The sequence below is a fragment of the Salvelinus alpinus genome, chromosome 29 (genome assembly GCF_045679555.1).
Source record: "Salvelinus alpinus chromosome 29, SLU_Salpinus.1, whole genome shotgun sequence".
In the NCBI taxonomy this organism is placed as follows: domain Eukaryota; kingdom Metazoa; phylum Chordata; class Actinopteri; order Salmoniformes; family Salmonidae; genus Salvelinus; species Salvelinus alpinus.
Window position 1 is genome coordinate 31371799 of NC_092114.1, and position 72089 is coordinate 31443887.

The 72089-nt window shown below is 42.5% G+C and overlaps 1 protein-coding gene across 8 annotated transcripts; it reads left to right on the plus strand.

Moving 5' to 3' along the window:
- Positions 1–10303: 10303 nt before the first annotated feature.
- Positions 10304–50633, plus strand: phactr4a (phosphatase and actin regulator 4a). 8 transcript variants are annotated; one of them, XM_071373571.1, is made up of 15 exons: positions 10304–10611; positions 15158–15241; positions 20845–20889; positions 37234–37404; positions 37559–37639; positions 37944–39011; positions 39492–39917; positions 43905–44496; positions 44707–44966; positions 46049–46214; positions 46298–46353; positions 47185–47246; positions 47452–47589; positions 50031–50107; positions 50350–50633. In XM_071373571.1, the coding sequence occupies exons 3-15, from the start codon at positions 20877–20879 to the stop codon at positions 50363–50365; spliced, it is 3126 nt and encodes a 1041-aa protein (XP_071229672.1). In that variant the 5' UTR covers positions 10304–10611; positions 15158–15241; positions 20845–20876; the 3' UTR covers positions 50366–50633. The 8 variants fall into 8 exon arrangements, with proteins under 8 accessions (XP_071229672.1, XP_071229674.1, XP_071229676.1 ...); XM_071373573.1 differs by having other exon boundaries at positions 10341–10611; positions 15158–15245; XM_071373572.1 differs by lacking the exon at positions 10304–10611 and adding an exon at positions 12486–12615.
- Positions 50634–72089: the final 21456 nt, after the last annotated feature.

Here is a 72089-nt window from a genome sequence, read left to right on the forward strand (position 1 = left end):
CTGGGGGTGTCATAAATAAGTAACCAACTTCCTCCTCCATCCATCCACCTCTGTGACACCTATTCTCCATCAACCATGGCATTCTACATTCTTCACCAAATCATCCCAATTAGTCACAGGAAATGAATGTGTCCAGGAGAGACAAGCCAGCAGCTGTAGTATAATCTCCTGACCTATTTATATTCTAAGACATTTGGCAGAACCGAGCCAAACATTACATGTATTGTGTCCATTCTATGCACCATGAAATGGCCTGAATATCAGGCATATTTATAGTAAGTCTGAGTATTTTCTGTATTAAATCCCAACGCTGATTCATAAAATACTCATTTTTAGAGGAAACATGTGCAGGTACAGGACTACACCCTGTAAAATGATTCAAGGCCCATATGGAGAAATACCCCAAAAGTGTACAAGAATAGTTCAATGACAGTCAATAGAGAGCTGGAAGTCTTACCTGTGACTGACTGTTTGGTATTATTAATAGCCTCAACATTAGAATGAGACAGGCAACGTTTCCAATCATTGTGTTTTCATTTGCAACTATTTCGCTGTCCCTGAAGAGAATACTGTGGAGAGAAAGGTTATCTGACAGAGGGCAGCGAGAGGGCAGAGGGAGGAGAGATGGAGGGAGGGGTGAATGGAGGGAGACACCGCCATACAGTACAGTTGAGTGACACCGCTGTCTAGGATACCTCACATCTGGACTAGCTCAGTACTCCCAACGAGGGCAGGGTCAGGGTGCACCCAACCACCACCCCATCTGTTTATCAACCAACCAACTCCACTTCCTATGGAATGCCACCAGTCTACCAACACCAGCCTAGACGATTACACAGGGATGACCCTGTCCATCTCCCAAATCCTTATCCCCAAATCCTTCTACATCCCCCACCCCTGGGTCAGGGACCCCAGCCAGAAACACCCTAACTGAAGGGAAAGACTGCTATTTTTAGATATGGGGAGAAAGAGGGAAACATGGATAAACTGGGCCCAAAAAGAAGGTCACAAATACAATTTCTCTTTCTGTGACGTATTCCTCCTGCTACTCAACAATCACATTACATGTCACTATAAGTAGTGAAACTGGTCAGCAGAGACTGCACTCATATGTTGGCCATCTCTGAAATTCACTTTCATAATTAATTTGATGATAGAGCAGTAGCACTACAAGGATGTAACATCTACCAAAGAGACAGGAGTGACTATGGTGGAGGTGTTGCTGTTTATGTTCAGAGCCATATTCCTGTAAAGCTTAGAGAGGACCTCATGTCTAATGTTGTCTAAGTGTTGTGGTTGCAAGTTCACCTGGCTAATCTAAAGCCTCTTCTTTTGGGGTGATGCTATAGGCCACCAAGTGATAACAGTCAGTATCTGGATAATATGTGTGAAATGCTTGATAATGTGTGTGATGCTAACAGAGAGGTCTATTTTCTGGGTGACCTTAATATAGACTGGTATTCATCAAGCTGTCCGATCAAATGGAAGCTTCTTACTGTAACCAGTGCATGTCATGTTAATATTTCTTTTTACAAAAGCTGGAAAGTCTTGAGTCAATACGTATTCAACCCCTTTGTATCCTACACATACAATTAACACATACAATTAACTGATTCAACCACAAAGACTAAGGAGGTTTTCCAATGCCTCGCAAAGAAGGGCACCTATTCAGTGGCAGATTTAGGCATAGGCAACATGGGCATCCGACCAGGGCGGCATCTTGCCGAGGGCAGCATGGGGCGCCCGCACAAAAATAATAATAATAATAATAGATCAAACACAAAGAAATACAAAAAATAATATTCTGAATGGTGACATTTGCGCGATCGGTTTTCTATCGCTCATTTGCACTTCATGTCAATGATATCATGTCACTGTGTGGGACTGTCGGTCAGTTAACCTTGTCGGAGTGGGCACCCTGATTCTAGTTTGTGAGCTAGGCAGGCTACTGCCTGGGAAGGTCTCCCACTCAGAAGTACAAGATGGGGAGGAGGGTGGGGGTAGGTTGACCTCAGGTCTCCCCACTGGAAGCCCGAGGTAGGTGGAGTGGGGGAATCTATCAAATAGCACACCTCTAACTTTGTACAGTACTAATGCAATTAGTAACGCAATTAGTTGTGCAATTTAGTTTGTGTGTTTCTATTTTGAAGTGCAATAGTGTAATAGTCAGGTTCTCTTCTTTATAAGTGTGTTATTCTATTTGTGTATTTGTGTGATATAAGATTTGTGCAATTTAGTTTTATTTCTGTGTTTTTTGTTAGCAATTGTCATGTTTTGTCTTTGATCATGTCTTGTCCCTGTGCTTCCCTCTGCTGGTCTTATTAGGTTCTTTCTCTTTCTCTCTCTCTATCGTTCCGTTCATGCTCCCAGCTGTTTCTCATTCTCCCTACGACCTCATTTACTCTTTCACACCTGTCCCCTATTTTGCCCTCTGATTAGAGTCCCTATTTCTCCCTCTGTTTTCCGCTCCTGTCCTTGTCGGATTCTTGTTTGATGTTTGCAGTTCCTGTGTCTTGTTCCGCCCTGTCGTGTTCTTTTGCCTTCTTCAGATGCTGCGTGTGAGCAGGTGTCTATGTCAGCTACGGCCTGTGCCTTCCTGAAGCGACCTGCAGTCTGTGGTCGCGTCTCCAGTCGTTCCTCTCTATTGACGAGAGGATTTCAGTTTCCTGTTTTGGATTTCCATTGATTTATATCCAGGAGTATCATTATTTGTTTTATACTGGAATAAAGACTCTGTTACTATTACGTCGCTTTTGGGTCCTCATTCATCTGCATAACAGCAATAGAGTAATAGTGTAATAATTTGATTCTCTTTTTTATTTGTATTTATATACTACAATTTGTTTCTATTTGCCTTTGTTACTTCTTTTTTATATTTATGAGTCTTATTTTTGTATATATATTTATATAGTTTTAAATGTTATGATTATTTATGTGTGTTGTTCCAAATATCTGAATAAAAGTAACGGGGGGGGACATACAAGCTAGAACCGCCACTGCACCTATTGGTAGATGGGTTAAAAAAAAGCAGACATTGAATATCCCTTTGAGCATGGTGAAGTTATTAATTACACTTTGGATGGTGTATCAATACACCCAGTCACTACAAAGAGACAGGCGTCCTTCCTAATTCAGTTGACGTAGAGGAAGGAAACTGCTCAGGGATTTCACCATGAGGCCGATGGTGACTTTAAAACAGTTACAGAGTTTTTTTTGGCTGTGATAGGAGAAAACTGAGGATGGATAAGCAGAATTGTAGTTACTCCACAATACAAACCTAATTGACAGAGTGAAAAGAAGTAAGCCTGTACAGAAAAAAAATATTCCAAAACATGCATCCTGTTTGCAATAGGCAAAATTAAAACTTGTCTTGAATACAAAGCTTTATGTTTGGGGCAAATCCAATACAATGTATAACTGAGTACCACTTTTCATATTTTCAAGCATGGTGGTGGCTGCATCATGTTAAAGGTATGCTTGTCATCGGCAAGGACTAGGGAGTTTTTTTAGGATAAAAATAAATGGAATAGAGCTAAGCACACGCAAAATCCTAGAGGAAAATCTGGTTCAGTCTGCTTCACAACAAACACTGGGAGACAAATTCACCTTTCAGCAGGACAATAATATACATTGGAGTTGTTTACCAAGATGACATTGAATCTTCCTGAGTGGCCTGGTTACAGTTTTGACTTAAACTGTCTTGAAAATCTATGGCAAGACTTGGAAATGGCTAGCAATGATCACCAACCAACTTGACAGAGCTTGAAGAATTACAAAAATAATAATGTGCAAATATTGTACAATCCAGGTGTGCAAAGCTCTTAGGGACTTACCCAGAAAGACTCACAGCTGTAATCACTGGTAAAGGTGATTCTAACATGTATTGACTCAGGATGTGAATACTTATGTAAATTAGATATAGATTCTGTATTTAATTTTAAATAAATTTGCGAAAATTAAAAAATATATGTTTTCAGTTTGTCATAAAGGGGTAGATTGTGTAGATGGCCGAGATCATTTAGTTTTTTTAATCCATTTTGAATTCAGGCTGAATGTGGAATTTGTCAAGGGGTATGAATACATTCCAAATGCACAGTAAATGATAAAGTGTGATGGAATAAAGCTTTGGGGTACTTTAAATGAAATTATGGGCAGACAGACTAATTCAATCCTATCTTTCATTGAATCAGATGGCTCATTTATCACAAAACCTTCTGATGTTGCTACTTATTTTAATGACAATTTCATTGGCACAGTGGGCAAACTCAGGCATGAAATGCCAACAACAAACGGTGAGCCACCTAATAATGAAAGAAAAGCATTGTAATTTTGAATTTTGTAAAGTTAGTGAGGTGGGAAAATGATTGTTGTCCATTAATAATGAGAAACCATCTGGTATTGACAACCAAGATGGAAAGCTACTGAGAATGGTAGTGGACAATGTTGCCACTCCTATTTGCCACATCTTTAATCTGAGTCTGGAGAAGGGTTTGTCCACAGACATGGAGGGAAGCCAAAGTGTGTTACCCCAAAATGGTAGAGCACCCTTTACTGGCTTTAACAGCATGCTTATAGGGAATGGCACTCAACATGTACTGCACTGACACAATTTACAGAATAATAATATGATTGTGGGAGCTGTATAGTTAGACTTCAGTGCAGCCTTCGATATTATTGACCATAATTTGTTAAAACATCTTAATTAAGGATCGGACCCTTTTTTCCAATTTTCGCCTAAAATTACATACCCAAATCTAACTAGCTCAGGACCTAAAGCAAGGATATGCATATTCTTGATACCATTTGAAAGGAAACACTTTAAAGTTTGTGGAAATTTGAAATTAATGTAGGAGAATATAACACATTAGATCTGGTAAAAGAATATACAAAGAAAAAAGTTTTCTTTTTTGTACCATCATTGTTCAAATGCAAAACAAAGGCCATAATGTACTACTCCAGCCCATGAGCAATTTAGATGTTGCTCACTAGATGGCAGCAGTGTATGTGCAAAGTTTTAGACCATTCCAATGAACCATTGTATCTCTGTTCAAAATGTTGTATCAGGACTGCCCAAATGTGCCTAATTGGTTTATTAATACATTTTCAAGTTTATTATTGTGCACTCTCCTCAAACAATAGCATGGTACTCTTTCACTATAATAGCTACTGCAAATTGGACAGTACAGTTAGATTAACAAGAATTTAAGCTTTCTGCCCATATCAGATATGTCTATGTCCTGGGAAATGTTCTTGTTACTTACAACCTCATGCTAATCACATTAGCCTGTGTTAGCTCAAGCGTCCCGCGGGGGGGCACCAATCTCGTGCCCCCCCGTTTTAATGAAAAAACGAATATTATTGACCATCATCTGCCATGTCATGGATAGAAAGCTTTCTATCTAATAGAACAGATACTTTTTTAAATGGTAGCTTCTCTGGGGTAAAACATATAAAGTGTTCTATTCCACAAGGAACCTGTCTTGGACCATTACTATTCTCTATTTTTACTAACGATCTACCACTAGCCTTAAACAAAGCCTGTGTGTCTATGTATGCAGATGATTCAACGTTATACACTGTACAAAAATATCAACGCCATATGTAAAGTGTTGGTTCCATGTTTCATGAGTTGAGTTAAACGATCCCAGAAATGTTCCATATGCACAAAAAGCTAATTTCTCTACAAAGAAAAATCCACAAATGTGTTTACATCCCTGTTAGTGAGCATTTCTATTTTGCCAAGAAAATCCATCCACCTGACAGGTTTGGCATATCAAGATGCTGATTAACAGCATGATCATTACACAGGTGCACCTTGTGCTGGGGACATCAAAAGGCAACTCAAAAATGTGCAGTTTTGTCACACAACACAATGCCACAGATATCTCAGGTTTTGAAGGAATGTGCATTTGGCATGCTGACTGCAGGAATGTCAACCAGAGCTGTTGCCAGAGAATTTTAATGTTAATTTCTCTACCATAAGCAACCTCCAACGTCGTTTTAGAGAATTTGGTATTACGTCCAACCGGCCTAACAACCGCAGACCACGTGTATGGCATTGTGTGGGTGAGTGGTTTGCTGATGTCAATGTTGTGGTACGGGCAGGCACACAATTTAATTTTATCAATGGCAATTTGAATGCGCAGAGATACCATGACGAGATCCTGAGGCCCATTGTTGTGCCATTCATCGACCGCCATCACCTCATGTTTTAGCATAATAATACACGGCCCCATGTCGCAAGGATCTGTACACAATTCCTGGAACCTGAACATTTCCCAGTTCTTCCATGGCCTGCATACTCACCACCTGCTCACCGCCTGCATACTCACCAGACATGTCACCCATTGAGCATGTTTGGGATGCTCTGGATCAATGTGTACGACAGCGTGTTCCAGTTCCCGCCAATATCCAGCAACTTTGCACAGCCATTAAAGAGGAGTGGGACAACATTCCACAGGCCACAATCAACAGCCTGATCAACTCTATGCGAAGGAGATGTGTCGCGCTGCATGAGGCAAATGGTGGTCACACCAGATACTGACTGGATTTCTGATCCACGCCCCTACCTTTTTTTAAGGTATCTGTGACCAACATATGCATATCTGTATTCTCAGTCATGTGAAATCCAGATTAGGGCCTAATGAATTTATTTCAATTGACTGATTTACTTACAGTATATGAACTGTAACTCAGTAAAATCTTTGAAATTGTTACATGTTGTGTTTATATTTTTGTTCAGTCTCTTTTTTGCTGTTTGAAGATGGTGTACAAAACCTATATTAAGATGGAAAAATGAATCTGATCAGGAAGCATTGAAATAGCTATGTAAACTTGGTTGGGTCATCAAAGAAGTTACATATTGCAGTTTTAAGTTGAAAAATGTATAATTGGTGTGTGGATACTAATATCCCTGTGAGCCTCCCAGGCCCATGTTTTTAAATAGGGAGCAAATTTATTTTGAGCACTTTTATTTCCATGACTGATCAAAACTTGCTTTCTCATGGCTCGAATTTGTCCCTCCGCAGCAAACATATCGTGAGCAATATGTTTGGAACATTGAATCGCAATAAAATCACAGCATGGAATCACAATACATATAGAATAGTGAGAATCGCCATACATATAGTATCTGCACCTAAGTATCGTGATAATATCGTATTGTGAGGTCCCTGGCAATTCCCAGCCCTAGTCTGTATGATGTCAGAGTAGTATTGAGGAAATTATCATTCCATCAAAAGCGCCTGGAAAACTCTATGCTTTGATGACGTACAGCAGGGTTCCCCAACTGGTGGCCTGCGGGCAGGATTCGGCCTGCAGGTGGTTTGATTTGCCCCCCCAAGTTATTTTTTATTATTTGACATAAACAACTATAAAAACACCAGGAAATCAGCTCCAAGTGATTTTAATTTTGTTAATGTGTTCTTAAGTATTCCCACGCATAATAGAGAGACAGTTGTGATCGTACACAAACGTAAGCAAGGTTTGAAATAACTGGCTAAAGTTGGCTAGCTTGTTAGCTACTTCCAGACACAAATGAGAGAACACCTCACTCTGACCATTTTACTCATCCTAGCAGATGTGGTTAGGCTGTTTTCATGTTATCTAGAGCGTTGACTGTAACTGTGCTGCTGGAAATAATTTAATAACGTTTTTTTTGCTGACATTTATATTCAACAGGTGTTGCGTGTTCGTAAATTCATCAGTTATTCTGCGCTCTGATACACTCAGACGACAGTGCTTTGAAATTGGAATAGATAGCCAGAGTGAATTTCCGAACGCACTCAAAGTAATGGTTCATATAGTTCCTTTTCATAATTTTTTTAAACCTTTGAAATCAACATCGTTTTTATATTTAGCTAATTATTTTACCTCACCAGTTAGCACGTTTAATTGGTCAGTTAGGCTATTACTAACATCATAACTTCACAGAATTACGAAATGATATACTAGACATTAGGAATATTTTTGGAACAAAAAAGAACATTAGTAATCAGTTCTCAAGAGTTGAAAATAAAGGTTATGTTTCAGAAAACTAGAGATCACTTTCGTTTCAGTACTGTTTCTATTACTCAAAAAAAATTGTTCTATTTCCAGCTTTCGGTTCTGTTCCCTGAAACGGTTCCAACCCCTGGTTATAATTGCCATGTTGTCTGTACAATATAAAATGCCCTTGATCCATAGAGTAGAGGCTATGCAAATGTAACAGGTTCTGTTTCCAAATTGTACCGGATAAGCTCACCCCACAGCATGAAATACCGCCAATGGCACCATTGACGAGGATCCTTTTCGGTGGCTGTGCGGTCATATGTGTTGGCGAACAGAGGACTATTGATTCGAGCCTAGTGTTTTTGTTTAATTTAACCTTTATTTAACTAGGCAAGTCAGTTAAAACCTCTACGGGATCGGCATCCCCCCCGCGGGACGGTTGAGCTAATGTAGGCTAATGTGATTAGCATGAGGTTCCCCCAAAATTTCCCGGGACATAAACATATCTGATGTGGGAAGAAAGCTTAAATTCTTGTTAATCTAACTGCACTGTCCAATTTACAGTAGCTATTATAGTGAAAGAGTACTATACTAGTGAAAGAGTACTATACTATTGTTTGAGGAGAGTGCACAATAATGAACTTGAAAATGTATTAATAAACCTATTGGGCACATTTGGGCAGTCTTGATACAACATTTTGAACATAGATGCAATGGTTCATTGAATCAGTCTAAAACTTTGCACACACACACTGCTGCCACCTAGTGGCCAAAAGCTAAATTGTGCCTGGGTTGGAATAATACATTATGGCCTTTCTCTTGCATTTGAAAGATGATGGTACAAAAAAAAACTGCATATTCTTTCTTTGTATTATCTTATACCAGATCTATTGTGTTATATTCTCCTACATTAATTTCACATTTCCACAAACTTCAAAGTGTTTCCTTTCAAATGGTATCAAGAATATGCATATCCTTGCTTCAAGTCCTGAGCTACAGGCAGTTAGATGTCATTTTAGGCAAAATTGCAAAAAAGTGTCTAATCCTTTATTAAGAACAAATTCATATTTACGATGACAGCCTACCCCGGCCAAACCTGGACCAATTGTGAGCCACCCTATGGGACTTCCAATCACGGTCAGATGTGACACAGCCTGGAATCAAACCAGGGACTGCAGTGATGTCTCTTGCACTGAGATGCAGTGCCTTAGACCGCTGCACCACTCAGGAGTCAGTAGAGGGACAGTGGAGGAAGCAAAGATGTTGGCAGCACAGTGCCGTCCTTCACACAAACATGTGCCCATGCATACCCCTTCTTTTATTGGAGATTAGATAAGACATATCAGATAAAACATATCCCTATTTATATTTGCTGTATAGTACAATAAATATGTTCCTGTACAATAAAATAGCCAAGCCTTTTTGTGAAATAGCACAAAGGTCTTTACACTCTCGCTGTGCAATGGCTTCTTTCCCAAATGGCACCCTAGTCCCTATATAGTGCACTACTTTTGAGCAGGACTGTCCTTCCCGCTCTCCCTCGTTTCCCTGTCAGATCGTGCTGGTATTTCTAAATAATCCAGTAGGTGACAGCCCAAGTAAAGTGTGGCTTTATCTCTACCCTGCAATTTCACATAATGACCAGCAGAGATCAGAGTACTCACATTTTTGACAACTGAAAAACAAGCATTTTAGCTTCGACAATGCAATCATATCACATTAAGATAACTTTATTGATCAATTGCACACAAGGTCCAACCGAAATTTTACTTCCGCTTTTAACACTACCCCCTCCGAAAGACACACATACATACATAGGATTTTGGAGAGGCATGGGTGGTTTAAGTGCCTTGCTCACGGGCACAATGAACGTGGGCAGACCCGCGAGCAACTGCGCCCTCATGATGATTTAAGATTTTTTTGTGGCCCTCAAAGTTGCCCATCTATCGCTTGTTAGGATAGGCCTATCATCATACAGTCATCTATGATTTTGAAATCAACTTCAGTTATTTGGAGATGGGAAGGGATATTATTTTCAGGGGTCCAGCGAACACTAACAATGCCCATCAGACAGTCAAACAAACATTTTGTTGTGTCAAACTTTACGTGACATTTCATTACCACTCCATCCTCGGAGAGGCCGCATTGTTTGTATGGGCTAGCTAAACATTTCTACACTCGATGTATACGTTTGTTTCCCGTATTTAAGCAGTTCATTCTTTCTTTTGATTCTCTAAATGTTTGGAACGCACTCTATCTACAATAGTAGGCCGCAAAAAAACAAATAACCTACAGTTTACGTCACTGCAAAGGTGGAGCGCCTCATTTGACATCTTCAGTGCGCATGTGCAGACTCACTAATCTCTGTCCACTTTCAACAGCGATTTCTGGGCTCAGTATTCAAATAGGTAGCTAGCTACTACGTAAGTTAATATCTATCTAAGCAGTCTATGTACAAATGAAAATGTATAGACTATAGTAACCTGATATTAGATGTTGCTGTAGTTTTGATACTTTAGGTAGCTAAATTAGCTGGTTATTTTTTTAATAACTAGTTCCGGCTTTGTAGCTAACACGGGGATTTAGGTCGAGCGACCCAGCTTTTGGAGCAATATTTCAAAGGTAAGTGCATAGCTAACTATCATATCTTATTTTTCAAGATGCATAACTCTCACTGAGAACATGCATTATTGTGTTCATTGTTAGGTCAGGAAAGTTGTTGACTGGTTAGCGAATAGCTAGTCATTCAGACATTAGCCGGAACTCTGAAAACTACTATAGCCACCTGTTGCTTTCTTGCGTCAGCTATTTTGCTTGTAAGCTCCAGTACTTTAACTATAGTAGTCTATCATATCACATACTTTTTGTGTATCAACATGCTAGCTAGCCTTTTCATTAACGTTATAGTTAAGGTCAATCTTTATTCTGTCTGACTAAGTGTTCTTATAGCAAACCAGCTACAGTAACTATATGATACATTAGTGCAACTAGCTAGCTGGCTATCCAGTCAGGTGCAGTGCACAACCCCATTTTCCATAACATAACTCGTTTACCGATTATTTTGTGCCACTATAACGTTAATGACACAGCCAACATTTTGACGACTAAATACTAAGTTGATGGTAAGTTAGTTAGCGCATTAGTTATTTCTGCTTGATGATAGACCCAGTCAGTGCCCTGCTCTGGTTTGCCCACCTGTAATGCCAAGTGCCAAAACAACAATATCATGTACATAATTTTAGGTTATTGAAGGCTGAATAGACTTGACTTTTACCACAATTTCACACTATATTTCCATCTGTATGCCATCAAATAGGCATACAAGTAGTTTAGCACACACACACAAGTGCCCACAAGGCAGTTTTAAATGGGCTAGGTCTATTTTGTCTACTACAGTCATCAGTTGGATTGTTTTCAGGACATTGTGTATCATCATGTCAGCAAAAAACAGATGAAGCCATTGTTTACAGATGGCTCATTTCTGGGGTCCTTGATCAACCAAACCTAAACTATTAGTTTTCACCAAAATAACGTTTAATGTCGAGGCATATCTAATATCTCTTGGAACAATACGTACGATTCACCCCCCTACTATTTCGTGAACTAACACTCACACTTGACTTTGCTGATAGGAAGTACATTTTAACTCAAAGTAACTATGACTGACATGTGGTTGTCCCACCTAGCTATTTTAAGATGAAAATACACTCACTGTAAGTCGCTATGGATAAGAGTGTCTACTAAATGACTAAAATGTAAATGTCAGGTTGAATGTGTCTTTCGCTATCAAAGAAGTGTTTAAAACCCATTTGTATCCAGGGTCTCTTGGAAGTGGGTGATTACATGGTAGCTTACACTCGCGTGGTCTAGACTCCACTACAATGGCAGCCCACAGGTAGAAAATGGGAGACTTCCTAAATAAAACTTATTTGAAATGCTTATTTGATAGCGAAGGACACATTCAACATGCCAAATCGTAAGTATTGTTCCTAGAGATATTGGAAATACCTCTGTTGATGGGAAACTTTATTTTGGTGAACCAGAGTAGTTTAGGTTTGGTTGATCAAGGATGCCAGGCTGTAAACAATGGCTCGTTGCAGGACGAAGCAAATAGTAATAACCCTTTGAGTTAAGCTCTTTTTCACAAGCCCCATCTAGATGAACTACAATTTAGTTTCACTGTGTTACAAATACTCGCATCTTGAGCAAAGTCTCATTCAACATTATTAGTTTCTCCAGTTTAATTACCCTGTGCCTCGTTCAGTTTGATCTCTCTGGTTTCATTACGGTTGTGATTTGACTTGGTTACACACGCAGTCTCTTTTCATGTAAAACATAAGATTAGTTGACTGTCATGTTGCTGGGCGTTTTAGTTTCCACTCATTTAGAGAGTAGAGGAGCAAATACCTCTCAGGAATTCCCTTACAGCAATTTCTGCTTGTTCCAACAAGTGTCAAGTGCCTTCAGTGCTGACTGGAGGTGGTAAACAGCTCTGTAGAATAGGATACCTCGGGGTTTGTCTGAGTTGTCCGGTTCTTCTAGAGAGAAGATGAAAGAAAGGGATTGTTTTACTACAGTTTTATCAGATCGAGATACTCAATTGCATGCAAGTCAGTCGTTTTAAAGGTAAGGCTATTGTTTCACTTTGTTTTATATAGGCTGCTTTAACACTTCACTGCAAAAGGTGATGGAAATCTGTAGTCTGGGTTCAAGTCCATGGTTTTAGTGAGGAGGTTGTAATGTAATTTATCTGAACAGAAATGATAGATTTCTTCACTTTCCAATTCAGCACATCGTCACATCCATGCTACCTGATTAATAGGCCTATGTGTAGTTAATTAGGGCCTATTTGTTTCCAATGGAAAGTTAATGATATGTGGTTAATTATTGTTTTAGACTTTTAAATGGTTACTGCTCTGCTGTCAGTTGGCTATATGAATAAATTATACCAAGCCCCCCCCCCCCCAACTTTGTGTGTGGACATGGCCAGTGCTGCAGAATGAACCCGACACAATGGGTGATTGTACCCACCCAGCTCATTCAAGCTCTTCCCGGGCTTGCAGCATTATGCTCTGCTCTAGGAACTAGCCGTTAATAAGATGTCAGGGAGCACAGAATAAGCTGCACTGGTTGTTGCTCTCTACAATATTTATGAACGCTGTCTCACAATGAAAATTGAGAGCAGCTGATTTAGCACCAGAAGTTATTTTATGTATGCATTTTTAGCCTGATGTAGGTGTTTTATTGCATCAGTTCAGTTTGAGAAGTTACTTTTCAAATGACACGTACAGGTGGCATTACTAATCTATAGCCTAATAAGTAAAACATAAAAAATTAGGTAGGTGCTTATATTTGTTAGATCTCACATGTACAAGTGTGTATTAAACACGTGTGAATTGTAAATGTGTTTTTTGCATATCGTAACTCCCCTGAGACACCCTCGGATAGTAGGGTCATGGCCAGGGTCTGGCATTATCAATGGCAATCCTGACGCAATTAGGGTTAGGTGCCTTGTTCAAGGGCACATTGGGAGATTTTTTACCTTAATGGCTCAGGGATTTGAACTAGCAACCTTTCAATTACTGGCCCATGCTCTAACCTGTCGCCCATGTAGGCAATGTGTGTATGTAATTGGCACAGTCGCTGGAGCACCCACACAGTCACACACACACTTTAATTTTGATGAAAGTACCCAAAATCTCATGGCTGAGAGATTGTAATATAATTTTTCTGAACAGAAATGATAGATTTCTTCACTTTCCAATTCAGCACATCGTCACATCCATGCTACCTGATTAATAGGCCTACATGTAGGTAATAAAATTAAAAAAAACAAGATTCAACGTTGTCCAAGTAATTGATCGTATTAAAAAAAACACCACTCGCAACTTCAAGGAGAAACACAGAAACCTTACCAAACCTGAAAATCTGGTTTCCTTCACCTGTCACTTTATTCCTTTTTATGTCAGGTTCTGGTGTCCTGATGCAGTACTCTAAAACTGTCTAACAACCACCTAAACATACCAATAAGCACAGAGAGATGGGTCATTACCTGCTCTGCTCGCCATTTGAAGTTAAATGGCGCTAGACCGAGGTGTGTGTGAGACTATCTGTTGCTTGTTCAAGTGTTCAGGCCAGGACCTTTTGTTGTGCATTATGGAGGCCTAGTCTAACCTCTACTTTACTCTCTGATTGGCCACACAAAGCAGCAGCAGCCAGGTGAACATTAACTCTCCATTTTGTTTGCCTTTCCTGCCTGCCCATAACTAGTCATTTGTTGCTTTTTAAAAGCTAGCCTAGTCTACCTCTCTTCAGATCTGCATGGGAGTTGAAGTAGTCTATGAGCTAGGCCCTAATGCACAGCTTGGAATTTTGAGTATGGAACTGAGTGAAGCACAGATCTTTCTCTCTCGTGAATAATTTGTGGGCAACCTCACGTTGGCTTTACTCGGGCATCCATGAGAAGGTCAAAGGCATTGGCTATATACATGTAGGCCTATAAGAAATAGTCTACTGATTATGCCATTCAATATGAGCAAGCATAATGACCAGGCAGATACTTGGCAAGCTCTGTCTAGTTCCACATGTGCCTGAGCCTAATGCCCTGGCAGTGGGGATTAGTTAGGCTAATTTAAGTGGTGTACAGAGTGGCGTACAGACGTACATTGCTACTGCCGTGGGGAATGACATCACGTGTGTCTGTTTCTGTGTCAGTGTCTACTCACTGCAGTGACATTGCCAAACCGGTTAGACAGAGCAAAGCTGACCATGCGTGAGATTGTTGCAGCTGAAACAGGACGGCCTAGCCTATGTTCTGACTGTTCTAATGGTTATTTACATCTCCAACGTGCAGCAGCTACGTTAGTGTTTAGGTTCAGCCGTTCAAGCGGTGTGTTTTTCATGTTGTCACTTGTCAAGTTGAAGTTGTCATGATGTGTCTGGATGTATTAGTCCCTAGTGGCCGTCCCTGTCCTTCTCCTTGGTAGAGATATTGATCTGTATGTGTTTTATCGGCCCCAGAGGGCTTCAGTGTTGTCAGCACTCTCTAGTACAGTACAATACAAATCTGCAGTAGTAGTCACACCTCAACAGTCTGTCAGGCTGTTTTCCATGAGGAGTATGTTATTTTGTTTGACCTTCACTGACTTTGTTTTTCTCTTTTTTATAGGAATAATTCAAGTCCTTCACAGAAGTCAGGAATCCCAGACACTACTACTGACTGGGGACGTTACAAGGCCTATGGTCTTTTGAAGTGAGTAAGTAACCTAGCTGTTGGCCCAGAACTGGCTCTACTTAGTCCAAGTCATGCTCACTGGCCACCTTGCCAGGGCTGTTACCTTCTGATTGATACAGTGGTTCCTCCTTTAACACCCCCGCTTCATTGATTTTCCTCATTTTGATACGAGGGGGTATATAAGCCAACCCGACTTGCGGGAGGTGTGTGCACACTACAGTCAGATATTCTCAAATGAAAACTCACTCGATCACGCCCAGCGGTATCACCGAGGCTTTTCTACTTTACATACTGTGCATCAGTAGATAAAAGTTGCGAGGTTACGCCACGGGACTTGGAGGTAATATGTGGTTTAGTACGGTACCCTGCGTCACTACTTTATTGCTCCAGACCAGCACAAGGGGGAGTTAGAGCACTGATTATGCTTTTGGGTCCTACTGTGTCTCTAACTGACAATGAATGGGCGGCATAAACCTAAATAGAAACTGATAATTGTGCTCGACTTCAGTATTACTTACTAAAATGTTACACTAGGGTTTTTATTTTATTTTGTTAGGATTATTTTGCTCATACGGTAGTACTCTATGCCACTCCCGCCCGGTCACGTTGTACAGCGCCTGAGTGGCATAATGGTCTAAGACACTGCATAGCCGTGCAAGCTATGTGTTGCTTTACCACTCTCCATCACTGATGTGGAGTACACCTCCGCTTGTATGTTTTGTGCAGAGGGGGGCAACTCCCGTCTTTGTTTATTCACTGTTCTAAGCAGGCTAGTCTATGCAATCAACTTGTCTGCCATGGAAATTGATGTGAAGTTGTCCGTGGTCACATTTCTGCCTTTGCCCATGTAAGGCTCCCCGAGTCTCAAAACCACAGTCTCGGACAGTTGCTCACCCGCTGGCCTTGTCTCATCTTTCCCCAGATATGGAAAGCCATTGAGCAAGTACTTGGTTTTCGACACTGGCGGCTAACCAACATTTTACTGAAGTCACATGCACCATTATCAGTTTCTATCTGGTTTCTAGCGCCCATTCATTGATGACAGAATAGCCTATTTTAATTGTACGATTATTATGTTACTAGTTTTTGCTTATAGTAGCCAGAACAATGCTGCTGCGTGAGTGGTCATGTGCCTAATGCATGGACAACACGGATATTCTTGGAAAAAGTGGCATTTGGACCTCTTGAATTTGGAGTTATTTGACTAAGGTAAGTGTCATAGAAACTGCAGAATATTCTCTTTCAGATACTATATAGAAATGTGACTGAAGGAGGATTTGATAAAGCAATGCTCCTTTCCCCGCATCTGTCAATTACAAGATGCGCCCTTCTCTTCATGTACAATTTGACAATTGATATGCTTAATGTTGTCACTCATCAGGTTATTGTCGATTTAATCTTGTCTATAGGTTAACTCTATTATGTGAAATTGGTTTTGGTGTAGTTTCGATGTGCAGGTTGACTGGCATCATTTGTTTCCCCCTCATCAACTTGGCTAGAGTCAAGGATGTTTTTTATTATTCTAAAGGCCTTCTGCAACACATGGCATGTTTTCATTTCCCTTACAATAAATTAAATTAGTAATAGTTACAGTAAATAAAACAGTTCTGTAACAGCTTCTTTTTACAATGTAAAACGTCAGAGAATGGTATCAACCTGCAAGGTGTGCCATCAAATTATTAAAATGAGCGCCAACGCTGATAAATAGGCAGCACAAACTCATCATCACACTGTTGTTCACACTACTCATCATCATCACACTACTAGAGTCCTAATTTAAATTATATTGTGAAGTAACTTACACAATTATCGCCCATTTGCCACTCATTAAGTGGGCTGGCATCATTTGCTTTGCTAGATAGACAAGGATATGTTTTGCATTATTCTAAAGGCCTACTGCAATATGTAGCATGTTTTTGTTTCCATTACAATACATTTGATTAGTTATAGTAAATAAAACTGTCCCATAACCGCTTCTTTTTACAAATTTAATCATAAAAGAGAATGGTATCAACCCGCAAGGTATGCGGTCAAAGGATTTACTGCTGATTTTAATAGGCATAACACAAACTCATTGTGTTTCTAAATTAAATCAACCGCTTTACCCTCCTTATTCAGTTAGGCCTAATTTAAATGCAATTGTGAAGTAAGGTGCACAATTATCCATTTGTCATTCATTCAGTGAAGAGTGAGAGACTGCATTATTGCCTGGCTGGGTTCCAAAGTCCTACAGCACATTGTGTTGGCTGATTTTAAGTTAGGAATAGGTGTGAGGAAAAACAGGTAAAAAGGCTATAAAGTACTTTTCAGTGTGTGATTTTCAACTCTGACAAATGAGCAGTGTAAAATACAAACCTTTTTAAGGAAAAGTCAGGGAAGGAGCAGGTCATAGCTTTTTTGTGGGCTGATAATTAAAATCATAATGTGGCCTACGGCAGTTCAAGTGTTAAGAACTGGGGAGTTTTTCAGGATAAAAAATAAATGTTATTGACCTAAGCGCAGGCAAAATCGTAGAGGAGAACCTGGTTCAGTTTGCTTTCCACGAGACACTGTGAGATTTAATTCACCTTTCAGCAGACTATAACCTAAAACACAAGGCCAAATCTACACTGGAGTTGCTTACCAATAAGACGGGGAATGTTCCTGAGTCGCCATGTTAAATTTTTTGTCTAAAATCTGGCAAGACCTGAGAATGGTTGTCTTTTACTTTAAATTTTTTTTAACTAGGCAAGTCAGTTAAGAACAAATTCTTATATACAATGAGAGCATTCACCGGCCAAACTCGGACGACGCTGGGCCATTTTTGCGCCGCCCTATGGTACTCCCAATCACGTCCGGTTGTGAAAAAGCCTGAATACGAACCAGGGTATCTGTAGTGACGCCTCAAGCACTGAGATGCAGTGTCTTAGACCGCTGCGCCACTCGGGAGCCCCAGTCTTGCAATGATCAACAACCAATTTGACAGAGCTTGAAGAATAATGGACAAAGGTTTCACAATCCAGGTGTGGAAAGCTCCAAAGGTAATTCTAAATTGTGTTGACTCAGAGGGTTACCTATCTAATCAAGAAACACTATTTTTTACTTACTTTTTTATATTTTTTTTAACAAATGTTCAAATTTTTCTTCCACTTTGACATTGGAGTATTTTGTGTACATTGTAAAAATAAAAATATATAAAGACTATTAAATCCATTTTAATCCCACTTTGTAACACAACAAATTAAAAAAAGTCCCGGGGTGTGAATACTTACCGGCAGGCACTGTATTTCTATCTGGACGTTCCGCAACGTTTTGAATAGCTGAACGCAACCCTACCTTGTTTCTGCTCAGGTTAGTCACGTGGGCAGCAGGGAGAGAATCTGTTTATTTTGGTCAGGGGACTTTGTTCAGGGACTACTACATTCCAAAGTGCTGTACCTACCACTAACCGCCCTACCCATTTCCTGCTACGATATTCCAGGGCCACACCTACTCCACACAAATCACAAGCTGGGTGAACACAGCATTCTGTGTTGCTGCATTGACTGTTCAATTCTGTAGTGATCTTCATGGGATTGGCCCTTTGTGGTAATCAACTTTGTCAAGTCCTGATCCAGCCCTGGGTCTGGTTGCATCTGCGTCAATGAACAAACACTCCCACTGACTGTTTCTCTCTCAGTTCAAAGAGCTGCTCTGAGCTTCCCTGTATACCCTGTAAAGCTGTCCTTAGCTGTGATTACAGGAAAGGTATCTGATCACTTGAAGAGGTGATTGTTCCTGCGGGCCATATACAGACGTAGGCTTCCATTTAATATAATAAGTCACCGGCTACACTTGGCCTGTCCCATTGTCCAGAATAGAGAGTAACATAACTAACTGGTGCTTTGTTTATACATTGTTTGTCATGTAATAGGCTGTAATAAAGAACCCTACGTGATATTGCCTCCACATGTCAAAATCAAATTGTATTAGTCACATGCGCCGAATAAAACAGGTGTAGACCTTACAGTGAAATGCTTACTAACCAACAATGCAGTTAAACCGATAAGAAATAAAAGTAACAAGTAATTAAAGCGCAGCAGTAAAATAACAATCGCAAGACTATATATATATACAGGGGGGTACCGGTACAGAGTCAATGTGCGGGGGCACTAGTTAGTTGAGGTAATATGTACATGTAGGTAGAGTTATTAAAGTGACTATGCATAGATGATACGAGTAGCAGCGGTGTAAACGCGTGGGGGGAGGGGGCAATGCAAATAGTCTGGGTAGCCATTTGATTAGGTGTTCAGGAGTCTTATGGCTTGGGGATAGAAGCTGTTTAGAAGCCTCTTGGACCTAGACTTGGCGCTATGGTACCGCTTTCCGTGCGGTAGCAGAGAGAACAGTCTATGACTAGGGTGGCTGGAGACTTAGTCAAGTTTTAGGGCCTTCCTCTGACACTGCCTGGTATAGAGGTCCTGGATGGCAGGAAGCTTGTTTCTGTTAATAAGCGGAAGCTGTGCAGCTGGTACTGTGGTTGTAATTGGCTAACAAACATTTAGGACCTGTGATGCAACCCTGCTTGAATCTGTTTTCTAAAAGCTTGCTTGGAGCACATCAAAAAGACTGGGCAATAGACAAGTCAGCCCCTGACTCCTTTTGGCTGGGTTTTAAAACCCAGGCAGACATTCACACTGACATTGGTTCATTCCTCCATCACCTGGGCCTCCTCCTTCCATATGCTCTTTGATGATTTACACAGTCCCAATCTGAGTCTTAAAGATATTGTGGCTTGTAACACTAAATCTATTTGTTTGGGGGTGGTGAATGGAGGGAGAGGGGGTCTCGGATGGTTGATGGGCAGCTCTCGGGGAATTGTGGGGGAATCTTGGATGGTTGTTGGCCTGGCTGGTTCGGGTCCCTGATTTGACTTGGTGGGAGATCTGTCGACGTGCAGTTGGGCGGGGTGCTTGACCCTGGGTGGGAGTCTGCTAGATGACTTAATGTAAATGTTGAGCAACTTCACTGCAGGTTGTATGTTGTGTTATGGTTTGGTATGTTTGTTTTAAAAACAACTTGCTGCTGTCCCATGTGCCCAGAGTCCAAAATGAATTGTGTGTGTGATTGAACATGGCATTTGTTTCTGTGTCTGAAGTGGAAAGCTCAACATCGATTTCTTCCTGTCTGGTCAGGGTCAATTAACGCAGTGAAAACCACAGGTAGTTAGCAGCCAGTGCAGCCAGAGGATTAAGGGCCATGTTCATAACTTGGGAAGGTGAGAGACTGATTTCTAAACTCGGATAAACCATTTTGAATATGGGGCTAGAGCTATTCATTTTACCGTAACTAAACTGATTCTTCCTGATTGAGGCCTGTCTTAGTCTGTTGGGGAAATGAGAGGAAAGCACCATTTTACTACTCTGTGGCTCCTCTCCCCCTCTTACAGACTGAATGCTAGGCCTGATGGAAAGATGATCTAATAAGGTGTGAATTACTCTTTTTAACCAACACTCTTATATGAGGGATAAGGACATCTGATGATAGTATCCATTGACACACACACAGTCCTCTCATTCGTTTGTGTCTGGTGCCTATTTTATTCTGTTGTTAATTCTACTTCCTCATTTGCTCAGTTTCATCCCTTGTTTTGTCTGACTCAGGAGCTGTTGTCTGCTGTGCTTTGGACTCTGTGATGGCAAATCGGGGTAAGAAAAGTATGATTTCTATGTAGGCCTGTATCCTAGCCTATTCCTTTATGAAAATGGCTTTATTTCTAACATGTCATGCCCTTTTGTGTAAATGGCTTAGGCCTTATTGTCTAGGAAAATTAGATTTTGTAAGGGGTGGTCTTAGTGCAAAAGCTAAGTCAACACATCTGAAAGCCCACAGAAGACTGTTCTAGCTAGTTCTGATAAGTCTCACATGCGACAGTGTTGTGCTTTGGAGATTACTATCAGACATGGTATCAGGAAAGCCGAAAGTGGTGAGTCAACACTAATAGTGTAAAGTGGCTGCGCTGGCGATACTAGGCAGTCCTATCCATTATGTGGTTGGCGCAACGTGACACATAGAGGGGCTACGTTGCACCAACCACATAATGGATAGGACTGCCTAGTATCGCCAGCGCAGCCACTTTACACTATTCAACAGAGCTATTTGATTGGGCCTGTCCCAGAGCACACACCTGTATGGGGCTATCTGATTGGGTATTTCCCCAAGTAGAGGACACGCCTGTAAAGGTTAGGAAACGGCTGTTTTTCTCTACCAGCCCCACACAACCTTGGCTCTAGTCTCTTGTTTCAACCGCTGAAGGACCTCCGTGTGAGTCCATGGAAGAGGACACAGTATCTGGTCCAGACTCTGTAGTTGCTGCCTGTCCTTGTCACAGACCGATCTGTTGTTCTGTCCTTGGATGTATTGTTCTAATCTGTTAATTGATCTATGAAAGGCTCAACAATGGTTGTACGATCGGAGTATAGATGTGAGTAAAATACTGTTTCTGTTGGTGATTTTGATAGTTCTGTTGAATGTTTTTTGTATTATTTTCTGAAACTGTTGAACAATGTCAGTTATTTGTAAGGTGGTTTTATCTGAAAGACTGAATATGATAATTGAATGAGAGAGAGGTGTGACTTGTTTGTACTGTAAGCTGATCCACATCGTGATGGGTAGCGTGTGTGTGTGGCCTCCCTAAGCCAGGCAGTGAAAGATGTGGGGGCTGGTCTAGTGCAGATCTGGGTCCTCATTTATAAAACTGTGCAGAGGATTCACGTCAAATGGTGGCGTGCGGACGAAACAAAGTGCTTACGCACAAAAATATTCTGATTTATAACACAATGTGCACGCATATCCCACGCCGGTTTCCCTTCATAAATTGCGATCAACTCGAAATTTGGAGCGCCTTGTCCCACCCTTTTAACGGCCATAGTTGCCTATAAGTAGTCAGTGAAACGCCCCTAATTAATACTCATCCACACTAACTGCATGACGACAATGATGGCAAGTCCCGACAAAGGCACAAAAAAAATGGAAGTTCTTGTAGTGGAGGTTGAAGCAAGAAAATAAAAAAAAGTGTTTGGTGGACACAGTGTGGGCATTACAAATGCCAAAAAGGCGCTTGTGGCAGATGCTGTGAATGTTGCTGGCTCAGAAGGTCGGATCCTCTCAGAAATGGAAAAAGTGGTCCGGCATAAAAGTGGAGGCCAAAAGGCACATAGCCTTAGACAAAGTGTTTGTGCCACGGAAGGGGGAAAGGGGACACCGGAGCTCAACCCCCTTGATGAGCGACTTGCCGGTGTTATAGGGGAATCCCTCCTGAGTGGAGTAGTGACGGAGGGGGACACAGACAATTCAGGTATGTAATTTAGTTTTCCCTCGTTTTGAAAAGAGTAAACCAAAGTTGTTTTTAAACATTTATTTACACAAACAATTGACATTTTCTATTGTTTTTGGTCGCTGCATGTACCAACGGGGTCAGTGGTGCTGCAGCTGAGCAGGAACTGAGTGCGCCCAGCCTTCACTGCACCTCGTGCGTCACAACCCTACAGTGTCCGTGTCCACACAGATGCAGTCCTGCAAACGCAAAGAGACGCCATCGACGCTATTAACGAGATTGCCAAGGAGTTGAAGGAAATAATAAATGTTGTGTGTGATATTAGCTGTACATTGAAAGAATTACTCAATGAATAATGTTATTTGTTTCCATACCTTGTGTTCTTACAAGCAACGCATCACATCCACACGCTGGCTTATGGCAGCTGCGTTTGGTTCAAACGCCTGGGGATAGGGGTCGTGGTCGGAGCCAACACAACCAACAGCGTCAGGGGGTAAAGTCACGTTCCTTAGCTGTGCCACATTATGTATATCACAGCACACAGACCCCACAATGTCGCAGACCTATTCAGGCTTGTATAAAAGGTTTCCGCCAGGAGTGGAGGCAGTGCCATCTGCCCTTCAGAAGCCCGATGGTGCGCTCCACAACAGCACGTACCTGGCAATGGCGCACATTGTAGTTCCTCTGCGCTCTGTGGGTTGGAGAAAGGGGTGTGCAGCCACCGCTTGAGGGGATATCCACTGCCACCTGCAAGATTTAGTGAATGGGTTAGGCCCTGCAGTAGAGAAATTGCAATTGATTTAGAATTTCTAGATTACTCATCCGTAACTAGAAGCCAGCCATCACGCACAGCTCCGGCCTCAAGTCTGCACCCAATACTGCTGTTTCTCCATATGCATGAGTCATGGGTTGACCCAGGCCACCAAGCCACTACATTAGTCAGTACCATGTCCGCATCACATTTGATTTAGACATTAATGGAATGCGAATGCTTTCGATTTAATGAAAGCTAATTCATTCTCACTTGGTGACCTTATACCAACATGAGTGCAGTTAATAGCACCGAATACATTTGGGAAACTGGACATTGCTGCAAATTGCACCTTTTTTATTTGTCTGTTCACCCACCGTGTAAGGACACTTTTATCTAGAGGTGCATCAATCCAATTATACCTCCTAACACGTCTGGCATAACATGACTAAAGGTAGGTCAGGGATCTCTCAGCCATTCAGCCAATTCCCTTTGAAAAGTGCCGGTTGCCAGAAATCCGAGGGTTGTCGGGACTTGAAGTAGGACAAAATGTTATTATGCTCACTCAGCTGTGCCTCACAAGTATTACAACAAATAATCTATACCAGTGTGATCATATCCCTAACATTTTGAAATATCATTTTATAAATGGTCTGAGAAGAACAACATTGGTAGGGCAATTTCAAGCATAGCCAATATGCAGTGATAATGTATTGGGCTTGCATTTTGACTCAAAGCGATCTTGACTCAGAAAAGGTTGGTGACCACTGGCCTAGAGGAATAGACACACTGTCCACTAGCTGGGACAGATAAGGACAGATCTACTCAACCCTGTCCCTGACTGGCCTCCTCACCCTGGCTGGCTTAGTGGCCCAGCTCAGTATAAATATACCTCACTGATTTGATTAGATACCTGTCTCTTGAACTGTTCTCAATGGAGGTGTTTAAACGTGACTGATTCCCTCCCTGCCAGAGCCGTATAGGGCACTAATGGGGCCTTTTATCTCAATGGTGGTGGTTTTGGCAGTAACTGGAATGTCAGTCAGAGGCAGTAATTAGATATACAGTTGAAGTCTCGAAGTTTACATAGGTTGTTAAAACATTAACTTGTTTTTCAACCACTCCACAAATTTCTTGTTAAATTTGATCGATTATTTAGGTTCTAAAATACCTAAAGCTGGATTAGGAAAGTTGTTTGGACCAAGATTACAGGTAATTTATTAGATAATGTGTAGTCATGTTGGGCGAGTTGGAACCAGTGTTTTTCTGATTCAAACGCGCCAAATAAATTGACATTTTTGGGATATAACGACGAAATTAATCGAACAAAAGGACCATTTTGTGATGTTTCTGGAGAAATTGCAGAGCTACGTCAAATAACATAAATACTCATCATAAACTTTGATGAAAGATACATGTTTTACATAGAATTAAAGATACCCTTGTTCTTAATGCAACCGCTGTGTCAGATTTCAAAAAAACTTTACGGAAAAAGCAAACCATGCAATAATCTGAGATGGCGCTCAGAAAGAAAAGAAAAAAAATTCCGCCATGTTGGAGTCAACAGAAATCAGAAATTACGTTATAAATATTCCCTTTGATGATCTTCATCAGAATGCACTCCCAGGAATCCTAGTTCCACAATAAATTGTTGTTTTGTTCCATAATGTCCATTATTTATGTCCAAGTAGCTACTTTTGTTAGCGCGTTTAGTACACATATCCAAACGCTCGTGCAGGTCCAGGCGAACGTCGGAAGAAAACTTAAAGGTATATTACAGGTCGAAGAAACATGTCAAACTGAGTATAGAATCAATCTTCAGGATGTTGTTATCATAAATATTCAATAACGTTCCAACCGGAGAGTTCCTTTGTGTGTAGAGAAGCAATGGAACGCAGGTCGCTATCATGTGAAATGCGCATGACCAGGACCTGGCTCTCTGCCAGACCACTGACTCAAACAGCTCCCAACCCGGCTCCACATCACAGTAGAAGCTGCATTCAAGGTTCTACAGACTGTTGACATCTAGTGGAAGCCGTAGGAAGTGCAAACATATCCATATCCTACTGTGCATTCAATAGGCAATGAGTTGAAAATCGACCAACCTCAAATATCCCACTTCCTGTTTGGATTTTTCTCAGGTTTTTGCCTGCCATATGAGTTCTGTTATACTCCGACATCATTCAAACAGTTTTAGAAACTTCAGAGTGTTTTCTATCGAATAGTAATAATAATATGCATATATTAGCATCTGGGACAGAGTAGGAGGCAGTTCACTCTGGGCACGCTATTCATCCAAAAGTGAAAATGCTCCCCCCTATCCCAAAAAAGTTAAACAAAAATAGAACTGTTTGGCCATAATGACCATTGTTATGTTTGGAGGAAAAAGGGGGATGCTTGCAAGCTGAAGAACACCATCCCATTTGTTAAGCACGGGGGTGGCAGCATCATGTTGTGGGGGTGCTTTGCTTCAGGAGGGACTGGTGCACTTCACAAAACAGATGGTATCATTAGGAAGAAAATGATGTGGATATATTGAAGCAACATCTCAAGACATCAGTCAGGAAGTTAAAGCTTGGTAGCAAATGGGTCTTCCAAATGGCAATGACCCCAAGCATACTTCCAAAGTTGTGGCAAATGGCTTAAGGACAGCAAAGTCAAAGTATTGGAGTGGCCATCACAAAGCCCTGACCTCAATCCTCTAGAAAATGTGTGGGCAGAACTGAAAAAGTGTGTGCGAGCAAGGAGGGCTACAAACCTGACTCAGTTACACCAGCTCTGTCAGGAGGAATGGGTCAAAATTCACCCAACTTATTGTGGGAAGCTTGTGAAAGGCTACCCGAAACGTTTGACCCAAGTTAAACAATTTAAAGGCAATGCTACCAAATACTAATTGAGTGTATGTAAACTTTTGACCCACTGGGATTGTGATGGGGGGGAAAAAAGCTGAAAAATCATTGTCTCTACTATTATTGACATTTGACATTCTTAAAATAAAGTGGTGATCCTAACTGACCTAAAACAGGGAATTTTTACTAGGATTAAATGTCAGGAATTGTGAAACTGAGTTTAAATGTATTTGGCTAAGGTGTATGTAAACTTCCAACTCCAACTGTAAGCAATAAGAAGACCATATTGCCCTTGACTCCTGTGTGTGACTTGATAATTCATCAGTATTGTGGAATTTGTATTGTGTTGAGTCATGCAGTAGCCTATTTTTATTCAGCTCAACTGTTTTTTCATAGATGTGATGAGGAGAAAAAAACTCTACCTATTCATTATCACAGAATCTGTTTCCCTTGATAATTGTCAGTAAGGCCGGTATGGTTTTCTATAGAGACCAGCTGACAGCCAGGGATGGTTCCCAGGGTAGTGGGCCTGATTAGGACCTTTTATCAAAATGATCACCTATAGCCTCGCATTCCTAACATTCCTGCCTGTCATTTCCCCTTGAAAGAGCTCTTTTGTGTCGTTACCTGGTTCCACCTCTAGAGAGAGCTACAGCGGTGTGTGCTGTAGCTCAACAGAGGCAAAGGTTTTGGAATGGAGTAGTGTCAGATTTGAGAAGACGCGCACACACACATTCAATCTTTATTTTAAGTTAAGGTAAATCACTGTAGACATTCACAAACTGACGACTTCATTCAGAATAGTTGGCTACTTTTATGGGTTACACACGTAAAAATAGCTACTGTTTGAAACATTGACATAGGTTTGAACTTGTGTGAAGTAAGTTATCGAGCCAAGAATTGTTCCACCTGTAATTGAACGGTTTAGGCACGTGTCATATGTTCCGTGTCAACTCATTGACTTCATCGTAGTTGTCTCTGCCGTTGAGGTGCTTTACAGTGTCAACAAACAAGCTGCACATTCCCACAGACAACTAGTCTGTCAATCATTCATTGATTTATGGTGTACCTGTGTAGCTCAGTTAGTAGGGCATGTCACTTGTAGGTTCGATTCCCGGCACCACCCAGAAGTTTAAAAAAATATATAAAATAATATGCTCTCATGCCTCTAAGTCACTTTGGATAAAAGTGTCTGCCAAATGGTTTATTATTATAATTATTACTACTACACTGTGGCCAGTTTGTTAGGTACACCCATCTAGTATTGGGTCAGACCCCCCTTTGCCTCCAGAACTGCCTGAATTCTTTGGGGCGTGGAAACGTTGCTCAATTGGTTTCAAGGGACCTAACGTGTGCCAGGAAAACATTCCCCACACTATAATGCCACCAGCCTGTACCGTTGACACTAGGCAGGATGGGGCCGTGGACTCATGCTGCTTACGCAAAATCCTGACTCTGCCATCAGCATGACGCAACAGGAACCGGGATTCGTCCTCTGCTGCATTAGCCTATCTGTGACAAGGACCAATGAGTTGTGTGTTCAGAGATGCTGTTCTGGCTCACCTGTTTGGTTGCACGATTCCTTTCATTTCTCTTTCGACCTCTCCTCAAGAAACTGTATGCGCCCACAGGACTGGATGTTTTTTGTTTGTCGCACCATTCTCAGTAACCCTAGACACTCATGCTTGAAAGCACAGGAGGGCGGTCCGTTTCTGAGATACCGGAACCGGCACACTTGTCTCCGACGATCAGACCTAGGGCTGTTACGGTGACCGTATTACAGCCACAACGGCGGTCACGAGTCACGACCGCAGTCAAACTCCACGTGACCGTTTTGTCACGGTAACTAGGCTTGTCCAAGCTCTGATGCTGCTGATGGTCATTAGTAGTCTACCAAACTTGCAAACTGCCTGGTACTGAGCACTCTCTTGTCCCTCTCATCACTCTGACATCAATGCAAATGTAACGTTCAATCAAACAGTAACTGAATGCCTCGTTTCCTGTCTGCTTGCTTCATATAGCAAGCCACGGCCACGTCTGTTAGCGCAAACCATTTTATTCACACAGTTCAACTCAGGCTATGTGAGTTTGGTTGTCTTTTATTGTAGGCTAGTCTTTAATGGTTGAGTAAATGCATTTCTGTGACTGCGTAGGTTAATTAGGCTACTAATTCACTTAGTCTTAGGCAATTATAGCTAGGCTAGGGGAAGAAGCAACTGTTGATTCCTTCATGCTCCCAATCATAGTATGAGATGGACTTTCTGCACGTTGCTATTGGTATTACTTAGAGAAAACATCTATCATCCAGCAGGGGTGACTGTGTTTCATAGCAGTTTATCACATTTTTAGGTTGGCTAATCTGTTTTATGTATTGCCACAGACTGAGTTTGAGTGTAGGCATTTATTCATCTCTGCAAGATTTTTTTCCCAGGAGTGATTCAAAATGAACGATAGTTTGTTAGGCTATAGGCCTAGCTATTCACAAATTGGCCTCGCAGTCAACCAGGCAACGCTGACTGGTCTGGCAATTGTCAAATCTGCTCTTGACGAGATTGTCAGTAAATGGAATGTGTTTGCGGACTTGAAGGGGTTGCACATCCCGCTCTGACATACCTTCTTCTTACCTCCATCCCTCTAACTAACCTTATCCCCTTAGCTATTTCTCCTCTCCCCCTATCACTCTAAACAGACTGATTACATGTAACCACACCACTCACTGCTAATACAGTTCAGTACAACAGGACTGAAGGAAGATTGCTGTTCTCCATGCTCAACAGGGATTTCTGACTGACTGACACATTAAGCATTGACTGAAATCTCCTGCTCCTTTGTCAGTTCACTTCCCCCAATAGTCCCACTGTGAAAGAATGGCCCATTTTAGAAAGCAGAAACACCTATTGAGGAAATATGTGCTTCGGTGTAGAATTTAGCGTGCCCTGAGATATTGTGGTGGTGTTGATTTAGCATTGTGTTGAGGTTGGGGCATCTTAGGTGAGCTGCTATGCTAGTTTCTTCTCTCCTCCTCAACAGTTCTCTCCTCAAACTGTCCATCCAAACTAATCTATCCATAAAATAAGAAAAGTGTTTCAATTAAGCTGTCAGCAACAGCTCTAACATTCAGCTGGCCTTCTGTACAAACAACACATGCACATTATCGGCTATATGGTTGACTTCGAGTGTGCAATACGACACCTGAGTGACATCACATCCTCTCTGCCTGGTGCGGCGCTCCACCTAGACTCGTCTCACCTTCCACCACTTCTCATGTTACAGAGAGGGAGAGACCTCCCCTCCAGTTACCAACCACTTTTCCTCAGGAGAACTGGGATCAAATACTATTTGAATTCTCTCAAATAGTGTTTTGCCTCCTGTGAACTTTGCCATGAGGAATGACAGGCTTCGGAGTCTGCCTGGTATGCCACTGCCTTATAACTGGTGTACCTTATTTATGAAGTCAGCTGCACAGACCAGGGGAGGAGGGACTTTGCAAATTGAGTGAGTGAGTGAGAGTGTGTGTGAGAGAGCGAGACCAAAACACACAGTGAAATAGACGGAGGAAGGAAGAGAACAACGTGAGCCAAGGTAGTAGGAGAGTCTTGGGTTACAGGAGCGTTAAGGCGGTTGGGTTTGTTGGCGAGGATCATAGCAGGGGATCTATTTGTCCTCTGTCTGTATCCCTCCCGACCGTGGACCCCAGGAGAGTTAGGGGCCGGTGGGCCAGAGGGGACAAGGGCGTGGGGTAGCATGGGACAGAGTGCCAGCGACGCGGAGACAGTGCCCCGGCAACACCAACCGCAACCTGCTCAACACAACACTGGTGAGTCCAAGGACAGAACAGGAACCTGTACAGAACCTGAGGACATGAGCTTTTGTATTTGTTTTTGGAGGAGGAGTTTGAAGTAGCCGACTCAGGAAAGCGCTATTTGTTTGTTTTAGCGTGGAAGAACCTGCTTTTGTATTGCTGTCTATGGACGAGGAGTTTGTTTGTTGAATGTTTTGTAGAGAACTGTTTGTTAGCATGGAACAGAAAGGGTAGGTGGATATGGAAGAAATGTGTTGCAGGGGTTTTTGTGTTGGGAAGCGAGACAGAGAGAGAGGAGGCGGAGATGGGCAGGCACAGACAGGTGAGGGAATGTATGCTGATGGAATGTGGTGATTGTGTAATACACCAACCTCACCGACCCACACTGCTGTCTAAACTCCTCTTTTTCCCTCGCTCTCTCCCTCCCCCCTGTTTTTACAACGGAACATGGGATTCTTTATTAAAAACAGGGAGTGCAAGGCACCAGGCTGTATCACAACCGGCCGTGATTGGCAGTCCCATAGGGCGGTGCACAATTGGCCCACTTCGTCAGGGTTTGGCCGGTGTAGGCCGTCATTGTAAATAAGAATTTGTTCTTAACTGACTTGCCTAGTTAAATCAAAAAATCTGCCGTTGTCTGTGTCTCAGGATTCCATCTCTTATTATGGTGCTGTACCGTTTGCCTAGCCTAAAGCCCCCATCGTTCCTCTCTCTAATATACAGAAACCTGTTTTTGCCTCTGTGTCTGTCAGAGGGCGGAACACATGACTGTTGAATTTGGACAACTTGACTGCTCCATAGTAAACTGTGCAGGGAGGGGTCTCTTGATGGTGTGGTGGCTCAGTGTAGTTTATTAGGCTTGGATTGTGAGTTCTAGTCAGTGAGAAGAACACATTACAGTTGGATTTAGGCCTAATTGTCTCTGTACTATGCTGAGTTTAGGTGGGGGTGGTGGCTCATCTGAGATTGTCTTAGACAGGTTGGAATAAAGCAGCATGCTAATTTCTGTGGACAAAGTCATCTCTATATTATCCTGCTTCTTCTTGTGCTCAAGTTTATTGGGCTTGTATTGTGAGTTTCTAATCCGTCTTTAACTTAGCCCCCGTAGGTTTATTTGCTTAGTAAAAATGTGAACCACATGACACGGTCTGGTCAGTCAGTGTTTGCTGTGTAATGTTGTGGACTTTAATAGGTTAGCATTGTTTTGTTGTGCACTGTACATTCAACTCTTTAATAACTAAACAAATTGTGTGCCTTGGTTTAGCTATTTTTTTCTGAACAACTGGGTTTTATATTGGAGCCCGTTGGGGAATGTTAATGTAGTGTAGGCCTAGTATTAGTTGGAATTGCGTACTTTACACTGATTGACTTGGTAATGTAGTTATTACATACAATAAACTTGTAACACATGGTGACAAATACAGTGCAGTACATTCGGAAAGTATTCAGACCCCTTCCCTTTTTCCACATTTTGTTATGTTGCAGCCTTATTCTAAAATGTATAAAATAAAAAACGAATCAATCTACACACAGTACCCCACAATGACAAAGCGAAAACAGGTTTTTAGAAATATGTGCAAATGTATTACAAATTTAAAAAAAACAGATACATTTACATAAGTATTCAGACCCTTTGCTATGACACTCGAAATTGAGCTCAGGTGCATCTTGTTTCCATTGATCATCCTTGATGTTTCTACAACTTGATTGGCATCAACCTGTGGTAAATTCAATTGATTGGACATGATTTGGACAGGTACATGCCTGTCTATATAAGGTCCCACAGTTGACAGTTCATGTCAGAGCAAAAACCAAGAAATGAGGTCGAAGGAATTGTCCGTAGAGCTTCGAGACAGGATTGTGTCAAGGCACAGATCTGGGGAAGGGTACCAAAAAAATGTATGCAGCATTGAAGGTCCCTCAAGAACACGGTGGCCTCCATCATTCTTAAATGGAAGAAGTTTGGAACCACCAAGGCTCTTCCTAGAGCTGGCCGCCCAGTCAAACTGAGCAATCGGGGGAGAAGGGCCTTGGTCAGGGAGGTGAACAAGAACCCGATGGTCACTCTGACAGAGTTCCTCTGTGGAGATGGGAGAACCTTCCAGAAGGACAACCATCTCTGCAGCACTCCACCAATCAGGCCTTTTTGGTAGAGTTGTCAGACGGAAGCCACTCCTCAGTAAAAGGCACATGACAGTCCGCTTGGAGTTTGCCAAAAGACACCTAAACAAGTTTCTTTGGTCTGATGAAACCAAGATTGAACACTTTGGCCTGAATATCAAGCGTCACAACTGGAGGAAACCTGGCACCATCCCTACGGTAAAGCAAGGTGGTGGCAGAATCATGCTGTGGGGATGTTTTTCAGCGGCAGGGACTGGGAGACTAGTCAGGGTCGAAGGAAAGATGCACAGAGCAAAGTACAGAGAGATCCTTGATGAAAACCTGCTCCAGAGCGCGCAGGACCTCAGACTGGGGTGAAGGTTCACCTTCCAACAGGACAACAACCCTAAGCACACAGCCAAGACAACAACAGGAGTGGCTTCGGAACAAGTCTTTATGTCCTAGTGGCCCAGCCAGAGCCCGGACTTGAACCCGTTCGACCATCTCTGGAGAGACCTGTAAATAGCTGTGCAGTGACACTGCCCATCCAACCTGACAGAGCTTGAGAGGATCTGCAGAGAAGAATGGGAGAAACTCCCCAAATACAGGTGTGTCAAGCTTTGTAATGTCATACCCAAGGAGTGTCGAGGCTGTAATCGCTGCCAAAGGTGCTTCAACAAAGTACTTTAAGGGGTCTGAATTTATGTACATTTAATATTTTGTTTTATTCTTAAAAGCTGTTTTTGCATTGTCATTATGGGGTATTGTGTGTAGATTGAGGGGGGAATTTTTTTTAAATACATTTTAGAATAAGGCTGTAACGTAACAAACTGAAAAAAGTGAAGGAGTCTGAATTCTTTCAAGATGCACTGTAAGTGTAATTGTATTTCTTTAGTACAGTACTCTCCTGTGCATGCTTCCACTGCATGCATGTATGGTATACCACCACCGTGCTATGCTCATAGTAATAGAATGTCATTCGAACTTCATGGCTACACTACTCAATGCAGTTGTCGGAGACTTTGTTGACTCAGTGCGTGTCATGTCATTGTTATGGGTCCTTTACCTTATGGACCATTCAGAATGATTGCTGGTTGAGTTAGAGCAAACCAAGGCTTCTCTAGCAGCTCTCTCTGCTTCTCTCTGCTTGTCATGTTCACCACGAAACAATGGGTACATTCACCTTGACAATATTGTCACAGATTTCTGTTCAAACAAGACCTGTGTGTGTGTACTATTGGTGTGTTGTAAAATATGTAGCCTGCATGCCAGTAAGACAGTGCTCAGCCTGTAGATGGATGTCAATCTGTTTATCTTTGATGGCATGTCAGTCCCTGGGGAGCAGTGGTTACCGTCAGTCAGTCCAGGGTTGTTTGACTCTGCCGTCACCTTTTATTCCCCAACTCTGATACCTGCCTTCTCTTCTCACGTTGTCGCATTCTATTGTAACACAAGGTCGCCTCGCCCCACACAGACAGAGCCCCTTCCAGCACCAATTAGTGTCTGTCTGTCCAGGATACAGTAAGTGTCAGGAACAGCTGTGAGGCTAATGTGTTTGACAGAGGGAAGCTTCAACGCCCACCACCGCTCCCTGTCCCCCGCATCACTGCAGTGCCATACAGTTCAGGTTAGGACCTCTCCGCGGTCAACTGGGGATCACACGAGACCCATATAGGAACTAAACGGACAAACAGACTATATCTGAAAGAGATACATGCACCTGACAACATGGTTGTGAATTTAAATGGACTTAAAAAGGAACACTCATTTGAATGAGATTAATCATTCACAGCAACGTAAACTAAGGCTTAGACTTAATCCGAAATGAGTTAATGTACTATACAATGTAGCTAAGCTAACAGCTATGGTAACTTGGCATAGTGATTGCTGGTGTTTTGAAGTTCAGTTAGTATTGATAGTTCTGGTGACCATGATAATGTATGATTCCTCAGTTGTTCCTGTATGGAACTGTCTGTACCCAAATGAAATGTAATATCCTGAGCTTTGCTGCTGCTACATTTAGCTTAGACTAACCTTGAGAAGAACTACAGTATTGCTGGGAACTGCATCTCTGAGTGTTCACTGTTTCCAGACCAGCACAATTACCATGTGGCCTGGATGTGGAACTACAGTATTTACAGTATATATTATACATACTAGATGCATGTTTTCAGATGAATATTGGCATTAGGTCTGACATAATCTGCAGGCTAGATGCTACAGACAAAACAACAACTGACCTCAAAGTTCTGGTGGGATTCTCTAATTGTTTTGTTTTTGCTGGCACTGACTGGCTTGTCTCGCTCACTCTCAAACTGTTTTCTGTGGAACTGGCGCCTGCCTGCCACAGGGATATCAACACTCTAATTTTCCCCTTATGAATCCTAGCCCCGTCTCGCACGACTTGCCATGTCTTGTCTCCAACCCCTCTCTTTTTGCTGTTTTGCTCTCCCGCTTTCTTTCTCTTTCCTCTCTCTCCCTCTCTCTACTAGTCTTTTAAAACATTTATCTATTTGTTTAACAAACACCCTTGCCCTCAGTGAATTTCACTGGTAACCTGTTTTTAGCATTAGTTTACCTATTCATACTATTTAGGGGCATAATATACCTGTCTCTGTCTGTCTGTCTCTGTAAAATTATCAATCAAGTGAATTCGATCTGTTGCTCTCCGCTTACCTTTCATCCCTCTTTCTCATGCCAGGGTGTTTTCTGGTAAGAGTCAGAATACAGGGGGATGAGGGAGAGATGGAAGGAGTGGGATGGATGAATGAATGAATGAAATTGAGGATGCAAATTGCCACTGTCCTAAAGTGTGACCCATAGACTGGATTGTTGTGACCTCAACAATATAAGGCCGATGACTGTAACATATGTCTGGTGTTTTTATATAGATCTCATGCTATTCAAAGCTTCCTGGTTTGTTCCTTAGGGAGTGACTCAGTAAGTCAACCATCAACATGCTGTGTATCCTAAGCACCGTCCTCTTGTGCAGCAAGTGTGTGTATGTGTGGTTGACTCATCACCTAAGAATGTGTGGATATTTCACGCCCATAATGAGTCTTCCTTGCTCTATTGCATGGTTTACAGCAGCATGTGATGTCATCAGCTGGAGACCAGTTATGAGTCATGGTTTCTGGGAGACTAACCTTATCCTCTCCAATGTGTTGCTTGTTTGTTTATTCTGCTCTCTGTCTGCAGTTTCTGTAGTAATTATGTTTGTACTCTTGACAGGAAGTGTGTTGGGCTTATGTTTGTATTGAAACCATCCCACTCTGTCTTTCCATTCTGGTGGGGAGAAGTCTCAGTTCAATGTTAGGAACTCGGCAGCCAATAAGAGTGGAATTCAGAGCAGCCTTCAGCTTTAAGCCTGGCTCAGTCTGTATTGTGGTCTAGTATAACACACTGTACAGTCGTTGCAAAACGTTTTGAGAATTACATAAATATTAATTTTCACAAAGTCTGCTGCCTCAGTTTGTATGATGGCAATTTGCATATACTCCAGAATGATATGAAGAGTGATCAGATGAATTGCAATTAATTGCAAAGTCCCTCTTTGCCATGCAAATGAACTGAATCCCCCAAAAAACATTTCCACTGCATTTCAGTCCTGCCACAAAAAGACCAGCTGACATCATGTCAGTGATTCTCTCGTTAACACCGGTGTGTGTGTGTTGACGAGGACAAGGCTGGAGATCACTCTGTCATGCTGATTGAGTTCAAATAACAACAAAAGCTTCAAAAGGGGGATGGTGCTTGGAATCATTGTTCTTATGTCAACCATGGTTACCTGCAAGGAAACACGTACCGTCATCATTGCTTTGCACAAAAAGGGCTTCACAGGCAAGGATATTGCTGCCAGTAAGAGTGCACCTAAATCAACCATTTATCAGATCATCAAGAACTTCAAAGAGAGCTGTTCAATTGTTGTGAAGAAGGCTTCAGGGCGCCGAAGAAAGTCCAGCAAGCGCCAGGACCGTCTCCTAAAGTTGATTCGGCTGCGGGATCGGGGCACCACCAGTACAGAGCTTGCTCAGGAAGGGCAGCTGGCAGGTGTGAGTGCATCTGCACGCACAGTGAGGCGAAGACTTTTGGAGGATGGCCTGGTGTCAAGAAGTGCAGCAAAGAAGCCACTTCTCTCCAGGAAAAACATCAGGGACAGATTGATATTCTGCAAAAGGTACAGGGATTGGACTGCTGAGGACTCGGGTAAAGTCATTTTCTCTGATGAATCCCCTTTCCGATTGGTTGGGGCATCCGGAAAAAAGCTTGTTCGGAGAAGACGAGGTGAGTGCTACCATCCGTTCTGTGTCATGCCAACAGTAAAGCATCCTGAGACCATTCATGTGTGGGGTTGCTTCTCAGCCAAGGGAGTGGACTCACTCACAATTTTGCCGAAGAACACAGCCATGAATAAAGAATGGTACCAACACATCCTCCGAGAGCAACTTCTCCCAACCATCCAGGAACAGTTTGGTGACGAACAATGCCTTTTCCAGCATGATGGAGCACCTTGCCATAAGGAAAAAGTGATAACTAAGTGGCTCGGGGAACAAAACATTGATATTTTGGGTCCATGGCCAGGAAACTCACCAGACCTTAATCCCATTGAACTTGTGGTCAATCTTCAAGAGGCAGGTGGACAAACAAAACCCCACAAATTCTGACAAACTCCAAGCATTGATGATGCAAGAATGTGCTGCAATCAGTCAGGATGTGGCTCAGAAGTTAATTGACAGCATGCCAGGGCGGATTGCAGAGGTCTTGAAAAAGAAGGGTCAACACTGCAAATATTGACTCTTTGCATCAACTTTGCATCAACTTCATGTAATTGTCAATAAAAGCCTTTGACACTTATGCTTGTAATTATACTTCAGTATTCCATAGTAACATCTGACAAAATTATCTAAAAACACTGAAGCAGAAATCTTTGTCGAAATTAATATTTGTATCATTCTCAAAACTTTTGGCCACGGCTGTACTTTAACATAACAATTGAATGTAGCACCAACCAGCTCAGGCCTAGTTCATACTGTAACGTTACTGTTGAAGACATACTGTAGAGTTAGTTAGGGCCCAGTCTATAGAGGAAAATCGATCCCTTTTTACGAATAGGGCAGCAGTAGGTCTATTATCATTTTCTATCCCCCTTGCCTTCATCTTATGTCTTGTAATAAGCATCATGCCACTCCCCTCCCTCTCTCCCTCCCTCTCTAGATGATGAGGTGGACTTGCAGCATAGTACGACAGGGAGCGAGGGGGGGAACTCATCAGGCGAAACCCCTCCCTCCAAACGCAAGGGCAAGTTCTCCAGCTTCGGCAATATGTTCAAGCCCTGGAAGTGGAGGAAGAAGAAGAGCAGTGAGACGTTTCTGGAAACCTCAATAGGTACCTACCCTTTATAAATAGTAACCTTGATGTATGGATTGTACAACTGTAAGGACCTGTTATTTTAAGTCAGCTCAAGTCTTCATGGTCTCAGACAATGTTACTCATCAAGCCACTTCAGTTACGGGAAAATTAAACATTTGTTTACTTTCAGTGTTGGAGAGGAAGATCTCGGTAAGGAGACCTCGTCAGGAGCTAATCGACAGGGGAGTGCTGAAAGAACTTCCAGAGAATGGTATGCAGACCAATGCCTGTATCCACAAAGCCTCTCCGAGTAGGAGTGCTGATCTAGGACCGGTTTAGCCGTTTAGATCATAATGAATATGATTATATGGAAATATCCTAGATCTGCACTCCGACTCTGAGATGCTTTGTGCATACGGGCCCTGATAGGCAAAGGACCTACAGAGATACTGGTAGCCTATATTTTATCAACGAGTAACAAAACTATAGTAGGGTAACAATTTTAGAGAATATTGATGTCGAGAATATCTTTGCTGACCTCAGATTCCTTATCAGTATGTGTTTCTGTGTGACAGAGAGCAACGATGTGAACCACTCCAAAGTTCCGGGGGTGAAGAATGGCCAGCCAGTATCCATGGACGTTGACCGGGTCTCAGAGTTAGGGGTCAGGGGGTCGCGGGGGGAGCCAGGCCCAGGGCTCAACCCCACTTGGTTGCCCCAGGGAGTGGACCCCCGGCGGGGCACTGTCCCTTCAGATGACCCCCGGAGCAGGAGCAGGGTGCCCTCCGATGCCTCTCGCTCCAACCGAGCCCCACTGGACGTAGACTCGCACGCCAGGCTATCGGCCATAGATCTGGAGAGACGGAGCAGACTGCCCTCTGACGTGTCGGGGGAAAGGAGGAAAGGAGGGTCACTACCGAGAGGACCTGCTCCTGAGGATGGGAAGCACCGGAGAGAGGGGAAAGAGGACAAGCGAGAGGAGAGGAGAGATGGGAAAGAGGAGAGGAAAGGAGAGAGGAGAGATGGGAGAGAGGAGAGGAGAGCGGATGGGAAAGGGGAGAGGAGAGATCCTTGTGATGAGAGAGAAAGAAAGGATCAGAGGGAGGAGAGAGACCGGGAGGGAGGCGAACGGAGGGATGATAAAGACAACAAGGAAAAGAGAGACAGGAGAGATGACAGGGAGAGGAGAGAAGATAGGGAAAGGAGGGACAGAGATAATCGAGAGGAGGACAAGGAGAAGAGAGATGGGAAGGGAGAAAAAGATGACCGGAGAGAGGGAAAAGAGAAAAGAGACGAGAAGAGAGATGATCGAGAGAGGAGGGATGACTGGGAAATAAAAGATGACAAGAGAATCGATTGTGAAAGGAGAGATGCTCGTGATCGCAGGGACGATGGTGAGGAGAAGGATAGGAGAAGGAGTCCTAGGGCTGGGAAACCAGAGACTATCTTGAGACCTGTAGAAGGGAGTCGTCCGGTGGTCAGACCCCACTCTGAGATGGAGCTGAGGCCCAGTCTCCAGAAGACCTCCTCAGAGGACCTCCGTACCAGGGTCCGCCCTGCCTCCGAGACTTACTGTGGAAGCACCTTGCCCAGGTACATACCATCTGAGGAGACCAAACGAGGGGAAACCCGCGGAAGAGCAGGTAAGAAACTGCCTGGGATGTATAAGTAAATCCTCTCACTTGTACGTCTGAAGGTTGCTCTTCAGTTGTTGAAGTTCAACAATTATTATTGGAAAAAAGCATTTTAAAGCAGTTTATTGGGCACTTTGCAAGGCAATGTCTGCTAGTTGAGTGTCTAGAAGATTCTTTCCATTCTACTGTGTTGTATATACGGTAACTCGTAAATCTCCTTGTTCTCATCCCTGTGAAAGGTGTGAGGACTTGACCAGTATCCGTCTTTAGTTAGTTAATCTGTTAAAAAGCTGCTTATTGTCTAACGTTGAGTTGCAGCTTATCTCAGCTCTGTGTTCTATGTGCTCAGCACTGTACAGTAACAGTGTGTGTTTTTGAGGCTGCACTTTGAGCCCCAAGGACCAGGTGGAATAGAAACACTTATTATCCTTCTGACTTCCTGTCTGTCTCCGTGTTTTGTCTCTGTCGATCTCCATGTTCTGTCTGTAGAGTCCACTGGTGTCCGCTTCGCTCCTGGCCCCACCCCAGACTCTGACTCCGCCTTTAACTCCTCCTCCTCCCGGAGAGCTCAGCCTCCTACCAAACAGGCCATGCTCCCTCCCAAGGGCCAACCCACCACCACCTCCTCCACGGAGCCTGGCCGGACCTCCACCCCACCTTCCTCCTCCTCCTCCTCTACTTCCTCCACCTCCTCTGCTATAGCGGTGGCCAAGCCACCCAGGACTGTTTCCCTGGTCATCAGTGATGACCCTCCTCCTCCTCCCAGCCCCGTCCCCCCTGCGCGGTTTAGCCATGTACCCCCATCCTTCACCCCGGGAGAGTCGGCCACCCCTCCCCCTGTACCCCCCCATGCCAAGCAGCCACCTGTACCCCCACCCAAACTCACCAACCGCAACAGCAACCCCGCTCTGCTTGGTGAGTTTACCCTGCCTCTGCTCCCTGTTTGTACTGCTGTTTCACAACATAATGTACTGGTTATCATTGTTTTACGTAGGTTTATGGATGAGGTAAGTCCTGTACCACTCAAGTAAAGTGTTACAATTACATTTGACCTTTTTGAACCCAAATCAATGACTCTGGTGTTTCTAAGTGTCCTTTGCTGTTTCAACAGAATATGTCCTCCTGCAGTATAGTGGTTGGTCTCGATGTGTACTGAAACACAGTGTTCTATGCAGTACCTAGGCCTTTTCTCAGTTGGATTTGCTCAACTCTTGCATCCTCTCTCACATCCTTTTGAAAAAAGTCAAAGGTAATCGAGGAGAGGGAATGTGGAAGAAAATGCGTTTGTATGAAATGACTGATCTCCACGCACATCAGGCTAATTACTTTTACAAGGGTGGATCCCAAAATAAATGTATAAAGTGATATGTTTTTATGTTAGTTGTGCAAGACATTTTTATAGATAAAACGATAAGTAGCATATCGTTTTTAAACGTTTGCATCATTTTCTCCTTCGAGAAAACAATGGTATGTGGCAGATTTCGAAACTCTTCCGTAAAGGACTTGAGTAGAATATACTTGTGCTTCCTCGCCAAAACAAGGCTATTGAGGAGGGCAGGACCATCTTCCATTTGCCTAACGAATTGACACGTTCCTCGACCACTCATCGATATTCCGGTCACAGAGGAGAGAGGGCGGAGGACAGACTTATGTCCAAACAAGAAAAGGCCCTAGTCTGCAGTTTGTGTACAGCGAGACAGTCTCCAAAGAGAGGGGCAGGCAAGGGCTTTTCTTTACCGGGTTTATTCAAGCTCCGCTCTCACATACACACACACAATGCTGTGCTGGCGCTCCTCCAACATGCCTGGAGCAACTCCAGAGCATCCACGGCTCTGATTGGCTGCCTCAGTTTTCCACATCCTCTGCCCCAGCTGCCCTAGGTCTGGAGCCCATTCCAACAGTCTGTATAGTAACAGTTGTTGTGACTAGGGCTGTTGTGGTGACCGGTAATTAGTAGCCTACCAAACTTGCTAACGGCCTGGTACTCAGCACTCTATTATCCCTCTAATCACTCTGACATCAATGAAAATCTAATCAAACACTTCATGAGATGCCATGAGCTCATGTTGCGCAACATTTCTATAGGCTATGAAATTGTGCGAGAAATGGTGATGGCCTCTATTAAAAAGAGGAGGATCCCATTCGATTTCTATAGGCTAGGCCTAGTGTATTTATTTCTCAACTTTCCTAATATTAAGCACATTGCTTATCTTTACAACAGGTGTATAGCCTACCTGGCTGGCATTAAAATGAACTACAGGAAAAGCATCCTCCATTCACTATTTAAGTGTAGAGATTACATGTATTTTTTCACCTGCCCCTGTTTCAAAACAGATGCATGATAATGGTCCAATCTAAATCAAAACGGATTTCACACTTATATGTAAAGTTAATACTAAATCATGAATAGTCTGATGGATGACAAAATTAGCCTATCACTTGTGAGTTAGATATTATCACTTGTGTATGATGCCCAGCTTAAGGCAAGAAACAAATCCTTTTTTATTATTTTAACTTTTTCGAATCCTAGTCCACACCTCATGTAGCCTAGCCCATAGGCCAATATGTTTTGATAAGGTTTGCGTCACAGCTAAAGTGACCAAATCAGGGAGAAGCCCTTCTCAGGGAGAAGCCCTTCTCAGGGAGAAGGGCTGCAAAAGGCATGGATTTTTTTTAGGGTGCATTATTTCCACACAAAGAGGATTCTGCCGGGAAATTCAAAGCATTATCAGGTGCTTCTCAAATTGTGAACGAGAAACTGACGAAGTGTGAACAGTCTGCACAAAAAACAAAGCAGAGCTCATGCCTTTCAAGTTACCTCATGCCTTTCATCATTAGTCGCATCATGCAGCCTTACAAAGTATTAAAAATCTAAAAATCCAGCCCAATGTTTGTAGAACAACTAAAGTTACATTATTAACTCTAAATTAACCATATAGGAGTACCTATTTAGTTGTTAACCGCTCAGCATATGTCCGCACTCCCTCAAATCATTTGGAGAAAATACCCATTATTTTTATTCAGCTTTGTTCAATTGTATTCTTCTTACTATAAAATAATGCCATGGAATTCTAAGCAAATCTTGTCTGCTAAATGAACTAGTGTAGCCCACAGCCATTTGGCATAGCCAGATCAGTACAACTCAGTATGATATTCTGTTCTTATGAAATGGACTACATTTTCTTCATATCATGTTTCTTCAGACCTGTCTAAAATAAATAATGGATTTATTGTGAAGCTGTAGGCTATATTACATGGTTTTATTAGACTTTTGAAAATGTAAATGTTCCAAAGGTCCACATCAGTGGCTTGTAGGCTGTGTGGAAGCCAGGAGATGCTAAATGTGTTTTTTAATTAATGGTCAATTACCATGAGACCGACAGTTTATTTTCTTGACAATCGCCCGGTGACGGAATTTTGTGACCGCCACAGCCCTAGTTGTGACACAATTAGAAAAGTCCTATGCCATTCTGAAGGCATAGTCCTCATAGATACGTTGCTCCATTTTACAATAGCATCTGGCTGACAGTTGTGTACAGCAGAAATGATAGTTAGTATTCATTATGTGGATCTCCTCCCTGATAGGCATTCTGAGTCTGTATTCTGATTGGCTGCTACACTGACACACAGTGCATGTCTCCTGGCTAATCCCAAGAGTGGCGTTTGTCAATGGTTATGTAACCCTGTCATTGGTCGTAAACCATACAGGATCCACAGAATACAAACATCCATTCTGTCACTGCAAGAGAGAGCAGGTTTATGTATCACAGTATATACATACAATAGGCCAACGTCCTCACCAGTCTGTCAACAGACAATCATGCTGCCTGGCAGTTTTCTATATCCGAAGCCTGTCTTTAGGTTAGATATTAGATATAATAAGATGTTAGATATTGAGGTAACAATCTGCCTAGCTGGGCAACAGTGGCCAGTTATTCAATGTCTCGCACCGTCAACCAGTCCGCTGAAGGCCTTGACCTCTGACCTCACTCATCTCTGGCAGCGTCCACATTGAACAGAGCCTCAAGGGTCCACGGTCCCCATCCTCCGCACTACTGGACAAGTTGAAGAAGGCAGGGGGAGCTGGGCCTCTACCTCTCCCTGTCCACCTACTACCTCCGCTACTGACGAGCTGAACAAGCCTGTTCAGATACCCTGTCCTGAGGGGCACAAGCCTGCCATGCCACGCTGTGATGCTGTCCATCCATGGGCTTAGCACTGAATAACTGTAACCGCTCCACAGCACGTGTTATGACACCACCAAGTCTGATGGGTTAGTCTGACAGGAACTGATGACATTGGAACAACTGTTCCCCGTTCTGCCCATAGCAAGTGATGTGATGCACCACCAGCATAGATCGATCGTCCCCCACTTTATTCATTGCATGTCAGATTGAGTTGTGGCTGAACTGACTGAACTAACTTGACTTGGTTGGAATGAAAACAATGCATGGAAGTTAGGCTAACTGCCAGGCAGTGTGTCCCAGCTTGTTGGTTGTGTCGTCTTTGACTTTAAAGAGAGGTCAAGAGAGACTGCTGAGGCGTGTGAAATGACTTAAAAATAATGGATTAAGACTAATAAAATGCTTTTCAGGTTGTTTTCAAATTCAGGCTTTAATACTGCACGGAATGATTTCCATCTGAACCATAGGATAAGATATGGGCCATGCTGCTAATATCCAGACCTGATATCATCATGCTTTTTCAAATATATCCCATCCATCCACAGGGTAAAAATGCATTGTGCCTTCATGAAACTAAACAACTCATCATAATCCTTTAACCAGTTTCCTTAAGTGTGAATGTGATGCTTTGATGCCCTCTTTCCCTCTGACCTTCTCTCTCAGTTATGTCCTTGTAAATGACCAGTATTCATTCTGTTGTGTGTTTTTTGTTCCGTAGCGGAGCTCTCTCAGGCTGGCAGTGGTGTCATCGTGTTTCCTGCCCCCACCAGGCGCTCTCCACCCACTCCGCCCAAGAGGATGACCCCCGTCACCAAGCGCCTCTCCGACGACCCGTCCCCTGAGGCAGAGGCCTCCTTCCCCTCTAGTTCTGCCCCTGTTCCAGTCCCCATACCTACTGTCTCTGTACCCCCCAGCACTGACCAAGATGACAATCAGGACACCCTTAAGGCAGTAGGCTTCCAACTACCCACCTCTGACCCTGCACCACGACCTCTGCCCCATATACCCATGTCCACTCCTAGCTCCCACCCCCACCTACCTCTCCCCAACCCTGTCTCCGTCCCCCTCCCTATCCATCAGAAGGATCCTCCCAGCCCCACCACAGAGCCACCCAGCCACCCCCCAGCCTCAGTCCCAGCCATCCCTCTGCACATCCTGATCCAGCGGGCCCTGTGCTCCCCCAGCCCGGCCCAGGCTAACCCAGACGGATCCCAGAGAGCCCACTCCATGCTGTTTGAGTCCCCTCCAGAGTTCCTCACTGAGGCTGGAGGCCGACGCTCTCTACCCGTCACCATAGAACTGCTCAGACTGTGAGTGCTGAACTTATCATGCTTCCATAATGTCACAGCATATCTATTAACCACAATATCAACTGGAACAATATTGACGTTGAGCTAAAAATGTGTCTCCAATCATGACAACAGAAAAATTATAGACATACTTCAAACACACGATCACACTATTCAACAGAGTCAGACTCAATTATTGACATTTGTCCCTCTTTCTTTCGATCCCTCCAGACCTGAGGATGATGACTTCAACATGGAGGAGGAGTTGGAGAAGCTACACCCCAGGCGGATGCTGCCCTCCCAGCCCCCCAGGCAGCCTGAGCTGGAGTCCAGGAACAGAAGGGGTCTGATAGGGGAACCCAGGGTCAGTGTGATTCCAGAGGGCCGGGGGCCCGGAGACAGCAGTGAGGAGGATGAAGATGAGGAGACGGACTCTGACGGACCCATCCTCTACAGAGATGACGATGAAGACGAGGACGAAGATCCACCAAGTAAGTAGATCTGAAGTCTGTTGATGATATCACATGGGTCTGGTGTTGAATGTAGTAAGTAGATCTGAAGTTGGTTGATGATATCACATGGGTCTGGTGTTGAATGTAGTAAGTAGATCTGAAGTTGGTTGATGATATCACATGGGTCTGGTGTTGAATGTAGTAAGTAGATCTGAAGTCTGTTGATGATATCACATGGGTCTGGTGTTGAATGTAGTAAGTAGATCTTAAGTTGGTTGATGATATCACATGGGTCTGGTGTTGAATGTAGTAAGTAGATCTGAAGTCTGTTGATGATATCACATGGGTCTGGTGTTGAATGTAGTAAGTAGATCTGAAGTTGGTTGATGATATCACATGGGTCTGGTGTTGAATGTAGTAAATAGATCTGAAGTCTGTTGATGATATCACATGGGTCTGGTGTTGAATGTAGTAAGTAGATCTGAAGTCTGTTGATGATATCACATGGGTCTGGTGTTGAATGTAGTAAGTAGATCTGAAGTCTGTTGATGATATCACATGGGTCTGGTGTTGAATGTAGTAAGTAGATCTGAAGTCTGTTGATGATATCACATGGGTCTGGTGTTGAATGTAGTAAGTAGATCTGAAGTCTGTTGATGATATCACATGGGTCTGGTGTTGAATGTAGTAAGTAGATCTGAAGTTGGTTGATGATATCACATGGGTCTGGTGTTGAATGTAGTAAGTAGATCTGAAGTTGGTTGATGATATCACATGGGTCTGGTGTTGAATGTAGTAAGTAGATCTGAAGTCTGTTGATGATATCACATGGGTCTGGTGTTGAATGTAGTAAGTAGATCTGAAGTTGGTTGATGATATCACATGGGTCTGGTGTTGATTTCAATCTCAGAAGAAGTACAATAGTATTAGGAAGACACTTCCATTATTAGTGAACATCAATAAGGGAAATTTAATTTGAGCCTGTATCTTTTGATTTTCTTCCTTCATTGTATGCATTTTACTACTTGCAGGTAAAGCTAAACCAAATGAGTAGTCTAATGTGATGTAGAGCGAAAGTATAGCCCCAAGTTAAACTGTCTGTTTTTGTCTGCACCACCCAGGTGCCTTGGCGAGCCGTGTGACGAGGAAGGACACCCTGGCCCTGAAGCTGGAGAGACAGCAGGAGAGAGAGGAGCAGGAGGGAGGAGAAGGACAGGACGGAGTCGGCCGGCAGAGCAGAGAGCAGTGGGAGGCACTCAGGAACAAGATCGGTACTACACTCAACAGGTAACTACATCTAGAGACTGGTGTGTGTTGTGGGGTTGTGTTCCCCTATCCTGAACAGGCGTGTGTTGTGTGTTTCTAATCAGGAGGTTGAGTCAGAGACCCACAGCAGAGGAGTTGGAGCAGAGAAACATCCTTCCAGGTAACTCTCTCATATTTTTGGTCTGCATTTTTATGTCAGGTTTTATTATAATGTTTCCAGTCAATATCAACTTCATGCTTCATTCATTTCCCCTCAGTTGCTTTAATGTCCGTTACGTCTAGATAGACAAGCATCTCTCTGGTTTTACTAGTAACCAAAACTGTATCTAATACAGTGTGAGATGTCAATGTGTTGTAGACATCTGCCATACATCAGTCTACCCTCTAGTGGTCTGTAAAAGTACTTCCATACAAGAAAAGATATGGCTTGCTTCACAGTGTAATTTAACCATTGCACTTGTTTGTTCTTGAGTTTAGCATTGGGACCAAAACGGTAGTGCCAACACTTTAAGAATTTGAGATTATATTTTCGAAAACATATTTCCACTCAGGTATCCAAAATGGAACGTTTTCACATGTCTTATGGTTGTCCTCAGACTACTCTGAAAGCACTACTTAAAAGCTTTGTCCTTAGACAGCTTTGTAAAAGGACTACACAATGTGCAGAGTGCGTATTAGACAAAGGACTTCCTTGTCCCCGAGAGGGGAAAGACTGATTTAAAACAACTCCTGTTACTCCTGTGCTGTGTAGATGCCAGGAGAAGCTCAGGGACCTGAGTGCTGGTCTAGTATCAGGTCCCCCCTGACCATATAATCATATTCATTATGATCTGAAAGGAAAAACGGATTCTAGATCAGCACTCCTATTCTGAGACGCTTAGTGAATATGGGCCCTGGTCCAGTCTACCTGCTCGCGCTCTCTCTCTCTCTGTGTCTAACTGACTGCAGTGTTTCTGTTCTGCCTCTGATGGAATGTCTTGTCTTATTGTAGCCAGGAACGAAGCTGATATCAGGGCAGAGAGGAGCGAGATCAAACGCAGACTAACCAGAAAGGTTAGCCTGACACACACACTGCAGAATGAAAACACACAAAGATACCGTACATTATCCTGCATATATACACACACTCCGGTGACAAAACAATCATACACAGATATACAAATAAAACACTCAAATGTAACTAATCACCATAAAGTGTTAACTTAGCATTTTAGTTCCAGACAGTCAGTGTGTTTTCTTTCTACCCCCCCCCGGGCAGCTGTCCCAGAGGCCCACCATAGCAGAGCTTCAGGCCAGGAAGATCCTGCGTTTCCATGAGTACGTAGAGTGTACCACAACTCAAGATTACGACCGCCGTGCAGACAAACCCTGGACCAAGCTCACTCCCTCTGATAAGGTGAGACTCAGTTAAGGGGCATTTTCATAAATGTTCAACTTCATATTAATCATCTCCAGCACCATCTCAACATCTTGTGAAAATGGCGCGTTTCTATGTTTTGTGAAAAAAAGAGGGAGATGGATGTTTCCAATGACATCATCAGTGTGCATCATGTGATTTTGACCAACGATGAGTATGCATTGACTACTAATTGTCTACTAATTGGTAGATGTCATCTTTTTTACTACAAACATAAACATAGCTATTTTCATATGTTGAGGTGGTGCTGGAGATGATGAATAAGGTTGTAAAAGACTGGTAAAAAATGGTAAGAGTGCTCAACTGTAATATAGAGTCATAGTAATAACAGCCTGTCACACACTTTTAAACCTTTGTACCTTTATTTATACCAGGAAGTCTTCTGAGGTTTAAACCTCTTCATACTGAGAGATATTGTATCATTTCAGCAGGGTTTTGAATTCCAGACACATACTGTGTCAAACAAAAATCCCAAGAATGCAATATAATCGCTTCTTAATGGCTGTGCTGAGTTGTCCCCAGGATATTACCTGGTCCAGTGAAGCTAGGAGAAGAGGTTGAAACAGAAATGATAGCATACTTTCTGCTATTCAGAGGTTTAAAATCCGTCACCATTTCTTAGATGAAAACTGAGGTCTTAAAACATTTGCTGTTTTATTTTTTTTAAGTTGCAGAACTTTTATTGGCAAGTTAAAATATTGAGAAGTTCATATTTATGATTGGATGGCAGTTCTGAGGTGCCAGGATTTGGATATGAGGCAGGATTTGGATACGTGTGCCATCGCAAATAAACTCAGCAAAAAAAGAAACGTCCTCTTACTGTCAACTGCGTTTATTTTCAGCAAACTTAACATGTGTAAATATTTGTATGAACAAAAGATTCAACAACTGAGACAAACTGACCAAGTTCCACAGACATGTGACTAATAGTAATGGAATAATGTGTCCCTGAACAACGGAGGGTCAAAAGTAACAGTCAGTATCTGGTGTGGCCACCAGCTGCATTAAGTACTGCAGTGCATCTCCTCCTCATGGACTGCACCAGATTTGCCAGTTCTTGCTGTGAGAATTCTGGGGGGAAATGGCCCTAGCCCTCACCCTCCGATCCAACAGGTCCCAGACGTGATCTGGGCTCTTCGCTGGCCATGGCAGAACACTGACATTCCTGTCTTGCAGGAAATCACGCGCAGAACAAGCAGTATGGCTGGTGGCATTGTCATGCTGGAGGGTCATGTCAGGATGAGCCTTCACCAAGGGTACCACATGAGGGAGGAGGATGTCTTCCCTGTAATGCACAGCGTTGAGATTGCCTGCAATGACAACAAGCTCAGTCCGATGATGCTGTGACACACCGCCCCAGACCATGACGGACCCTCCACCTCCAAATCGATCCCGGTCCAGAGTACAGGCCTCGGTGTAACGCTCATTCCTTCGACGATGAAACCGAATCCGACCATCACTCCTGGTGAGACAAAACCGCGACTCGTCGCTGAAGAGCTCTTTCTGACAGTCCTGTCTGGTCCAGTGACGGTGGGTTTGTGCCCATAGGTGACGTTGTTGTCGGTGATGTCTGGTGAGGACCTTCCTTACAACAGGCCTACAAGCCCCCAGTCCAGCCTCTCAGCCTATTGCGGACAGTCTGAGCACTGATGGAGGGATTGTGCGTTCCTGGTGTAACTCGGGCAGTTGTTGTTGCCATCCTGTACCTGTCCCGCAGGTGTGATGTCCGGATGTACCGATCCTGTGCAGGTGTTACACGTGGTCTGCCACTGCGACGACGATCAGCTGTCTGTCCTGTCTCCCTGTAGCGCTGTCTTAGGTATCTCACGGTACGGACATTGCAATTTATTACCCTGGCCACATCTGCAGTCCTCATGCCTCCTTGCAGCATGCCTAAGGCACGTTCATGCAGATGAGCAGGGACCCTGGGCATCTTTCTTTTGGTGTTTTTCAGGGTCAGTAGAAAGGCCTTTTTAGTGTCCTAAGTTTTCATAACTGTGACCTTAATTGCCTACCATCTGTAAGCTGTTAGTGTCTTAACGACCGTTCCACAGGTGCATGTTCATTAATTGTTTATGGTTCATTGAACAAGCATGGGAAACAGTGTTTAAACCCTTTACAATGCAGATCTGTGAGGTTATTTGAATTTTTTTTGAATGATCTTTGAAAGACAGGGTCCTGAAAGAGACATTTTATTTTTTTACGGAGTTTATGTCTGACTCAGCTGGAGAGAAGAGCAGACACTGGCTTGCTTGTCAATTGATTCTCATTGAATAAAGCCTGAAGTCTAGGCACTAATCGCTTGATCTATTTGTCTGTACTGTACAGGATTACAAAGTAGAACTGCTCTAGGTTGTTGCTGCCAGTACAGTGACTCCGGTGTTATGTGATGCATCTTCCCTCTATTATTTTCTATCTAGGCTGCCATCCGCAAGGAACTTAATGAGTTCAAGAGCTCTGAGATGGAGGTTCATGAAGAGAGCAGGATCTATACCAGGTTAGTGTCCTATACAACACCAATGTCTATAAATTATTCAAAATGACTCCTCAGATTTAGCTGAACACTTCAACATTTCTTCCAACTTTATGATTAATATTTGATTTACTTATATCCAGGCCCGGAACTCAGAACTAACCAGGATTTCTCTAAAACTCAACTGTTGTTGAATGTTGTAAGTTGGAGCCCTATATCTTTCTAGCCAGTGTGCATCATAACTTTCCTCCATCCTCACTCCTCAGATTCCATCGGCCTTAGCTGTGCTCCCTGTTCTGGCTGCAAAAGAAGCACTAAAATGCAATACGGAGCCGGGGGTTTGCAGGACTTCAATATGGAACGCACAGACCCCCTGGTGACTGCAATATCTAGTCCCTTGTCCTGGAACAAGCCTGTTCCTCTCCCGGAAGGCACACTATTGATGGCTGAAATAAGAAAAATGTAACATTAAAAACAGAAAACATCAACAAAGATGAATTTTCCTGGAACAAGCCTGTTCCTCTCCCGGAAGGCACACTATTGATGGCTGTATCTGAAACCATGGTATGTCTGTGACCATGGACTATGAATCTGTTGATGTGGTCCCTTGGTCTATCCAGTCATTGTTGAAGCCACGGACTAGATGTGAGGCCCATCGGTCCAAGCCCTCAGATATGAAACCATGGTGGTACTGGTACTACTGTACTGCAGCGTTGAGCTTCCTGACAAGATGACCCACGGGGAAGCAGGAGGAGAACAACAGAGGTGGTGGTTTAGGCCTATTTCAGAGGACATTTTGTTACTTCCCTGTGCCAACACTGTGACTTACGATAGGCATGACAAAAGGGACAGAGATTGACAGAGAATGTCCTTTTTTGTTCATCACATCTACATTCTCTATGTCGCTAGCTAAGGCAAGAATATTCCCAAGAGGCCTTTCTGTACCTGCTTTTTAGACTTCCCTCAACACTTTGCCATATTTTTATTTGAGAAGACGAAAGAATTGTGTACGTATTGTATTGATTGTTGATCATGATGATGGTTGACATTAGTACACGGTGTCCAAATAAATGAGATACTGAACTTTCTTAGACTACATGACACTGGTGAAACCCTCCAACTTGTGTGTGTATGGGTACCCACTGGTACTAGCCTTATCGCTTTTGGGACAATACATGGAGTGGTATGGAAACTGTACAGAGGAAATGTGAAATGGCTATATGTAGCCTACATATATCGGTGATGGGTTTAGTTAAAGGAAACTCAAATGTAGCCTCAACTAGTCAGCTTACTAGCTGTTTTACATAGACCTAGATCTTATTCAACAGCTCCATTCTCCCCATACACAATGATGTGCATTTTACTGTATTCTGTTGATTTTCTGACAGCCAGTAATACAAGCTGACTAATTGTTTTTTCAGGCATAGTAATAAGGCACCGTATTGTAAAAATTAAATTGTACAATTTGAAACGTTAGATTAATTTAATAAAACATAACATAAAGCTTACATGCACTATAATTATTTCACGGATGGTGTTGAAGACCTGCGGCAGGAACATGGATATATTTTTACTTTTTTTTTATGTTACTTTGTATGTAGGCCAATGGTTGGCCTCAGCTGTATAAACTTATCCTGTAGATTTGACTTTATATTAAATACTGCATGTCTTCCTAATGTGTTTTAAATATAATTAAAGTATTACAACAGTGCTATTTTCTAATAATGTTACAGAAATTGGTACAGAAAAAGCGTCCCCTTATTTTACAGATGTTTTTTTATGAAGAGATTTTTAAAATTATTTGCAAACCTATTGTATAAATGAATGGTCAACTTGCACTCAAATTAAAATAAGTGGTTTATCATAAAGAATGTTGTCAAATTGTCATTTTCCCAACCATTTGCCTTTTAAAAAGTACTCCAGGTGAGGGCAGTATTACACAAACTGTATAGTTTGTCTGCGTCTTGCAACTTCTATTCTGGGTGGAAAATACAGGGCAATTGTGTGTGTTGTTTTGGGTCAACAATAGCCTTGAAACTATTATGAGTCTTTCCTATCGTCATACATGTAGATGAGAAGTGTAGTCTACTGTGTACCCTAGCTATGGCAATAGAGTATTATTGTGTATCTTCTTCGACCGTTGGTGCATGGGATAAACAGCCTTCCTCGATCAGACATGTTATATCATACTGCACATCGAGCCTCAAGTTAAATCGGGTCCTATTTGCTCCTCTCGTCATCCTTTGAATTGCTAATTATGGAGTTGCGTAATAGAAATACATATTAAATGTGCCCACTCTACCTCATGTTAGTTCTTCTAAGCCAATTGGCCCAAGAATATTATTATGCCTTTTTTTTTTTAGCAGAGTGAACTAATATCTAATACTCTTCCACTCTTTATTGCCTTTCATCTTTGTTGATGTTTTCTGTTTTTAATGTTACATTTTTCTTATTTCATTGAGTCTTTAGACTATCAATTGTGGACAATGTGTTCCACCAGCAATAGCCGTCAGTGGGTCCTTACCGATACCGACGTCATTAAGAACCGCTGCATCATCCAGAGTATCATGACTGGCTGCATAACTGCTTGGTATGGCAAATGCACAGCCCTCGACCGCAAAGCACTACAGAGGGTGGTGCAAACAGCCCAGTACATCACTGGGGCCGAGCTCCCCGCCCTCCAGGACCTCTATATCAGGCGGTCTCAGAGGAAGGCCCAGAAAATTGCCGTACACTTCAGCCACCTAAGCCATAGACTGTCGACTCTGCTACTGTCTGGCAAACGGTACCGTAGCATTGGCTCTCGAACCATCAGGCTCCGAGAGAGCCTGTACAGGGGAAGGAAAAAAATGAAAATGTATGCACTCACTACTTGTAAGTCGCTCTGGATAAGACTGTCTGCTAAATGACAAAATAGCTTCTACCCCCAAGCCATAAGACTGCTAAATAGCTAATTAAATGGTTACCTCGACCCTATTTTGCACAGACTCTATGCACGCTTTAGACGGGTTGGCTGACAATGTCACAAAAGATGCCTGCGCATCGATGAGGCAGAAGGATGTGTGGTGTTATGATTCTGAAAGGTCAGATCTCTAGCAACAATGACAAGAAGCTGCCATGTGGGGAATCGTATGTGGCTCTGGAGAAAACCAGGCACAGCTCATCACCCGTCTAACACCATTCCTACCGTGAAGCATGGTTGTGGCAGCATCACGCTATGAGGATGCTTTAAATAGAGCCAAATACAGGCAAATCCTTGATGAGAACCCGCTTCAGAGTGCAAATGATAGACTGGGGCGAAGATTTACGTTCCAACAGGACAACGACCCCAAGTATTCAGCCAAAGCAATGCTGGAATGGCTTCAGAACACGAATGTGAATGTCCTTGAGTGACCCAGCCAAAGCCCAGAATTGAATCCCATTTAAAATCTGAACAAAATGAAATTGCTGTTCACCGCCGCTCCCATCTAACTTAACAAAGCTTGAGAAAATCTGCTAGGGAGAATGGGAGAAAGTCCCCAAAACCAGATGTGCAAAGATGATATAGACATACCCAAGACGGCTGAAAGCTGTAATCGCTGCCAAATGTGCTTCTACAAAGTATTGAATAAGGGTGTGAGATATTTCTATAGTTCAGTTTCTATAAATTTGTCAAAAATTTCTAAAAACACATTTTCACTTTGTCATTATGGGGTATTGTGTGTAGATGGGTAAGAACAATACATTTCATCAATTTTTAATCCACACAAAATGTGGAATAAGTCAAGAGGTATGAATACTTTCTGAAGGCGCTGTACACACACTCTCCACTGACACATAACACACACAAGCATACATATACACATCATTTGCTGATGCTACTCTGTTCTTTGTTTTAGTTTTGTCTATCCTGATGCCTAGTTACTTTACCCTGCTTTACATATCTACCTCAAGTACCTCGTACCTCTGCACATTGGTCTGATATTCCTTGTATATAGCTTCATTCTTGTGTATTTTATTCCTTTTGTCTTTTTTTTTTACTGCATTGTTAGGAAGGGCTCGTAAGCAAGCATTTCACAGCTGTATTTGGCGCATGTGACAAATAAAATGTCCTTTAATTTGAAACAGGTTTTAGAGAAGACCATATTTTTAACCTGCCTAGGACATGCGTTCCGCTAGCGGAACCCCTCGACAACATTCCGCTGAAAAGGCAGCGCGGGAAATTCAAAAATATTTTTTTGAAATATGTAACTTTCACACATTAACAAGTCCAATACAGCAAATGAAAGATAAACATCTTATTGATCTACCCATCGTGTCCGATTTCAAAAATGCTTTACAGCGAAAGCACAACATATGATTATGTTAGATCACCAAGTCAAAAAAACACAGCCATTTTTCCAGCCAAAGATAGGAGTCACAAAAAGCAGAAATAGAGATAAAATGAATCACTAACCTTTGATGATCTTCATCAGATGACACTCATAGGACTTCATGTTACACAATACATACAGTGGGGAGAACAAGTATTTGATACACTGCCGATTTTGCAGGTTTTCCTACTTACAAAGCATCTAGAGGTCTGTAAAAATCCAGAAAATCACATTGTATGATCTTTAAGTAATTCATTTGCATTTTATTGCATGTCATAAGTATTTGATACATCAGAAAAGCAGAACTTAATATTTGGTACAGAAACCTTTGTTTGCAATTACAGAGATCATACGTTTCCTGTAGTTCTTGACCAGGTTTGCACACACTGCAGCAGGGATTTTGGCCCACTCCTCCATACAGACCTTCTCCAGATCCTTCAGGTTTCGGGGCTGTCGCTGGGCAATACGGACTTTCAGCTCCCTCCAAAGATTTTCTATTGGGTTCAGGTCTGGAGACTGGCTAAGCCACTCCAGGACCTTGAGATGCTTCTTACGGAACCACTCCTTAGTTGCCCTGGCTGTGTGTTTCGGGTCTTTGTAATGCTGGAAGACCCAGCCACGACCCATCTTCAATGCTCTTACTGAGGGAAGGAGGTTGTTGGCCAAGATCTCGCGATACATGGCCCCATCCATCCTCCCCTCAATACGGTGCAGTCGTCCTGTCCCCTTTGCAGAAAAGCATTCCCAAAGAATGATGTTTCCACCTCCGTGCTTCACGGTTGGGATGGTGTTCTTGGGGTTGTACTCATCCTTCTTCTTCCTCCAAACACGGCGAGTGGATTTCAGACCAAAAAGCTCTATTTTTGTCTCATCAGACCACATGACCTTCTCCCATTCCTCCTCTGGATCATCCTGATGGTCATTGGCAAACTTCAGACGGGCCTGGACATGTGCTGGCTTGAGCAGGGGGACCTTGCGTGAGCTGCAGGATTTTAATCCATGATGGCGTAGTGTGTTACTAATGGTTTTATTTGAGACTGTGGACCCAGCTCTCTTCAGGTCATTGACCAGGTCCTGCCGTGTAATTCTGGGCTGATCCCTCACCTTCCTCATGATCATTGATGCCCCAGACCGAGGGTGATTGACCGTCATCTTGAACTTCCTCCATTTTCTAATAATTGCGCCAACAGTTGTTGCCTTCTCACCAAGCTGCTTGCCTATTGTCCTGTAGCCCATCCCAGCCTTGTGCAGATCGACAATTTAACCCTGATGTCCTTACACAGCTCTCTGGTCTTGGCCATTGTGGAGAGGTTGGAGTCTGTTTGATTGAGTTCTGTTATACTCACAGACATCATTCAAACGGTTTTAGAAACGTCAGAGTGTCTTCTATCCAATAGTAGTAATAATATGCATATATTAGCATCTGGGACAGAGTAGGAGGCAGTTCACTCTGGGAACGCTATTCATCCAAAAGTGAAAATGCTTCCCCCTATCCCAAAAAAGTTTTAACAGATTGGTAAGGCTTTGTGTTCCTGCTATGTTGCTTCCATTTAGTCCCTTGTAGAGCTTAAAGGAGGAATCCTACAGCACATCTACCAGAGGTGATCATACAGCTTCAGGCTCTGAGACATTCGGTGCTAGCGATTGCTCTGTAATAGTGATTGCAACCTATTATGCCCCCCTCCTCCTTCAAAAGAGAGTTAAAAGGATGACTAGATAAATGATAGGCTCTGTCCCAAATGGCTCCCAATTCCCTATATAATCACAACTTTTGATCATTTGGGACTCTGCCAGAGACTCCACTCACTGGTGTATAAAATGGAGAGTAGAGTACTTATCTGGGGAGACGCAAGACAATAAAATTGTGGCTCGCTTTTCAGCAGTAACCTACCTAATTAACCTATTATTTATAATGTATATTGGAGATCCATCTATATGCCCTTGTAGTTTTGTATTTCATCTCAAAGCATTTAGCCCATGGGCCCTCCCTGGTTCTGCCTTATTCAAGTTGCCATTGGCAACAATATGGTCCTGTTGAAAAAGTGTTAAATGGTGTTTCCTCTGAAACAGATTATCAAAATCCTGTTAACCATTTCAAATACCGAAACAAAAGAAGGTATATTTAATGTACCTTCTTGGCTCCTGGAAATGTTGGACCTTTCCAAGCTACTAAGACAGTAAGCCTGATGTACTGTGAGATTTCCTTCTGGGTTACGAGATTATGACATTTTAACAACCCAATATCTACCATAACACTGACCCTACCTCTCCCTATTCAATGGACTGACAGTGGACGGATCTCTCTCTCTACCATGTAATCGTTGTTGTCATGTAGACTACTTTAGGCTTAGTTCCCCGTGACAGACGTTTGATTCAGGGGTAACAAATCTATTTTATTGCACAACAGGCAAATGGAAGGTTTTGAAGTGTAATTACAGTTATTCAGCTGAGCTGAATGTCAACTGGCACTATACCACTACTTACTTTTTCACAAAACACCCACTTATCTACCCATCTATTTCTGTCTATGTATTTGTTCACTTTAGTAAATTCTACTGTACAGGACAATGTTGATCATGGATCTGAATTTGTGGTCATTTTGCTCCATTATAATATTTTTATCAACCTTTGGAACACAGTTGCTTGGTAACTATGGACAAATCTGATATATGGAAGGGATCATGGTTGTGTTGTCGATCTGGTTTATTACAGTAATGAGATATAAATCCTTTCCCATACAGTTCTTCTCTCAGATGTATTATACTGTATATGTGAAGTGATACAACGTATGAAAGTGGCACTTACTCTATCCTCATTTTGTAGGCTAAGAATGAACCTCAAATGTGCATAGTCAAAGTCATGAAAATGTGGCCATTCAACCCATTTAATCCCATCGGTCACAATAGTGCCTTCATTGTCAATACATTGAATCCATGATACTCATGATATAATAAAATATCTTAATGGGAAAATACAATGGCTCTAATTTATTATATATATATATATAAGCAGATTATTTATTCTTTCAGTAGATTGAAATTTTGTTGATTATAGATATACTTGATCAAGAGATTTTACAGATCATTTTACCATTATCCATTACATACATTACATTTACATTTTAGTCATTTAGCAGACGCTCTTATCCAGAGCGACTTACAGTAGAGTGCATACATTTTATTAAAAAAAATGTTTACATACTGAGACAAGGATATCCCTACCGGCCAAACCCTCCCTACCGGCCAAACCCTCCCTAACCCGGACGACGCTATGCCAATTGTGCGTCGCCCCACGGATCTCCCGGTTGCGGCCGGCTGCGACAGAGCCTGGGCGCGAACCCAGAGACTCTGGTGGCGCAGCTAGCACTGCGATGCAGTGCCCTAGACCACTGCGCCACCCGGGAGACATAAACATACAGTATGTTTAATTAACCTTTCTGGAATACCCATCCCGGATCCGGGATCATTGTCATCAGAAACGCTGACTAGCATAGCCTAGCATAGCACCACAGGTAAATAATATAATATAATATCATGAAATCACAAGTCCAATACAGCAAATGAAAGATAAACATCTTGTGAATCCAGCCAACATGTCAGATTTTTTAAATGTTTTACAGCGAAAACACAACATATATTTATCACCACCATATCCCAAAAAAACTAATTTTTTCACAGCAAAGATAGCTTTCACAAAACCCACAAATAGAGATAAAATTAATCACTAACCTTTCAACATCTTCATCAGATGACACTCATATGACATCATGTTATACAATACATTTATGTTTTGTTCGATAATGTGCATATTTATAGCCACAAATCGTGGTTTTACATTGGCGCCATGTTCAGAAATGCCTCCAAAAATAGCCAGAGTAATTACAGAGAGCCACGTGAAATACAGAAATACTCATCATAAACTTTGATGAAAGATACATGTTTAACATATAATTAAAGATACACTGGTTCTTAATGCAACCGCTGTGTTAGATTTAAAAAATAACTTTAGTAAAAAGCACACCATGCAATAATCTGAGACGGTGCTCAGCCATCAGAATGCAGTGCCAGGAATCCTAGTTCCACAATAAATCGTTGTTTTGTTTTATAATGTCCATTACTTCTGTCGAATTAGCAACTTTGGCTAGCATGTGTAGTACACGTGTCCATACACATTTTTGCAATGAACGAAATCTTCAAAAAGTGATATTAAAAGTCGAATAAACTGGTCAAACTCAGTTGAGAATCAATCTTCAGGATGTTTTTCTCATATATATCCAATAACGTCCCAAACGGAGCATTTCTTCATGTCTATATAACTCATTGCAAACAAAGACATCACATGCGTAGTGTGCGTGGCCAGGAACTGGCAATCTGCCCGACCAGTCACTCCAATAGCTCTCATCCGGCCCCACATCATGCTAGACGCTTCATTCCACATTCTACTGCCGGTTGACATCTAGTGGAAGGCGTATGAAGTGCATACAGATCCATAAATATAGGAGATTTGAAAAGGCGTTGACTTTCAGATCGACCCATTTCAGATTTTTCACTTCCTGTTTGGAAGTTTGCCTGCCATATGAGTTCTGTTTTACTCACAGATATAATTCAAACAGTTTTAGAAACTTCAGAGTGTTTTCTATCCAATAGTAATAATAATATGCATATATTATGATCTAGGACAGAGTAGGAGTCCGTTCAATTTGGGCACCAATTCATCCAAAAGTGAAAATGTCGCCCCCTAGTCTTAAGAAGTGATTTTGAGTGTGAAATGTCATATTTGTTTTATTTCAGGGGGAATTGGCCATGTATAGACCCAAAAGCTGAATTAATGTAATAATTTAACGAATACATAATATCAATAGGTTTGTTTAGTGTCTCTTGCACAATGGTAGTGAGTGTTGATGACTAGTCACAAGGGTAGACCTGGTTTATCAGAGTATTGGAACATAGCCATAGGTGCAAACCTGGTTCGTATGGGTATTTCTGCTGAGATATGCAGGAGTAGATCTGGTTTATATTAGTATTGGGACTCAGTCAAAGGTGTAGACCTTGTCAGAGTACTGGAGCTGTGGTGCAGGGGTAGAACAGGTTTACAATTTTAGTATTCAGGCTTTGTCACATTTAAACCTGGCTTAGTTGACTTATTGGGTTCAGGTGTAGACCTGGTTTTTATGAATATTGGGGCTGAAATGCATAATTACACATAGCCTTTATGTAGTGTTGGTAGACCTGTTTTATTGTAGGGCATGCGCAGCAAAAGCCCCAGGTTTTTTTATTTTTTTTCTTCTTCATATTCTTTAGCACACTACTCACCCTACACTGTTTAAGCTAGAAACGCTGTTCAGACGTCAAAACGTGTGGAATGGTCACACTCGAGTTGCTTGTGTACAGTACAACTATTTTCTTTGTCTTCCATCCACTTTCACGGCATTTCTTCAATATACTGAAGCTCTCCATTGCAGTGTTGCCAACTTAGCGACTTATTCAGACCCCTCTAGCAACACATTTTCAAAAAATCGACTTCCAACAAGTCTAGCGACTTTTTCTGGTGTTATTGGAGACTTTTGGAGACTCTGACGTGAAAGCACGTATCGTTCTTACTCTTCTCAACGGGCAGCGGGTGCTGCTGTGGGCCCCACCCTGTCCCAAAGCACTCACAGGTGGCCCAGTCCTCGCGCAGCAGTCCCTCCCAGCTGCAGTCAGAGCAGCAGATGTTCACCCCTCCGCGTCTAGACTGCAAATGAATCGCGCATGCGGGAAGCAGCCGCTGGCTGATCCCACCCTGGCTTACATTCAGGGCGGGATGTAAATGTAAAATGTTCTTTGTCTAAAATAAGTCACTGCATTTGACTCACACAGCCTCAGTCACTTACTCACCTTGTCCATTGTGTGTGTGCCTCTCTGTGACATAAGCTAAACATCTAGCTGGTGTGAAGGATGGTTTTGTTCTCTTTTAACATAAATATATGCCTTATAGAAAAAGGACATGTTAATCACAAAACATAGCGTGACTGTAGAAAAGCTGTTGTTAATCTAGGGTGTCGACTGTGCAAACCACAAGGTTGAGACAAGATGGAAAAATGCTGAATAACAAGAAAACAGGAACTGAGGAATGTGTAGAAACCAACAAATCAGCTCAATCTTCACACTGGCTAGCTCATGTCTCAGTTTAAACTGTACACTCAAAATACAGAAAGGAGTGAGAATCAAACCCTGAATTCAAAGGCTGGTTGAAGCCGTTTATTGGAGATGATACACGGGCATACTGTCTGTATTGTAAGGCTGATTTCTATGCTTAGAGATGTAAAAAAATATAACTAAAAAACATACTCAAAAGGCAAGGCCTTATAACAAAAAATTGACTGCAAAAAAGGCTGAGGCCACCATGGCATTAGCTATCGCTGAACACTGTTCCATGCTGGCATGTGATCACATTGGAGAAGCATGTAGAGCTGCTTTCTCAGACTACACTGCTGCTACCCACTTCAAAATGCACAGGACAAAGTGCACAGAAATGATTAATGGTGCACTAGCACCATACTTTCTGAAAAAGTTGGTTGCAGATGTAGGTGACCAGAGTTTCAGCCTCCTCCTCGATGAGTCCACGGATGTAAGTACCTTGGGGTTGTGATAAGGTACTTTAGTGACACCAAGCAGACAATTGTATCAACATTTCTGGGGCTTAGTTGGAGGGAGGAGATGCCAAATCTATAGCCCGTGCTGTTGTGGCTTTCCTCGAGAAGTGTTGTCTTAAAAAAGAGAAGCTCCTGGGGATAGGAACTGACAATGCCTCTTATGACGGAGATTAACAATGGGGTCCATAAAGTGCTGAAGGAGGAGTATGGCCTCAAATATCTGGTTCTTATTCGCTGTGTGTGCCACTCTCTGCAGCTTGCTGTAAGTCATGCTTCCAATGACACCATCCCCGTAGTGTGGAGTACTTGGTACGAGAGACTTATAACTGGTTTTCAGTGTCTCCAAAGCACAGGGAGGCCTACAAGGCCATATATGAGACCATCAACTGTGGGGAGAAACCTTTACAGATAACCAAGGTGTTTGCCACACGTTGGCTCTCCATTGAACCCGCGGTTTCACACATTTTGGACCAGTGGGAGGAGCTTAGGCTGCATTTCACAGTCACCAAGTCCAGTGAACACTGCTACATGGCTGTAGTTTTATACTCCATGTACAGTGATCCTCAAAACATATTGTATCTGACTTTTTTGAAGTCAGTGCTGGGTGAGGTACAGTTGGCCATCAAGGCTTTTGAGGGAGAGCAAGTAGATCCTCTTAAGCTACTTGACAGCTTGGTTAGCCTGATCAAGTCTGTGAGCAGCAGGGTGCTGAATCCACTGGCAAATATTGATGTACTCAAAGGGCCAATAGATGGATACATCAGTCCCAAACCGTACCTTGGTTACCTTTTTGAGTCAAAGGCAGCTGAGCACCACCTTGCGCCTGAGGATGAAAACAATGTCTGAAAGCGGTGTGTAGCCTTCACCATCTCCCTCACTAATGAGTTGAGGTTGAGACTAACGGACAACATCGAAGCATTGCAGTACATGTCAGTTTTCAATGTGGAGGAAACTCTAAAGCACAATAAGAGCCATGGAGAAATAGAAAAAATAGCCAAGCGCCTTGGCTACTCCCCTGCAGAGATAGACAAGATTGTCCAGCAATCACGTGCCATCCATCTTAGTAAATGGAATGAGACAAAAACACACTGGGCTTCTGGAGTGAGATTTGGAAGTTCAGGGACGCAGCTGATATCAACCTGTTTCAAGAACTTGCCACGGCTGCTGTGTCTGTGTTGTCCTTGCCACACTCGAATGCTGAAGTCGAGAGAGTATTCAGCCAGATGAGTGTGGTAAAAAGCAAACTTAGAAATCGGATGTCCTTTCAGACCCTTAACTCCATCCTGTACATTTGATATGGACTGAAGCTGTCTGGTGAGGCTTGCAGCTTTTTGGCACATCATCTGCTTACTCATTTAAGTCAGCTCCCTCGGTTGCTGAACCTTGTTAGGATTTATGTTTATGCACTATAGCCTGTTAGCATATTGGTTGACGATGAATATTGTTTTGTTACACACACACACAAACAATACAGAGGGGGGTGTGTGTGTAGGTGTAAGGACTGACCAACACAGGCCATACAAGCTGTGGACAGTCTGGAGAGGGGAGGGGTGCATCTCTCTAGACCAACCAGGAGGTTAGAATACTGGACAATACCATATTAGGAACTGTTTCAGTGTAGAATCAATCTATCCCACACCCATCACTACCCCCACTCTTATCATAACTCCATCCCATACCCACCACAACCCCCACCCTTATCCTCACTCCATTCCATACCCACCACAACCCCCACCCTTATCCTCACTCCATCCCATACCCACCACAACCCCCACCCTTATCATCACTCCATCCCATCCCATACCCACCACAACCCCCACCCTTATCCTCACTCCATTCCATTCCATTCCATTCCATACCCACCACAACCCCCACCCTTATCCTCACTCCATCCCTTACCCACCACAACCCCATTCCATCCTCACTCCATCCCATCCCATACCCACCACAACCCCCACCCTTATCATCACTCCATCCCATACCCACCACAACCCCCACCCTTATCCTCACTCCATTCCATACCCACCACAACCCCCACCCTTATCCTCACTCTATCCCATACCCACCACAACCCCATTCCATCCTCACTCTATCCCATACCCACCACAACCCCCACCCTTATCCTCACTCCATCCCAAAGTGTCTCTGGGTCACTTTTGCCGGTCCCAAGCCCGGATAAAGGAGGAGGGTTGGAATTGTGACATAAAAAAAACAAGAATCGACAGAAGAAAGTTCATTTGTAGTTCTAAACATATTTAGGGTGTTTTTTAACTTACTTTTTGTCTCTCCCACAACGTTATTCCGCTCTCCTACAGCGTCCATCACAATTACATGCACATGGCAAATTAGGTGATGATGTCATTTAGCGACTTTTAGGACAGCCAATAGCTACTTTACTTACTGAGGAGTTGGCAACACTGCTCCATTGTGACAACATCACTTCCAACAGCCATTATCTGTACATGGAATAATGCAACTTTTGACACAAATCAGCTACTTTGACCACTTTACAAGAAGCGTTCACATCTTCGTATAATTCTCTGCTACTCAAATCTGGCGTTTGAACAAAAAATAATATTCTGATAAAAAGTTACAGCTGTTTAAGTAACTGCATACCGAACATTTTTGCGGTTTTGACCACTACCCTCAACCAGTTAAGACAAAGTTAGAGTGTATGGAATATTCGTCTACTTCTCTGCTATTTCTATCTGTTCGCGGAACCAAAATACTACAGATCTTACGGTACAGCTGTTTTATTAACTGTGTTACCATCTTTTCTTCCACCTTTTTTCAAACAACCGCCATTTTGACCACTTACCCAACAAGTTAGAAACACGTTCAATGGCATCAAATCCAAAAACGTATTTGGAATATTTTCTATCAATCTGTAACTAGAGCCGTTTTACTAACCCATTGCCTGCTCTCTTTCTAGCTGCAGTAAATCATGTCAGAAGTTATCAGATTAATTATTTACCAACAACAGCTGCAGTTTCCGATCAAACTACATCATGTTTTGAAGTTCACTTTCCTTGCTTTGTCTAACAACACTATCATGAATCTAGCAAAGTCGTTTTGTGGGTCAGAGTGCAGTGTTTAGTTCATATTAAAGCGCAAACTAACTATTTTAGCCTGCGTCTATCTTGCTTTCGCCAAAAGGCAGCAGTGTTGCCAAGGCTACTGTTGCCTAGCAACGCTAGTTTTTCTGTCTCTGAGGAGAAGGGTGGGCTATACCCCTCTGATGGAAAAGAGCGGATTAGGAATAGCTTCTACCAATAAAAACGAAGTTGTTTGTTGGCGTTTAGAGTGGCAAAAGGGGCATGCTGGCGTCTATTAACCCTCTTTCTAAAATGATCTGCCGAAATTGTTGCAACCCCTATTACTAGCCTGTTCAACCTCTCTTTCGTATCATCTTTCCAAAGATTGGAAAGCTGCCTCGATCATCCCCCTCGTCAAAGGGGGAGACACTCTAGACCCAAACTGCTACAGACCTATATCTATCCTACCCTGCCTTTCTAAGGTCTTCGAAAGCCAAGTTAACTAACAGATAACCGACCATTTCGAATTCCACCGTACCCTCTCCGCTATGCAATGTGGTTTCAGAGCTGGTCATGGGTGCACCTCAGCCACGCTCAAGGTCCTAAACGAAAACATAACTGCCATCGATAAGATACATTACTGTGCAGCCGTATTCATCGACCTGGCCAAGGCTTTCAACTCTGTCAATCACCACATTCTTATCGGCAGACTAAACAGCCTTGGTTTCTCAAATGACTGCCTCGTCTGGTTCACTAACTACTTCTCTGATTGAGTTCAGTGTGTAAAATTGGAGGGCCTGTTGTCTGGACATCTGGCAGTCTCTATGGGGGTGCCACAGGGTTCAATTCTCGGGCCGACTCTTCTCTGTATACATCAATGATGTCGCTCTTGCTGCAGGTGATTCCCTGATCCACCTCTACGCAGACGACACCATTCTGTATACTTCTGGCCCTTCTTTGGACACTGTGTTAACTAACCTCCAGACGAGCTTCAATGCCATACAACTCTCCTTCCTTTGCCTCCAACTGCTCTTAAATGCAAGTAAAACTAAATGCATGCTCTTCAAATGATCGCTGCCCACACCTGCCCGCCCTTCCAGCATCACTACTCTGGACGGTTCTGACTTAGAATATGTTGACAACTAAAAATACCTAGGTGTCTGGTTAGACTGTAAACTCTCCTTCCAGACTCACATTAATAAGTATCTCCAATCCAAAATTAAATCTAGAATCTGCTTCCTATTTCGCAACAAAGCATCCTTCACTCATGCTGCCAAACATACCCTCGTAAAACTGACCATCCTACCGATCCTCGACTTCGGCGATGTCATTTACAAAATAGCCTCCAACACTCTACTCAACAAATTAGATGCAGTCTATCACAGTGCCATCCGTTATGTCACCAAAGCCCCATATACTACCCACCATTGCCACCTGTACGCTCTCATTGGCTGGCCCTCGCTTCATACTCATCGCCAAACCCACTGGCTCCAGGTCATCTACAAGTCTCTGCTAGGTAAAGCCCCGCCTTATCTCAGCTCACTGGTCACCATAGCAGCACCCACCCGTAGCACGCGCTCCAGCAGGTATATCTCACTAGTCACCCCCAAAGCCAATTCCTCCTTTGGCCGCCTTTCCTTCCAGTTCTCTGCTGCCAATGCCTGGAACAAACAACAATAATCACTGAAGCTGGAGACTCACATCTCCCTCACTAGCTTTAAGCACCAGCTGTCAGAGCAGCTCACAGATCACTGCACCTGTACATAGCCCATCTGTAATAAAGCCCATCCAACTACCTCATCCCCATACTGTATTTATTTATTTATCTTGCTCCTTTGCACCCCAGTATCTCTACTTGCACATTCATCTTCTACACATCAATCACTCCAATGTTTAATTGGTATATTGTAATTACTTTGCCACTACGGCCTATTTATTGCCTTACCTCCCTTATCTTACCTCATTTGCACACACTGAATGTAGATTTTTTTCTACTGTATTATTGACTGTATGTTTGTTTATTCCATGTGTAACTCTGTTGTTGTATGTGTTGAACTGCTTTGCTTTATTCTTGACCAGATCGCAGTTATAAATGAGAACTTGTTCTCAACAAGCCTACCTGGTTAAATAAAGGTTAAATAAAAAAAACAATAAATAAATAAAAATGAACATCTCTCTGTGTCATCATTGAGTTGCAACGGAGCCGTTGCTATGATACACAGACACAGAGCACAAACATTATGAGGAGAGTGAAGAGTGACCACAATTACTGACCACAACAACACAAACAACTGAACCACACATATACTGACCAAAACTTCTGACCACAACCACACAACTAACCACAACCACACGAATTCTGACCACACAACTACTGACCACTCATCTACTGACCACAACCACACATCGCGTGACCACAACCTCTGACCACACAACTATTGACCACTCAGCTTTTGACCAAACCTACTGACCTAAACCACACAACTTGTGACCACATCTAGTGACCACAACCACTGACCACAATCACACAACTTATGACCACAACTACACTATTGCTCTCCACATCTAGAAACATTACTACTGACCAGAACCACACCATTTCTGACCACAACTACATTACTTTTGACCACAACCACACAACTATTGACGAAATCTACTGACAATTGATGGGAATTTAAAATTATTTCACTATTTGAATAATATCATCAAAGTACAACTTTGTAAACTTCTTTCACTACCACAAAAAAAAATATTTTAAAGAGCTTTAACAAGCCCCACAACTTTACTTGTAAAGTTACCATCTAGTTGCAATCAATATTGGGTTAGACGTGCAGATGTACACCTGAGCTGTGTTCAAATACTCATCCCGCAATAAACATACAATTTGTGACATAATTTGAGTATGTCGTATGCTTATTGGTCATCGATTGGATATAGTTAGTATTCCAAAAGTTCACGGATGTTGTACTAAATTCGCCAAAATACAAAGTATACAAGCAGTGGACACTATTTTCGTGCTTTTAGGGCCCATAATACAATTCTTCAGAAAATGGCCGTTGCTTCGCAACGTTTTCAGATTTTAAGAACATGGCGGAAAATATGCAGCCGAAGTCCGACGAGAGAGGATACAAATTCATTGCTTTAACTTATTATGACAAATGTTAAGAAAATCTTGAGCAATGTAGTAAAGTAATGACTTTTCAAATAAGTTACACGTTATGTTGGCTGACAATTTGTTAGCTGACGCTATCCTTATGAACCACATAGCATATCATTACAGCAGTATGTACTGATATGTTAGTTAGCTACCTAACGTTAGTTGGCTACTAATACATCGAACTTGCCAGGCAGTATATTAACTATCTGCTATCTAACTAACTACCCAACGTTTATTGACTTGATTATTCACATCATTCTTAGCTAAATGGTACAGTCGTTGTGCGTTATCAATGGACATTGTTCATTCTGGCTATCTACTCTGATTTCAGAGCACCCTCGTCTGAGTGTGCCAAAGCGCAGAATAACTGATGCATTTACGAATGCTCAACACCCGTTGAATATGGCCGGCGTCAGTAAACGTTGGCAAAAAAAACTTAATTAAATTGTTGTCAGCAGCACATTTACAGTCTCCACTAACATGAAAGCCTAAGCCAGCTCTGCCAGGGTGAGTAAAATGGTCAGCGTGAGGTTCTCTCTCATTTGTGTCTGGAAGTAGCTAGCAGTTAGCTTGGGTGCTTGACTGCCGTTGTGAGGTCAGAATGCTTGGATCAACCCTACTCCTCGGCCCGAGCGTCCAGTGTGCACTCTGAATTTAAATAAAATAACATGTTATTGATCACATACACATGCTGGTGCTTCTAGTTCCGAAAGTGCAGTAATATCTAACAAGTAATCTAACAATTCCACAACAACTACCTAATACACACAAATCTAAAGGGAAGGAATAAGAACATGTACATATAAATATATAGATGAGCAATGACTGCGTGGCATATGCAAGATGCAATAGATGGTATAAAATATAGTATATACAGTTGAAGTCAGAAGTTTACATACTGTACACCTTAGCCAAATACATTTAAACTCAGTTTTTCACAATTCCTGATATTTAATACTAGTACAAAAGTCCTGTCTTAGGTCAGTTAGGATCCCCACTTTATTTTACGAATGTGAAATGTCAGAATAATAGTAGAGAGAATGATTTATTTCAGCTTTAATTTCTATCCCCACATTCCCAGTGGGTCAGAAGTTAACATACATTCAATTAGTATTTCCTCCTGACAGAGCTGCTGTAACTGAGTCAGTTTTATAGGCCTCCTTGCTTGCACATGCTTTTTCAGTTCTGCCCACACATTTTCTATAGGATTGAGGTCAGGGCTTTGTGATGGCCACTCCAATACCTTGACTTTGTTGTCCTTAAGCCATTTTGACACAACTTTGGAAGTATGCTTGGGGTCATTGTCCATTTGGACGACCCATTTGCGACCAAGCTTTAACTTCCTGACTGATGTCTTGAGATGTTGCTTCAATATATCCACATAATTTTCGCTCCTCATGATGCCATCTATTTTGTGAAGTGCTCCAGTCCCTCCTGCAGCAAAGCATCCCCACAATAACATGATGCTGCCACCCCCGTGCTTCACGGTTGGGATGGTGTTCTTCGGCTTGCGAGCGTCCCCCTTTTTCCTCCAACCATAACGATTGTCATTATGGCCAAACAGTTCTATTTTTGTGTCATCATACCAGAGGACATTTCTCCAAAAAGTACAATCTTTGTCCCCATGTGCAGTTGCAAACCGTAACCTCGATTTTCTATGGCGGTTTTGGAGCAGTGGCTTCTTCCTTGCTGAGCGGCCTTTCAGGTTATGTCGATATAGGACTCGTTTTACTGTGGATATAGATACTTTTGTACCGGTTTCCTCCAGCATCTTCACAAGGTCCTTTGCTGTTGTTCTGGGATTGATTTGCACTTTTCGCACCAAAGTACGTTAATCTCTAGGAGAAGGAACGCCTCCTGAGCGGTATGACGGCAGCGTGGTCCCATGGTGTTAATACTTGCGTGCTATTGTTTGTACAGATGAACGTGGTACCTTCAGGCTTTGGAAATTGCTCCCAAGGATGAACCAGACTTGTGGAGGTCTACAATTTTTTTCTGAGGTCTTGGCTGATATCTTTAGATTTCCCATGATGTCAAGCAAAGAGGCACTGAGTTTTTAGGTAGGCCTTGAAATACATCCACAGGTACACCTCCAATTGACTCAAATGATGTCAATTGGCCTATTAGAAGCTTCTAAAGCCACGACATAATTTTCTGACATTTTCCAAGCTGTTTAAAGGCACAGTCAACTTAGTGTATGTAAACTTCTGACCCACTGGAATTGTGATACAGTGAATAATAAGTGAAATAATCTGTCTGTAAACAATTGTTGGAAAAATGACTTGTGTCATGCACAAAGTAGATGTCCTAACCGACTTGCCAAAACTATAGTTTGTTAACAAGAAATTTGTGGAGTGGTTGAAAAACGAGTTTTATTGACTCCAACCTAAGTGTGTGTAAAATTCTGACTTCAACTGTACATATGAGATGAGTAATGTAAGATATGTAAACATTATTAAAGTGGCATCATTTAAAGTGACTTTTGATCCATTTATTAAAATGGCCAGTGATTCGAGTCTGTATGCAGCAGCCTCTCTGTCTCTCAAAGCACGATGACAGAAGTGAGTGCTACGGGGCGATAGTCATTTAGTTCAGGTATCGTCGTTTTCTTGGGTAGATGAACAATGGTGGCCATCTTGAAGCATGTGGGGACAGCAGACTGGGATAGGGAGTGATTGAATATATCCATAAACACACCAGCCAGCTGGTCTGCGCGTGCTCTGAGGATGCGGCTAGGGATGCCGTCTGGGCCGGCAGCCTTGCGAGGGTTAACACGTTTAAATGTCTTACTCACGTCGGCCACGGAGAAGGAGAGGGGGGGCCTGCAGTCCTTGGTTGCGGGCTGCGTCGGTGGCACTGTATTATCCTCAAAGCAGGCAAAGAAGGTGTTCCGTTTGTCTGGAAGCAAGATGTCGGTGTCCGTGACGTGGCTGGTTGTCTTTTTGTGGTCCGTAATTGCCTGTAGACCCTGCCACATATGTCTCGTGTCTGAGCCATTGAATTGCGACTACACTTTGTCTCTGTACCAACATTTCGCTTGTTTGATTGCCTTGCGGAGGGAATAACTACACTGTTTATATTCAGCCATATTTACTAACAGACAATCTGACGAAGTCCTGGATTTACTCTGGCACTCCAGATTGATTTTACGAACACACCCGAAATTGTAAAATGTCTAACTAGTAATTTGTTACGCTAACAGGCTAGCAAGAGGTTGCATAGCAACATCATCAACTTCCAGGAAGACAGGCGAAGTGCTAGTACGCTCAACTGAAACGATACTGTTCGTTTACAGTACACTAAAATGAACTAATAGTATGTAGTATATACTCATTAAGTATGTAGTATGCAGTATGTTAGTATGGGTATTCAAACACAGCTCTAGTCTATCAGAATATTGAGGCCGAAGTACAAGTGTACACCTGGTTTGTATGAATGTTGGGCAATGGGGTAGACCTGTTTATATGAAGTATGCCCATGGATTTTATATGAGCAATGGGGTGTAATGGGGTGTAGGGATACACAAGGCTCACACAGGGTTTTGGATTGACGTCTGTTGCTCATTCAAATACTTTCTGGCTCCAAGTTTGCAGTAGGAAAAAGCAAAGGGGGCTGGGGCACATGTGTTATACCACTGTACTAGGAGTTTACCTGTGAAATTATTAGCATATAAATCTCAGAAGTCACAGGACTAAGATATGCAAATACCAGGGTGAGGGTGTGCAGCGAATGGCTGGATATAGGTTCCTGTTGGTGACTTGGGGAATACAGGCCTAAGGAAAGTGGTTAACAGAGCTGAGATAGGCAAGTAACAGGGATGAGGTGTATTGGCAAATGAACTGGGGTCTATGAGTAACAAATAGGGCCTTTAGGGCTAGGATATGGGTGTATCTGTACTTGACTGTGTCAATATTAGGGTATTGGCATGTGAGTTCTAGGGTTAGGGCATGGGGGTAATTGGGTTTAGGTGTGTGGGTAAGTGGGCTGAGGTATATAGATAGTGGGGCTGAGGAATTTACTTACCATATGCCATATTTGACAGCCAAGATGAAGCCCGAAGCCGAAAAGTTTCATTACAACTACACACATGAACTACAACTACCACCAGCTATATATGTCTCACTTTTATTGACATTTTTTATAGTACTTGCTGGCAACTTTCAGTAAAAAAAATTAAAACATAATCTAACATAAAACACATTAATTGTATTGGCCACTGAGAGGCTTAAAGCCACTGGTCGGCCATATTGGCACTCCCTAGTAAGAGCGGTGTTCCATAGGAATGAATGGAATTCTACAGTATTTCAATTAAATGTTTCAAGGACAAAATTACATGTATTTAAATATTTTTGTTGTTGTAGTGGGGACAGTAACATTAGTTCTCTAAAAAATATATATAATTTAAGAAAAATAGTTGTACGTATTATTTAATTTTTATGTTTAGCTCACAATATAATTTCAAAGTCTGCATTAAGGTGTCTGTGGATAGAATACCTCTTCAAACAGTATCTTAAATAATCCTCTTCCTCACCTCGACCCCCCCTCAAAAAACATAACCAGCACTTGCAGTTGACCCCCCCCCCCCCCCCCCTCTCAGCTCTGACTCTGCTGATAGCTATGTTATTAAGGGAAATGTACTTTCTGTGCCTGTGATATGTGGTTGTCCCACCTATCTATCTGAAGATGAATGCACTAGCTTTAAGTCGCTCTGGATAAGACGGTCTGCTAAGTTCCTAATGTAACTGTAAATGTAATAAAGGTGTTAAAAACTAATGTAGACATTAATAAATGCTTAAAAAATATTTTTTACAATTGAGGACTGCCAAGA

What these genes read in the sequence shown, in the direction of transcription:
- phactr4a (XM_071373570.1), top strand. Translation starts at nt 29,862, where the DNA reads ATGGGACAGAGTGCCAGCGACGCGGAGACAGTGCCCCGGCAACACCAA. An exon ending in GAAAGAACTTCCAGAGAATG is followed by an intron (nt 37,640 to 37,943) that starts GTATGCAGACCA and finishes TCTGTGTGACAG; the next exon opens with AGAGCAACGATGTGAACCAC. An exon ending in GCAGAGAAACATCCTTCCAG is followed by an intron (nt 46,354 to 47,184) that starts GTAACTCTCTCA and finishes GTCTTATTGTAG; the next exon opens with CCAGGAACGAAGCTGATATC.